The sequence below is a fragment of the Schistocerca piceifrons genome, chromosome 4 (assembly GCF_021461385.2).
Source record: "Schistocerca piceifrons isolate TAMUIC-IGC-003096 chromosome 4, iqSchPice1.1, whole genome shotgun sequence".
NCBI classification, from domain to species: domain Eukaryota; kingdom Metazoa; phylum Arthropoda; class Insecta; order Orthoptera; family Acrididae; genus Schistocerca; species Schistocerca piceifrons.
The window spans coordinates 505,670,017-505,742,105 of NC_060141.1; positions in this window are offsets into that span (position 1 = coordinate 505,670,017).

The following is a 72,089-nucleotide window of genomic DNA, read 5'->3' on the forward strand; positions in this document are numbered from 1 at the left end:
AGTTTAGCGATCTTGGCAGGTGATTAAATATTCACTTCCTTTTTGGTAGCCTACATTTACTTTCTTTCAGTGAATCTCAGTCTGGTGCCTGCCTTACTAGTGATTTATTTTATTTTGTCGTTCCACTTCATATCGCTCCATATGCGTATTGTGATCTTACCTTCTCACACATCACTATTGAAATTCTCATTCTTTTCACAAATTTTGATAGCTTCGAGAGGCGTAAGATATACAAAAGAATAACTTTTTACTTGTCTTCATTATCTCGTTTTTGTTGCCCACGGCTCAAAGTCTTGTCTAGGGGTACATTCTTGTAGCTGAAATTTCGGTTTTGTAGGTTCTTCATGTTTAAGTAATTTATGAAGATTTGCCTGTATTATTCTTGAATTTTATTCTGTGTCACATCTTTCAACATCACACAGTTTTTACGTTTTCCACATTCAAAATAACCAATAATTACATTATTGGCGAGAAACTTGGAAAAGTCTACTTCCATCAGAGGCATGCCCACCACTACTTAAGTTATGCGCTACTCACATTATTCCAAAGAGTTTACAAAGCGAAAGAGTTTACAAACTTTCTTTACCAAAGAAGAATCTTCACTAAAATATACCATTATTTTGTAAATCAATCTAGAAATAAATTTAATAATTAGCGTTAGATTGTGCAATTAATAATATGAATTTTAAGTATGCCACAAATTTTGTAATTTCAATTATTTTTGAAGGAAGAGTAATTTTAACTGTTAGTACATACAGATTGCAACGCCTTAATTTCTTTTTTATACATTTTAACTTGAAATATAACACAGCGTATACAAAATTATATTAATTCTTTTAATGAAACTACTGAGATAATTTAAACCTATGCGAGAATCGATAGTATAGATTGTATCAGTTATTTCAAAAAAAAGGTAATGGTAGAGGAGGATGATTCAGTACTCCTTGATATTTTATGGAAGTAACTGCTTCCAGCCCTTGTTCTGCAGTTTTGTAATCATACAGTAATAAGTACTTCCGTCTCTGCATTCGCAACACGTTATATTTGTTTATGTCGAGGGTCCATTCCACAAACATCTATTCTCTGCACGTCTTCCTGCATTTCACTACAATTTTCTAGAGTCGCGACTTCTTTTTATACAACAGCATCATCCACGGAAAGCGTGGGACTTCCGACGTTATCTGCTAGGTCATTCATATAGAGGGCGACAGTTATCGAACTACATGAAACAAAATCAGCATTACTTCTGAACTGTTTGCGTTAGGACACTCAAGCTGCACGGTTGGCTGCGGAGCGTGATGGGAATTAGTATGCACATGCGCAAGCGCCTTCTTGTTGTCAGCCATTTGCAGGGTAAAGCGTACATAAGCGTATAGCGCTTGTGAAGGTCTACTATGCGAGCAATCACAGTCCAACTGCGGCTAAAAGGGATATTGCGACCGAATTCAAGCCGAAGACAACTAACAATCAAGAATTTGATTTGCTAGTTTGAGAGAATGGATAGTGTTCATAATGACGGTGCTGGCCATGTCGGTCGTCCAGAAAGGGTGAAAACATGGAGGAGACACGCGCTGTTTTTCAAACCAGCCTCAGGAAATCTATCAGACGAGCTGCACAACATGTGGGGACCAGCTGGGAGACACTACGACGAATTGGTGTTGAAGACCTACATCTCTTCCCATACAAAATTCGAACCCATCAGCTACAGTGGTATCGAACAACAGTTGCGTTTCGCCAACCCTATTGTCCACATAATTAACGAACAGGACTTTGAAGTGAATATGGTTTGGTTTAGCGGCGAAGCCCACTTTCATTTGGATAGGTTCGCCAATAGACAAAATTGACGCATCTGGGGGACTGAGAATCCACATTTCGCGATCGAGAAGTCTCTTCACCCTCAACGGGTGACTGTGTGGAGTGTAATGTCCAGTCATGGAATAATCGATGCGTTATAAAAAGTGACCCTCAATTAGACAAAATATGTTTCCTGCAAGACGGAGATCGACCCCACCGAAAGAGGGGAGTTTCTGATATCCTGGAGGAGCACTTTGATGACCACATTCTGGCTTTGGGGTATCCAGAGCCCAATGGCAAAGGCATCGATTCGCCACCATATTCTCCAGATCTGAACACGTGCGACTCCTTTTTGTGGGCTATATTAAAGACAAGGTGTACAGCAATAATCCCAAAACCATTTCTGAGCTGAAAACAGCGATTCAAGAGGTCATCGACAGCATTGATGTTCCGACACTTCAATGGGTCATGCACAATAGAGCCATTCGTCAGTGCCACGTCATCGCCAATGATGGCTGGCACATCGAACATGTCATAGCCTAAATCCGTATAGTAAATCTGTAGCGACGTTTACATGTTGAATCAAGTATGTGCGCGTCGTAGTTTGCAACTAATTTACTTTTTTATGTATAATGTGTAAAGTAATGGTCCTCTTACACTCCCCTGGGCACGCCTAAAGTTTCATTTCTTATTCCACTCTCAAATACAGCGAAGTAAAGCCGACATTTGGTATGCTCTGATCTCAAGTTGGTAGTCCTCATGCGAGATGCACGTTGGTGCCAATGTAATTATTCTGCAGCCTGTAGCAAATACCGATTCTGTAAACCTTCTCTGTACTCGGTTGTTCACAGAACTTAACGGAAACAAATCTAGCATCTCGCCCGCCTTTAATATGATTGTGTTGGGATCCAGACCGTCGGGCAGTACCCAAGAAAGGATCACACTAGTGTTCTGCACTCAGGCTCCTTTATATATGGGCTACAGTTACCTGGAATTATCTCCACAAATCGAAGCCGCGCATTCGCATTCCCTACAATCAATCTTACCTCCTCGTTCCATTTAATATCGCTTTGCAACGTTACACCTCAATACTTTACGGGAGTGACTATGTCAATCACCACACTGCTAATACTGTATTCGAACTTTACAGGATTGTTTTTCCTACTCATAAGCATTAACGTACATTTTCCACCTTTTGACGCACCTGCAACTCATCACACCATGTAGAAATTCTGTCCATATCATCTTGTATTCTCCTACAATCGCCGGCCGGTGTTGCCGATCGGTTCTAGGCGCTTCAGTCTGGAGCCGCGTGACCGCTACGGTTCTTGATGTATGTACAGAACAAAAGCAGTCCTATGACAGTTCCGTAAATCGCTCCTTACTGTGCCCTTGTCTCTGATGACAATGTCATTAGATACGTTCGAATCTTGCAGGAAATCACTTTAATTCCATTACTTTCATTATGTTACTGTCTATCATATTAAAATTGCTTTGATTTTAAGGAATTAAGATGTAAAAAGCCCTGCTTGTGTAAAACGCTGGTCCGATGTAAGGTGGGAACTACCAGGTAAGTGAAGTAAATGAATTGTGTACTTTGCCAATAGTGACGCAACGATTCTCAGACCAATTTCCTGCGTAGAAAAATAATTTAGTGGCCCTAGTCATGATCAGAACAAGCTGCGACTCAGTGGCAAAATACACAAACGGCTGATGGAATGGTGACATAACGAAGTAGAGCAAACACCAGTGTATTTGTAACTTACATTCAGAGACAGAAGAATTGGGGAGTGGCTGTGAAGCGTTTGACAGGAGAGGAGGGGTAACGACTGAAAGGACAGGAGGAAAGACAATGAAGTAATAAATAGAAGTAGGCCGCTAAGACGCGTGAGCGTTTCTTATTAAACGCTTTCATTACAGAAGGATGCTTGCAAGGACAATGCAGCGTTGTACCATCATTTATGGTATTTGTCGAACACTTTTTATACCTGTCACATTAGTTTTAGAAACGTCTTCATAAGGATCAAGTCAGCCATGTTTCACAGGCTTAAGACGAATCTTAATGCTGTTCCCACAGGTAGGAACATCGGAACGCTACATTCCGTTTCAGGTGGCCTTGTCCGGAAGTAATTTGGTTAACGCCAAGAAAGCCGTTGAAAGAATCACTTTGCTACCAAATGATTTCTGCTGTTCTGTGCTTCATGATGTGTGTCATTAAATTCCGAGAAAGATGAGGAGTAGTTAAGTCTCAAAAGAATAAGTTGTGCGGTTTATGTCCATTAACTGATAAAAAATGGGTGTTCGCTCTTACCGCTTCTCAGGTCTGCATCAGGACGCAGAACCTCTCAGAATTATACATCCAAAGCGAAGATCAATTCATAATTTTCTCATTGGGACATTGCAAATTCTGTTTCATCTGGATTTCGGCCGAAGTCGATATTCGACTCTCCAGTCTATTCAAGTGCGTGATTCCTCCGATTACTTTGTGTTCCCTTACCGGTGAGGAAACTAAGCTAACGTCCTTAGACTGAATGCTATCGATTTAAAATATGACGGAGAAAGTTAATGTGGACTTGCATTTTTTCTTACTCATCACGGAGAAAGAACTGTAAAACACATGGAAAACGGTGTTTACTAGACGAAATAACTTCCAATACTAACATGTGACAAGATAAAGTTGTTTTTTAGTCCATACGTGTAAAGTGTTTAGCTTTTCTGCGAAGTCTGAAGATTGGAGTGAGCTCCAGTAACTATGAAGAGTAAATAAACTCGTTGTCTGTGGGTGCAAATTAATGTCACTATATGGTGCATGAAGTAAAAAAAAATCTTTTTAGTTTCTACACCTTCTTGTTAAACTTTTGTCTTTACTGAAAATCTAATAAGATTCACACCAGAAAACATTTACAAACAACAGTTTTCTCGAAACATACTGTTCTTAAATTACAAAAAGTAAGCTATATATCATAGAAGCTATATATCATAGAATTTCACAGAACCAATAATAGAACACACAATGACAATTCTGGAAGAGAGACAAATGGAAAAAAGTAGAAGTGTTAAAGGAACAAAAAATAAGCTTATCTTGTTTTGGACAATGCATTTCATCGTTTAAGCTGATAGATGGTATGGTAACTAACAATAAAATGTAAATTGTCCAGGCGTTCGAAGATTACTTTAAATGTTTGTGTAGTTCAAGACACGACTCGGTAACACAGATAATTAACGACGAAAATAGTGACATTTCAAAGATGTAATATGATGTTTACAAATCCTTTCGAGGCATGAAGAGCGGAAAGATTACGGGAGATAAAAAAACACTTGAAGATGACAGTATTTCAATACTAATTGTTGAAATTTGAACAAAAATTATACAAAATGAAATCTCAGAGTAGTTTACTGAAATTCTGTGGAGGATGACTGTTTCCAAAAAGCGGAAAAGTGCTGTAACTGTTTTACTTTAAAAAAAGGCGAGACACACAAGACGTAAATGCCTGTAGACCCATCACTTCACTCTCGTAAGAAACGAGGCATTCACTCAAACTATCACGAATTACGAAGAAAGAAGCGTTAGAATTTAATCAGGTGTATTATCAGGCTGGGCTAGAGGTAGATACAGAAAACTAAACCATTTGAAAGTCAAAATTAAGAACTGAGTATTAAGTATGAGTCCCTAATACAAAGGTTTAGGGAACCCTTTTGACTCGATTTCAACCATATCTGTACAAACAGCCCTTGAGAAAAGAGGTATTAGTTCAATCCATGCGGAAATACATACATCAGTACTACAGCTTACATCAGGCTTCGTCAAACCACTGTGGAAAGCGTAATTGAAACAGGGGCCAGGCCAGAAAATTTCACATCACACAAAACTTTTCCAGCAGTCGTAGAAGACGTTTTCACAGCATCATAATAGGAAAACGAAGAAGGACTACATGTTAATGAAATGTATGTGAACCACCGCTTTGTGGACAGGATTTTGGTGTTTGCCCCTAGGCCTAGGGAAAACATTTCTACAGCGAAAGGAGCAAGAAAGAAAGTAGGCCTCATATTCAACTACGAATACACTAAAACAATGCACATTGAATATATCAAAACGGAAATAGTACATGTTGAGAATGAGGTGATAGAACCAACTGATCAAATTACCTTCTTCCTATTCTGCCTCTAAAGCCCACTGCTGTTCGCTGCAACCGTATGCGTCTCTCCGCTGAGTGTTTCACTTCAGCTCATTGTTTCGGTTCAAGTTCATCTATCACAAAATCTAGAAGATTCTTCCACGATCTTACACTTCCCTTCATCCCTAAATACTTTCCGTGGAGTATGATGGTCAAGAATTCGTTGTGACTGTCTTACGGTCAATGAATCCTGATTTTATCCATATTTGCAGATGGGGATATTCAGACGCCACATAGTTGTTAAAATTCATGGTGAACTATTTCTGTGGTAGTGATTTCCACTATTTCTTTGAGGACTCACTCGTTTGTCCTTTTTCTCTCCCCAGATTTTTTCAGCGTTCTTCTCCACGTACACATTTCCATCGCTTCCAGGCGTTGTACATCCTGTTTCGTTAGGACCCATGTTTCACAGCCATACATAGAAATACTCCAAAAAATTTTTTTCATGAATAATTTTCTAATTTAAATTTCTGCTTTTCAGAAGATGTTTCTTGTTAGAATGCCAATATAACGAGGGCAATTCTTCACCTGATTTCACTTGTGCACATGTTGTCTTGAGTGACACTACTTCCTATAGAGCAGAACTAACTACACTGTTGTATGGCTTCGTTATCTATCTTGTTATCTGCTCGTGTCTCTTAAAAGACTTTTGGACAATCATTATTTTTTTAACTGTTCAGTTTAAGTTTTACTTCCTTTAGTGTTGATGATAAAACTCACATTTTTCTTAGTTTCTTCTCCGAATGTCCAGCCAATGTAATGTCATTTGCAAATCCTATTCTATGGATTTCTTATAAATGATTTTGGTGTTATGAGGGCACACGTCGTTCTCTTTTGCCTATCAGTTTATTATTTGCAGGTAATCAACTTGCACAACAGATGAATTTAACGAGAACTGAAATCAATAAATTAATTACTTAGCGAACTTGGATGAAGAATCTGGAATGGTAATTCATAGTTAACGTGTATCTGAACAAAACATAGACGTATGCGGTAGTCATATCATGATTACTGTACATTAGTGCATAGAGACTGAAAATACTACAGAATAATATGTCTGTGGATCTATTGCTGGAGTTGAAAACATGTTGAACTTCTAACTGGAAGTATGAAATGAAGATTTCAATTACTGAACATCGATACGGAGACTTCGCCTTTCCTTACGGTTCGCTTCACTGTTGCAGCTGTGTCTCACTGTACTTGGAATCTACAAGTAGTGGCAGCAATAGGTGCTTAATGAGCCAATGGCTCGGTACCAACAGCTCATCTGTCTCTGCCTGTACTTAAGATCAGTCTCTTTTGAATGAGATCCTCTCGCCCTGGACGATCTGAAGACTAGCTGGAGTCTCGAAGTCAAGCCCTGGAAGTGAAGAAGTGACTATCTGCAGCGAGCTTCTGACAAGATAATCTCTGAGGTCTATTTATGCATTATTTTGATTGGCGAAATACTAATTCTTATTAGTGCCGACCAGTACGATTTTGTCTTACAAGTCACTGGGCTCCCTTCCCTACTCGGATTCGAAGTTGTTAACCCAGATAAAAAACTTGTTATTTTTGGGACTCCAAAACGTATGAGTGACTCTGTCCCTCTGCCTACCTTTGTGCATTGGCCAATATGGTTAGAGCTCTGGACTCTCTTCTCCGACTCCTAGATTATTTGTACGAACCAGTATGAGCTGCATTTACGTTTCTTTAAACATTCATTCAGTTTGGCGTCACCAGGTGTGAGGTCGTCAAACATTACCGTGATAAACGATATCGAAGGATTTCTTACAGAACCTAAAGAAGATCTGACCAGGACAGTCACTGGTGAAACAGGGACTGAAACTATTTGTAGCAAAGCAAAATCAGAAAGACACTACGCCGTTTTCAGATATTTCTTTTCACAGGAAAATCTAGGGGTAAAAGCACCACTCACACTGATACCTATGAGGAAAGCCTAAAATGAACAAGGCTCCATCGCTCGATGGAATCCCTATCAGATTCAATAACGAATTTGTGGTTGAATTAGCCTCTCTTTTAAACATGGTTTACCATAGATCCCTCGAACAAAAAAAGTGCCCAGTAGTGGGAAGAAAACACAGGCCACACCCGTCAACAAGAAGTGATACACATTTGTCGTAGAACCTCTGAATATATTCTGAGCTCAAACAGTGTGAGATACTTCGAACAGCATGACCTCTTCCATACCAACCAGCACGGATTCCGAAAACATCGATCATGTGAAATCCAACTCGCACTTTCTCACGTGACATACTGAAAGCTTTGGATCAAGGCAATCAGATAGATGCAGTATTTCTCGATTTCCGAAAAGCTTTGAGTCAGTACCACACCTACTCTCATTGTTAAAGATATAGTCGCAAGGGGTGCCAAGCGAAATTTGTGACTGGATTAAGAACTTCTTGGTAGGAAGGATGTCGCATATTATTTAGGACGGAGAGCCATCTACTGACAGAAGCAACCGTGAATGTGCCCCAGGGAAGTGTAATGGGGCATTTGCTTTTCAAGTTAAACATTTATGGTCTTCAGACAACATTAATGGCAGCCTCAGAATTTTTTCGGGTGATGCATTTATCTATAATGAAGTGCTGTCTGAAAATATATGTGCAAATATTCAGCCAGATCTTGGTAATATTTCAAAATGTTTCAAATATTTGAAACCTGCTGTAAATGTTTGGAAATGTTGAGCTGTGCACTACACAAAACGAAAAAACATAGTGTCCTATTACTACAGTATCAAAGAGTCACACCTGCAATCGGTAAACTCATACAAACATCTGGGTATAACTGTTTGTAGGGATATGAAATTGAAAGATCACATAAGCTCAGTCAACCGAACGAGGTGGCGCAGTGGTTAGACACTGGACTCGCATTCGGGAGGACGACGGTTCAATCCCGCGTCCGGCCATCCAGATTTAGGTTTTCCGTAATTTCCCTAAGTCGCTCCAGGCAAATGCCGGGATGGTTCCTTTGAAAGGGCACGGCCGACTTCCTTCCCCATCCTTCCCCGATCCAATGAGACCGATGACCACGCTGTCTGGTCTCCTTCCCCAAAACAACCCAACCCATAAGCTCAGTCACAGAAAAAGCTTATGGCACCCTTCAGTTATCTGATAGAATACTAGGGAAATACAAGCAATCTATTGAGAAGTTTGCTTACAACGCTTACTACACACTATGACGACTCATCGTAGAATATTTCTCAAGTGTGTGGGACCCATACCAAATAAGACTAATAAGGGATACTGAATACGTACGAAGGAGGTCACCACGAACAGTTCAAATGGTTCAAATGGCTCTGAGAACTATGGGACTTAACTTCTGAGGTCATCAGTCCCTAGAACCGCTCGGCCACCCTGGCCGGCTCACCACGAACGGTCACAGGTTTGTCTAACATATGGGAGAGAGTCACAGAGAAGCTGAAAAAATAAACTGGCGAACACGTGAAGACAGACGAAAATTCTTCCGCGAAAGCTTACTTCCAAAGTTTCAGGAGCCAACTTTAAATGATGAATCTAGGAATGTACTGTGATCATGTATTATTCTCGTAACGATCGTGAGCGTAAGATTAGATTAACGACTAATAGGTGACAAAAGTCATCGGGTACCTCCTAATATCGTGTGGGACCTCCTTTTGCCTGACGTAGTGTGGCAACTCGAGGTGGCATGGTCTCAACAAGTCGTTGGAAGTCCCCTAAAGAAATATTGAGCCATGCTTCCACTATAGCCGCCTGTAAGTGAAAAGTGTTGCCCGTGCAGCATTTTGTGCATGAACTGACTTGCCAGTTACGTCACACAAAGGTTTGATGGGATTCATGTCGGATGATCTCAGCTTCTAAAACATTCCCTCGAATTGTCCAGAATGTTCTCCAGACCAATCGCTAACTATTGTGGACTCATGACATGGATTCCAAGTAACCGAACATATCCATTTCCAATCAGTTATCGGTCCAGCTGGGCTAGAGGACCCATTCCATCCGACGTAAATACAGCCCACACTACTATTGAGCCACCACCAGTTTGCTGGAAGCCTTGTTCACAGCTTGGGTCCAAGGCTTGGTGGTGTCTGTGCCACACTCAAACCCTACCATCGGCTCTTACCAACTGAAATTGGGTTCATGTGACTAGGCCACGGTTTTCCAGTCGTCTAGGGTCCAACCGATACGGTCACGAGCTCAGGAGAGGTGCTGCAGCCGATGTGCTGTTAGCAAAGGCACTCGCGTCGGTCGTCTGCTGCCCCAGCCCATTAACGGCAGATATCGCCGCACTGTCCTAACGGATACTTTCGCCGTTCGTCCCACATAGATTTCTGTAGTTCTTTAACGCAGTGTTGCTTGTCTTTTAGCACTGACAGCTCTACGCAAACGCCGCTGCCTCCGGTCGTGAAATGAAGCCTTCGGCCACTGCGTTGTCCTCGGTGAGAGGTAATGCCTCAAATTTGATATTCTCGGCACACTGTTGACACTATGGATCGTGGAATTTTGAATTCTCTAATGATTTCCGAAATCGAGTGCTCATGCGTCTTGTTCCAACAACCATTCCGCGTTCAAAGTGTGTATAATTCTTGTCGTGCGCTCATAATCAAGCCGGGAACGTTTTCACATGAATCACCTGAGTAAAAATGGCAGTTTCACCAAAGCACTGTCCTTTAAGACCTTGTGTACGCGGTACCACCACCATCAGTGTGTGTGCGTATCGCTATTCCATGACTCTTATCACCTCAGTGCACCTCGTGCACAGAAGCTTTTAAACAGCCATTCTTCCCGTGCTCCATTCTTGAGTGCACCGGGAAGCAGCCCAAATAAATAGTAAAATGGGAAGTCACTTCCGACATGCACTTCACCGCGGTTTGCTGAGTATGGATGTAGATATAAATGTAGAAACGCGGTCAGCATTATTAAATTGCCCGGCATGGCTGTTATAAATCAAGAAATACCGTCTCGCAGCGAGTAGAAAAATGGCACTAGGAGTGTTATTGACCGGATCGTATGCTCGATAAATAATCCGGAAAACAGCGATCGCGACAGGCATTAGCAACGCTCTAACGCGCCCAGTCCGGCAATAATCTCTTGCCTGGATATTTCTGTGTGAAGTTTTTAAGTCATATTTCTCACTGTGATACATTTCAAACTAAATTCAGATAGCGCATGAAATGAAACCAAATGATAAATGGGCTCACCTAGAAATTTTACGGCACTGTGAGAGGCGTTTTGAGCGATTCTTGCAAACGCCTGTGCAATGAATCACATTTCCCCACATCTTGGTACCCAAGTAAAACCTAACTGTCCATACAAGAGTGGCAGACAATTCCGATACACGGACAAACCAGTGTTTGTAGCTACGACACTCGCTTGAAACAGAATGTTTTTGCATAAACGGGTTCCACTTTTGTGTGAAGAACAACCATAACTGTACTGATAATAAACGTCCAAATGAGATGCTTACAATACTTCAGCGTATTTAAATCAAATATTCTGTTGAGTCGTGGTTTCGATGTAATTACTGGTATGTAATGTGAATTTTGTTTGATCTATTTCTAGGTTGGGTAATTTCATGGCTTGTCCACCACAGAGCAGGATTTCCATATCTGACAGCTACTTGTACTTGCTTTTCCAGCTGTAGACCCTTAAATGTAACATTCTAAGCAAGAAAATCGAGGACTGTCTAAAATCTAAGCAAGCGTATTACTACTCATGTGCCAGATTTGTGTAATTATTGATTGCAAGGTCATAGAATTTTTCCACTGCATTTTTTTACTAATGTGTTCGTTGACGCAGAGGACATACAAGTCAGTTAATTTTAAGGAAGAGAATCTTCAATAAGTGTAGAGCCTCTTATCTATTCTAGTTGTCCTTACAATTCACATTCTCACTAGATTTTAAATCAGTCTAATTCCACTGATTCACCCTGTGTTTGTAGATTTACGAAAGCTCCAAGTTTGCATTGGATAGCGGCCGTGAAGTTGCTGAAATCCTTCTCATTTGACATTGGTCACGGTTTAGTTTATCGACTAAGCCAACATTCATGGAACTCACAGTGCGAACTCTAGGGACAGAAAATGGGAAGAACTATATGATTTCTCTCCGAAATTTGTCTAAAATTTTTATGAGCAGATTCGTCCCAATGCGCCCAGCAGATTTCCGCTACATGACTACTTTCGCAAACGGTGTTACTGACCCACACACTAGAAAACACATTTCGTCAAAAAAACCTAAACAAAACGATGATTTGGTGTCTGGAATAAGATTTCAGATATTTTCGACCATGTTCAGCACACAGCTAAATGGTACAACAGTTTTCACTACTATATACACGGCCATTAAGGTGCTGAACAGCGAATGTGCTGCAAATGCGGTTGTACATTTGCCTGTTCATTCTTTCGTAATTCTAAGGTGATACAAAGAACAAACTGTAAACACATTTACAGAATATGCTCTAACTTTCTACTGTACGTGATGCAGCAAAAGTTGCTCCACGGCCAACGGCTTCCAGAAACGTGACGTAGGCTGACTTCAAGTGTACCTCTCCTTGCAAACACAGCTGCACACGCGAAGCACAAAGCTAACATCCTACACTGCATCGTTACATGGTTCTTGATGGAGCTGTTCTCTACTTCTTTAACTTTGTCAATCTTTAAAATGATACTTACCTTTCCCAATGTAACGAGATTAAATAACAGGCAATATGATTCGTTTTACAACCTTCTGCTATAAGCACCCTCGGCGTACGTTGAAACGTTAAGACAAAAAGGTTGTGAGAAGCGGTTGACTCAAAATTCATCAGACAAGTTTGAGTCCAATGCGATCCAATGAACACACATAAAGCACAGAAGACTTAAAAATAAGTGCAAAGCTAGAATCGCTTACTTGTAAGAAAATAAGGTAGTTATTAACGCAACCTAAACGTGCTTCCATGGACCCAACACACCTAAAAGTTAAGTTTTGTCGCTAAACAAACAGCCACCACCTCTTTTATACCTTTATAGCCCACTAAAGATGAATGTTACAGTTAAGTGAACCACGTATGTTTAAAAAATGTGATAAAAATTCAGTTTCAAGGGAGGGGTAATAGTTATTCCTGTCTACAAGATAAACAGCAACAATTTACCGTGTTCATTATATCCTACAGTGTCATGTTTGAACTGAATGGAAAATGGAAATTTGTGGTAATGACTATGGGAGCAAACTGCGGAGGTCATTTGTCCCTAGGCTTACGCACTACTTAATCTAACTGACTTACGCTAAGGAGAACACACTCCCATGCCCGAGAGAGAACTCGAACCTTCGAGGGGGGGGGGGGGGGGGGGAGCCGCGCTGAACTGGATGTTATGAATGAAATTAGCTAGAAGAAATGAATTACTGTGATATGCTGCAATCCAAGTCGTGCAGAAGAAGCGGATGTTATCACGTACCAAACGGTATGATGTGCTCAAAAACAATATTGTTCAGCGCTGAACTACAAGAAAGCTACCAGTACGACATTGTTCTTTGTATTTATCCAGAACTAATTATAGATTTGACATTTATAGAAGGGATGTTAATGCGGCTGAGAAAACGCATAAATACCATTGAAGTCACAACTGCAAAATTCGAGCAGTATGTCAAAGTTGTATGTGTGCTCAAAAACTGATATTTTCGCGAAGATGTGATTGGTTCCATGTATAAATACTTCTCACTTCTTATAAGAATGATTGCATCACGTATCGTTGATAGAACACGTGTAACATCTCTCATATGGTGTCTTTGGCTCTGAGCACTATGGGACTTAACATCTATGGTCATCAGTCCCCTAGAACTTAGAACTACTTAAACCTAACCAACCTAAGGACATCACACAACACCCAGCCATCACGAGGCAGAGAAAATCCCTGACCCCGCCGGGAATCGAACCCGGGAACCCGATATGATGTCTTTCATTGTCCTCAAACACTAGAAAGGAAAAGCTTTGGGAAAATAAAACTACATGAAAGGAACTGTAACGTTGGAGCAGGCACTTTAGTATTTACAGACACAATCCTCCCCCTGCGGGTCCGGGGGTTAGAATAGGCCCGAGGTATTCCTGCCTGTCGTACGAGGCGACTAAAAGGAGTCCATCCCCCTCACGGGGGTAGTTAGCGCCTGCGTCCAGAGACGGACGGTTCCATGACCTATAATTGTGGTCTTTTTGGATTTTCACTTCTCGTTTCTTCCTTCCTTTTGTTGGTTCCTTTCTTTGCTCTTCTCCACCTCACTGTCTTCCTTACTCTTTCCCTTGACTTCTCCTTGCCTTCTCATTGCCTTCTTCTCCTTGCCTTCTCCTTGCCTTCTTCTCCTTGCCTTCTCATTGCCTTCTTCTCCTTGCCTTCTCATTGCCTTCTTCTCCTTGCCTTCTCATTGCCTTCTTGTCCTTGCCTTCTCATTGCCTTCTTGTCCTTGCCTTCTCATTGCCTTCTTGTCCTTGCCTTCTCATTGCCTTCTTCTCCTTGCCTTCTTCTCCTTGCCTTCTCTGGTCTCCGCCTCGGCGTTTGAGACAGTCTGTCCTCTTTCTCCCTCTCTCTCTTCTTTTTCCTCTTCTTCCTTCCTCCCTGTGCGTGCCTGAAGGCCGACCCACGCGTTCGCACGCGTAGCCGGTGACGGGGTAACGCGTAATTCCCCGCTCTGGGTAGACATGTAAGGCACGCGCGTACCCCCTGGTAAAGGCCAGGCCCGGGGAGGGGTGATTGCCTGAGCTGATACCTTCTGACCATGCCGATTGGTCCCTCCGTCTGTTTCTCGGGAGGTGTGACCTGAGGTGTAAACATTCACCTAAGGCGGGAGTGCCCTCTGAGAGGGTCCCCACAAGGAAGGAGCGCGCCATCGGAGACGCTGGCAATCATGGGGGATTCCTCCGCAATGGATTCTACTCCATCGCTTTCGACTTCTGCCCAAAAACGGAAACGTGACCAGCCCCCAGTGACAAAAGTCCTACCGCCTGCCCCACAGTTCCTCGTCGTTTCTCGATCTGAGGACGGAAAGGATTTTTCCTCTGTCAACCCTTTCGTTATCCAGAAGGGCGTAGATGCCATAGCCGGATCTGTCAAATCTTGTACCAGGTTGCGTAACGGTACCTTATTACTAGAAACTGAGAGTGCCTTTCAGGCACAAAAACTGCTTCGGGCCACACTCCTGTACACGTTCCCTGTGCGGGTGGAGGCCCACCGAACTTTGAATTCGTCTCGTGGTGTAGTCTATACTAGCTCCCTCGACGGATTGACTGACGAGGAGATTCAATCTTTCCTCGCTGAGCAGGGCGTGACGGCTGTCCATAGGGTCATGAAAAAGGTCAACAATGACCTTGTACCGACCCGGACACTTTTCTTGACCTTCGATAGTGTTAAGCTGCCATCGCGCATCAAGGCGGGCTACGAGGTTATTTCTGTTCGCCCCTATGTCCCGACACCTACGCGCTGCTACCAGTGTCAGCGTTTCAATCACACTCGACAGTCTTGTTCCAATGCGGCTAAATGTGTCTCTTGTGGCAGGGATGCCCATGAGGGTGACTGTCCACCTCCGTCTCCTCGTTGTGTGAACTGTCAGGGTGACCATGCCGCATCCTCCCGCGACTGTCCTGTCTATAAGGAAGAACGCTGTATCCAAGAAATTCGGGTCAAAGAGAAAGTGTCCACCTCGGCTGCTCGCAAGCTATTGGCTAGTAGGAAGCCCACGCTGCTCCCAGCGGGGAAATACAGTACTGTCCTCGCCTCTCCTCGGACTACCAGGGAGGTAGCAACCCAGACATGTGATCTGACCTTCAGCACCACGGTCGTCCGTTCGGCCAGTGCTAAGATCGCGCGGTCGACGTCTCCTCTTCCTCCCATCACCCCACAGACACCAGCCCCTTCATCAGCTTCTGCTAAGACGAAGACCCCGAAGTCAGATGCACGGGCCTTCAAGAAGGAACCATCCCGTGCAGACTTCCTACGTACCTCGACCTCCCAGCCTTCGACCGGTACTTCCACCAAACGTCCTTCCAAAAAGGCTCATAGGAAGCACAGTTCTTCTCCGCCACGGCGCATTTCTTCTCCTGCGCCACCCAGCGGTTGCCGCCCCAGGCCGTCATCCGTTTCGCCTGGCCGCACCGCTGGTAGCCGTACATCTGGCCGTTCACCGGCGGAGGAAGCTTCCCCTCCCGGCCATCCTCCCGAGATGGCCGATGAACCTATAGACCCAATGGACGATGACTGTCCGCCTATTGATAGCGGCGGCAGTGCTCGCTCGAAGCCAGGCCCTCAGCGGCCTTCGAGGTGACCCCTTCTTTCATCTTCCTTTTCTTACGATGGCACTTATTCACTGGAATATTCGCAGCATTCGCTCCAACCGAGAGGACTTGAAGTTGCTGCTCCGCTTGCACCGTCCGCTCGTCGTAGCCCTCCAGGAAACGAAGCTACGCCCATGCGATCAAATTGCCTTGGCACACTACACCTCTGTGCGTTTTGACCTACCCCCTGTGGTAGGTATCCCAGCTCATGGAGGGGTTATGTTGCTGGTACGGGATGATATTTACTACGATCCCATCACGTTGCACACCGGCCTGCAGGCAGTTGCCATCCGCATTACTCTCCCCACTTTTACGTTTTCCTTTTGTACCGCTTACACTCGATCGTCATCTGCCGTTACCAGGGCAGACATGACGCAAATTATTTCTCAGCTACCTGCACCATTTTTGTTAACTGGAGACTTCAATGCCCACCATCCCCTTTGGGGCTCTCCAGCATCCTGCCCGAGGGGCTCCTTGTTAGCAGACCTTTTCAACCAGCTCAATCTTGTCTGCCTCAATACTGGCGCCCCTACTTTTCTTTCGGACACATCTCACACATATTCCCATTTAGACCTCTCTATATGTACTACCCAACTTGCACGCCGGTTTGAGTGGTATGCACTTTCTGATACATATTCGAGCGACCACTTCCCGTGTGTTATCCATCTCCTGCAGCATACCCCCTCTCCGTGCTCCTCTAGTTGGACCATCTCCAAGGCAGACTGGGGGCTCTTCTCTTCCAGGGCGACCTTTCAGGATCAAACCTTCACAAGCTGCGATCGTCAGGTCGCACACCTCACGGAAGTCATTCTTGCTGCTGCTGAATATTCCATCCCTCACCCTACGTCTTCTCCACGTCGCGTACCGGTCCCCTGGTGGACCGCAGCATGTAGAGACGCTTTACGTGCTCGTCGACGTGCTTTACGCACATTTAAACGCCACCCTACAGTGGCGAATTGTATCAATTATAAACGATTACGTGCTCAGTGTCGTCGTATTATCAAAGAAAGCAAGAAAGCCAGCTGGGCTGCCTTCACAAGCACCTTCAACAGTTTTACTCCTTCTTCTGTTGTCTGGGGTAGCCTGCGCCGGCTATCCGGCACTAAGGTCCACTCACCAGTTTCTGGCTTGAAGGTCGCGAATGACGTCCTTGTGGCCCCTGAGGCTGTCTCCAATGCCTTCGGCCGCTTTTTCGCAGAGGTTTCGAGCTCCGCTCATTACCACCCTGCCTTCCTCCCCCGCAAACAGGCAGAGGAGGCTAGGCCACCTAACTTCCGCTCCTCGAATTGTGAAAGCTATAATGCCCCATTCACCATGCGGGAACTCGAAAACGCACTTGGCCGATCACGGTCCTCCGCTCCAGGGCCTGATTCTATTCATATTCAGATGCTGAAGAACCTTTCTCCTGCGGGTAAGGGTTTTCTTCTTCGTACATACAATCGCATCTGGATTGAGGGACATGTTCCCGCATGCTGGCGCGAGTCTATTGTTGTCCCGATTCCTAAGCCGGGGAAGGACAAGCACTTGCCTTCCAGTTATCGACCTATCTCGCTTACCAGCTGTGTCTGTAAAGTGATGGAGCGAATGGTTAACTCTCGATTGGTTTGGCTGCTCGAGTCTCGACGCCTACTTACCAATGTACAATGTGGATTTCGTAGGCGCCGCTCTGCTGTTGACCATCTGGTTACCTTGTCGACCTTCATTATGAATAACTTCTTGCGGAAGCGCCCGACCGCGGCTGTGTTCTTTGATTTGGAGAAGGCTTACGACACCTGTTGGAGGGCGGGCATTCTCCGCACCATGCATACATGGGGCCTTCGCGGACGCCTCCCTCTATTTATTCGTTCCTTTTTAATGGATCGACAGTTCAGGGTACGTGTGGGTTCTGTCCTGTCCGACACCTTTCGCCTGGAGAATGGGGTGCCACAGGGCTCAGTTCTGAGCGTCGCTCTCTTCGCCATCGCGATCAATCCAATAATGGATTGCCTCCCAGCTGATGTATCAGGCTCCCTTTTCGTGGACGATTTTACCATCTATTGCAGCGCGCAGTGTCCACGTGTCCTGGAGCGCTGTCTTCAGCGTTCTCTTGACCGTCTTTACTCCTGGAGTGTCGCCAATGGCTTCCGTTTTTCTGCCGAGAAGACGGTCTGTATTAACTTCTGGCGCTACAAAGAGTTTCTCCCACCGTCCTTACGACTCGGTCCCGTTGCTCTCCCAATCGTGGAGACAACAAAATTTTTAGGCCTTACATTTGACAGGAAACTTAGCTGGTCTCCACATGTGTCATATTTGGCCGCCCGTTGTACCCGTTCTTTAAATGTCCTCCGTGTTCTCAGTGGTATGTCGTGTGGAGCGGATCGAACCGTCCTACTTCGTCTATATCGGTCGATCGTCCGCTCCAAGCTGGATTATGGGAGCTTCGTATACTCCTCTGCACGGCCATCCATCTTACGCCGCCTTAACTCCATACAACATCGGGGTTTACGACTTGCGATCGGAGCATTTTATACTAGTCCCGTAGAGAGTCTTCATGCTGACGCTGGCGAATTGCCACTCACCTACCGGCGCGATATACTGCTTTGTCGGTATGCCTGTCGGCTACTGTCAATGCCCGACCATCCGTCTTATCGTTCCTTTTTTGACGACTCTCTTGACCGTCAATACGGGTTGTATGTCTCTGCCCTCCTACCCCCTGGAGTTCGCTTTCGTCGCCTCCTTCAACACCTTAATTTTTCACTCCCTGCAACCTTTCGAGTGGGCGAGAGCCACACGCCACCTTGGCTCCAGGCTCAGGTCCGCGTTCACCTTGACCTCAGCTCGCTCCCAAAGGAGGTTACCCCCGGTTCGGTCTACTACTCCCGTTTTTTGGAACTTCGTTCGAAGTTCATCGACATGACTTTCATTTATACAGATGGCTCTAAGACCAATGACGGGGTCGGGTGTTCCTTTATTGTCGGGGCACAAAGTTTCAAATACCGGCTCCATGGCCATTGTTCGGTCTTCACAGCTGAGCTCTTTGCCCTCTACCAGGCTGTTCTTTACATCTGCCGCCACCGACATTCTGCTTATGTCATCTGCTCCGATTCCCTGAGCGCCATCCAGAGCCTCAGTGATCCGTACCCGGTTCACCCTTTCGTACACCGGATCCAACGCTCTCTTCAGCAGCTGGTGGACTTCGGTTCTCCGGTTAGCTTTATGTGGGTTCCTGGCCATGTCGGTATCCCTGGGAACGAAGCTGCAGATGCCGCGGCCAAGGCTGCGGTCCTCCAGCCTCGGACAGCTTCTTGTTGTGTCCCTTCGTCCGATTTTAGCAGGGTCATTTGTCGGCGCATTTTATGGCTGTGGCATGCCGATTGGGCTGCACTTACAGACAACAAGCTTCGGGCCTTAAAGCCTCTTCCCGTGGCTTGGACGTCCTCCTCACGCCCTTCTCGGCGGGAGGAGGTAGTTTTGGCCCGGTTGAGAATTGGACACTGCCGGTTCAGCCATCGCCATCTGCTGACGGCTGCGCCGGCGCCGTTCTGCCCATGTGGGCACTTGCTGACGGTTAGACACATTTTAATGTCCTGTCCAGATTTTAACACACTGCGCCTAGATCTTAACCTGCCAAGTACTTTCGATGCCATTTTAGCGGATAACACACGAGCAGCTGCTCGTGTTCTTCGTTTTATCAATTTGACAAACCTCGCTAAGGACATTTGATGATGCTGTTTTTTAATCCTATGCCTGTCAGTCTGTCTTTTATCGTGATTTCCCTTTTAGTTGTTGTTGTCAACTTGTGCCTCGCGGTGCAATCTTAGAGTAGTCAGGGTGCTAATGACCATTGAAGTTGTGCGCCCTAAAACCACAAAAAAAAAAAAAACAGACACAATCCATTTTGTTTCCTCTTTAAAAATTCTAATCAACGCCGCTTCTTTCACCAAAACTTCAGTTTTCAGAGTCCAAAAGCCATTCATCAGTGTGGTTGCCGGTTGGTGGTACCTCTAGTGAGACTTTATGCATCCTGATGGTCAGACGACAAACAAAACCCTTAGACAATTGGACGAGCCCAGAATCTCTTGAAAATATGTTCTGCGATCGTCGGAAATTTTTCCTGAGAGTCAAACTAACCCCTTCTTAGGAGGGAATGTACTGTTTAGTGTTTGTATTCTAACACAGTAAATGTTTATTACCTAAGACCAAAACGTTCACTCGTGACCAAAATTTTAATTTCTTGGAATCTGCCTTTCAACAGATCATCAATGAAGTGGTTCTAGTTGATGGTACTCCTGGTGGCCTGGTCATAGGAGAACAATGACGACAAAGAAAACCCTACGAATTTGAGCAGGCCCAGAAACTCTAGAAAAAGTGTCTGCGTGTATAGAAAAACTTTTGCAAGCGTTAGACAGTACTCATCTTAGGAGAAAATATGGTCTGCTGTTGGTATTCTGGTTCTGAGAAAGTCTCTGCCTATGAGTAAACTGGACTCCTGTAAAAAAATCTGTTCGACACCTCCTGCTGGTCTCAATGCCCATTTATTAAACTGTTGGTCCACTTCCATAAGTAGAATCACTTTGATGAAATTTATCACAGCGTAAGGATACAGAATTTTTTTTGCCTCCGTTACTATTCTCTTTCTTTTTTTCCACTCATCAGTCTCCTGATATGACACCTCACGAATTCCTCTCCCACTTCAACCTCTACATTTCAGAGTAGCACTTGTACACTACGTCTTCAATTATTTGCTGTATGTATTCACATCTCTGTCTTCCCTACAGCTCAATACAGTACCATGCAAGTTATTTCCTGATGCCTTAACACGTATCCTATCAAGCTGTCCCTTCCTCTTGTTAGTTTTTTTCCTTATGCTTCTTTCTTCACCGATTCCACAGAGAACCTCCACAGTCCTAGTATTATCAGTCATCTTGATTTTCAGCATTCTTCTGTAGCACCACATCTCAGACGCTTTGATTATATTCTGTTCCGGTTTCCCACTGTCCATGATTCACTTCAGTATCTTGCAATGCCGTGCTCCAGATGTACACACTCAGAAATTTCTTTCTCAAATTAAGGTCTATATTTAATACCAACAGACTTACCTCGGTCAGGAATGTCCTCTGTGAGAGTGCTGGTCCTTATATCCTCCTCGCTTCAACTGTCATGGATTATTTTGCTTCATCTACTTAGTGACCGCAAATTTTAGTATTAAGGTTCTCGCTGTTCTCATTTCTGCTGTTTCTAGTTACTTTTGTTTTTCTCCGTTTTACGATCAGTCCATATTCTCTACGCATTCTTCTTCTCTATTACTGAGGATAGCAATGTCATCAGCGAATCTTATCATTGTTATATTTTACCCTGAATTTACACCCTCCCTCAACCTTTCTCTTATTTCCGCCATTGGTTCTTCGTTTGTATGGATTGAACAATAGGGCGAAAGCCTGAATCCGTGCCGTACACACGTTTTACTCCGAGCACTTCGTTCTTGGTCTTCCAGTCTTATTGTTCCCTGTTGGTTCTTATACATATCGTGTAATTCCAGTCTTTTCCTGTAATTCGCCCCCATTCTTCTCAGAATTTCGGACATCTTGCACCATTTCACCCTGTTTAGCGCCTTTTCTAAATCGGCATATATCAAGAGCGTATCTTGGTTTTTTATTCAGTCTTGCTTCATAAGAATCGCCTCCCTGCTGCCTTTACCTTTCCTAAAGCCAAACTGATCGTCATCTAACAGAGCCTCAGTTTTTCTTTTCCATTCTTTCGTGTATTATTGTTCTCAGGAGACAGGGCACGTGAAATGTTAAGCTGAGTGTGGGATGGTCTACGCACTTTCTGTCCTTGCTCTCTTCGGAATGTGTGGATAACATTTCTCTGAAAGTCTTACGGTGTGTCGCCAGTCTAAAAGATTCTACACACCATCCTGAATAGTCGTTTGGTTGCTGTTTCCTCCCCATGATTGTAGAAACTCCGATGGAATGCTACCTATCCCTTTTGCCTTATTAAATTTCAGGTTTTCCAGAGCCGTTTTAAATACTGACTATAATTTTGGATATGTCTTCCTTGTCGACTGAAGTTTCTTCTTCTGTCAAGTCATCAGACAAGTTCTCCCTCTCATAGATGCCTTCAATGTACTCTTTACAGCTGTCCGTTCTTTTCTCTGCGTTTAACGGCGCAATACCCACTGCTCTCCTAATGTCAGCACCTTTGCTTTTAATTTCACTCAAAGTCATTTTGACTTTTCTACATGCTGAGTCAATCCTTCCACACATTATTTCTTTATTGCTTTCCTCACTTTTTCCCTCGGTCATTTCGCCTCGGCCGCCCTGCATTTCCTATTACTTCATTCGTAAGTCATTCATATTGCAGTATCATCGTCTTTCCCTGTACGTTATTCCACTTCCTCTTTCATCGACCAGCTGAAGTATTTATTCTGTTACCCAAGGTTTCTTCGTAGTTATCTTCCTTGTACCTATGTCTGACTATCCAACATTTGTGACTGACGTTTTTAGAGATGTCTACTCCTCTGCAACAGAAATGAGTGCTGTGACGTTCCTTATCGCAGTACCCACGTCCTTAGCGAACTTCTAACGCGTATCGTTATTCCACAGTACATCAGTATCCCACTTCCTTCCACACCTATTCTTCATTACGATTCTCTTAAGCTACAGTGTACTTTCAATTATTACTAAATTATCATCCGAATTCTTATCTATTCCTGGGTACGCCTTCCACTGCAATAACTCATCTCAGAATCTGTGCCTGACCATAATGTAATCTAACTGAAATCTCCCTATACCTCCCCGTCTTTCCAAGTATACATCTCCTCTTGTGATTTTTGAACAGACTATTCGCTGTCACCATCTGAAAATTATTGCAGAACTGAATTAGTCTTCCTTCCCTCTCATTCCTAGCACCAAGCCCATATTCTCCTGTGACCCTTTCTTCTACTCCTTTCCCTGCAACTGCATTCCAGTCCCCCATGACTAACAGACTTTCATCTCCGATTACGTACTGAATTATCCGTTCAACATCCCCATATACTTTCTACATCTCTTCATATTTAGCTAGCGGTATCAGCATGTACGCCTGAACTATAGTTATCGATGTTGTTTGTTGTCGATTCTGATGAGAAAAACTCTATCACTGAACTGTTCATAGTAACACACTCTCTGCCCGACCTTTCGATTCATAACGAATTCTACTTCCGCTACTCCATTTTCTGCTGCAGTTCACAATACCTTGTGTTTGTCTTACCACAAATTCTTACTTTCTTTCCATTTGTCTTCACTGAAATCCACTATATCTGAGCCTTTAGATTCCCCTTTTCAAATTCTCTAACTTTCTTACTTCGTTAAGACTTCTGATACTCAATTCATTGGTTATTCCACGTTTTCGTCATAGTCACCTCACGTGCGGCAGCCCCTAATCCCATTACTGATTACGTATACTAAAAGCGAATGAGCATTTTGTATTGTGTTTCAAAGTGTACTTTAAATAGTAGATTCTCTATGCAGTGGGCCTGGTAAGTCAGTTAAAACGTCAGGGAAAGGCACCACCAATGGGACCGTACCTAGTAAAACTGTTGCGTTCAAAAGTTCCTCACATCTTTATCTTATTGATTATTTAGTTCGAAATCTACGTACACGGAATTTCTATGTTCGTGCATGTTGGTATGGCTCTGAGCAGTATGGGACTTGACATCTGAGGTCATCAGTCCCCTAGAACTTAGAACTACTTAAACCTAACTAACCTAAGACACATCCATGCCCGAGGCAGGATTCGAACCTGCGACCGTAGCGGTCGCGCGGTTCCAGGCTGAAGCGCTTAGAACCGCTCGGCCACTCCGGCTGGCTGCATGTTTTATGTATGTATGTGTGTGTGTGTGTGTGTGTGTGTGTGTGTGTGTGTATGTGTGTGTGTGTGTGTGTGTGTGTGTGAAAAACAGTGAGAGGGAAAGAGAGCAGGAAGCAAGGGTGAGACAGAGCGACGAGGTCCTAAGAGGTAAAGGAAGAAAAAGGAAGAGACACAACGAGGAGAGAGCTAGAACGAGAGGGAAGAAAGTATAAAGATATTAAGAGGGAAAGGAGGGAGGAGGTATGGTTAAGTACGAAGGAACACGAGAGGATGATACAGAAAGAGGGATTTTTTTCCAAAATGGGAGAAGCTTATGCTGACAGAGTAAGGATTTAATATCGTGGAGACGCTGAGTTAGTTACGATATGCAAGGTCAGCTCTGACAGAACAAGGAAGAGAAACAAAACCGTCTGTGCTCTTAAAGGAACCATCCCGGCGCTCAACGTGCTAAGGGAAAAGAGCGAAAAACTAAATGAGAATGTTCAGGTGAGGATTTCAACTCACATCTTATTGCATGTGGATATAATATCTTAATGACTCCGCTACTTCTCACTAAAGTCTGTATGATTCGAAGAAGGATATACATCTAGAGAAGGATCCTTTACATGTCTCCTAATAGCTTCAGTACCTTCAGATGTGAAGTTTAGCGAAACCCAATAATAATTCTTCATCTCTGCTGGTGTCCTTCATAAAACAGGTAGAAAATTTTATAATATTTTCAGTTGCAAACACGCGATTTTGTTTACTCATTTTTCATTTGAGTAGAATGAACGTGATCGACATTATAGTGGCGTTTACTTTGTGGGTAGCGTGAGAACAAAATCGTACAAAGCTGTCATTGTGCTATGCCCGGTTATTCGTAGCGGAAGCTTTGTGAAGCTTTACAAAAGCGAAAATTCATTTTTCTTAAAAGCGCGTATCCGTCCCTCGGACATGAAACTTGTCGTGTCGATCGCATCCAATTAATTGCAGCGTGGAGGGGTCCAGCGGCAAAACCTCATCTCGTTTTGAAACGGTGTCAGCTGGCGCCAGAAATCCGGGCCCAGTGGCCGGTCGAATACCTAGTTATAACGTGTCGCAAAGCGCGCTCTTCATTTCCGCTCTTCGGGCGACATATTTCCTGGCAGCAAATTCCGTGTGTTCCGCGGTGCGACACAGTGGCGCAGCGAAAACAGCGCGCCGGCAGCATTCGGGCGCTTCTCTCCCATTACAATTCAGCCAGTACCGTTGGCTTTCTTTCCTATTTCAATCCGCATAGCATTCCGCCCCGGCCGCGCGGCCAGAGGGAAAGCAATCCGGTTGTAACTGCCCGTGTGCCAGCCGCCAGGAGTCGGTTAACGCGGTCTGTTTACTGGCGGCTGTCGCAGCACTGCGAGCGTTCGCTGCAGCTCTCTGCGGGCACGCCCGTGGCATATCGGGACCGCGCAAACGTGGGACTCCGCTGTCCAGCGCTGCAGAAATTTCATCAGTTTGCTGCAAGTTAACTCTGTTTTATATTCATAGAAACTATCGGCGAAGTTTTCGTGCCATCTCACCATGCACGTGTCCCAGTGTTGTAGAGTTCTTAAAACTTATTTAATTTCATTTTACCTTTGGGTGACGCTGGTTAGCTATGACAATGAGTATTCACATTCTCTTAAGATCGTGTGCTTTACCCAGTTAATATATGGCCGAATATGCAAGTGGAATACTTTACTGCTTTCAATAATTTTGATACAGTTTTCTCGTTGACATAAATACGAATTATTATTGTGATTAAAGTATATTTTAATACCTGAAGGAGATCTGTTGTTTGACCAAAGTGGTAGCTTTAATACGAGGGGTATGTTAGTAGTGTTTCTGTGATCTTCATCCGAAACATTTCTTTGATGCAGCTCACCACGCTAGCGTATTCTGTGCAACCCTCTTCATATCTGCATAGCCGCTCGGGCTAGCCGTGCGGTCTCGGGCTTCTCATCACGGTTCGCGCGACTCCTCCCGTCGGAGGTTCGAGTCCTCCCTCGGGAATAGTTGTATGTGTTGTCCTTAGCGTAAGTTAGCCTAGGGACCGATGTCCTCAGCAGTTTGATCCCATAGTCCTTATCACAAATTTCCAATCTCTGCAGAACTACCGCAACCTGCATCCATGTGAAACTGCTCACTGTATTCAGGTACACACCTGTATGCAAATACACACTTCCCTCCAATACCAAATCGACAACTCTTTGATACCTTCAGATGTGTCGTGCCAACCGGACCCTTCTTTTAATAAAGTTGTACCATAAATCACTGCTGTTGTTCAGTGATATTTCCGATGTCTCGTTACAGGGAAATTGGGAAATTGAAGAGTTTTTTTATTACAAAAACAGCCCTTGACCATTGCCTGTAATTTTTCAGGAGAGTGTAAAGTCTTTCAGCGACTCACAGATTTCTGATACTTAAACTATCTTAGTTTCCATCTTAACAAAATCACCAAAGATATATTTTAACCTATGAATAGATTTATTCCTGTTTCGTTATGATAAAGATATAGTGTAGTAAATACGACTGATGAAGGACAGGGCAGATTGCGTAAGAGACACATGCAGCTTAAGTTCTTTTTCGACTAAGAAATCATATTATTTAATATAATTTCTTCTTTTCTTAGTAAAAAAAGAAAGGAACTGTATTATTTAATATAATTTCATCTTTTCTTAGTCAAAAATGAACTTTTGTTGCGGACGAAACAAGAAACATATGCCTTCAGAACTTCATTTTCCCCGGCTGTATACAAGACCAGTTCATATCAATGTTGGAAAAATGAATGTTTTGTGAAGTTTGTATCCTACTCCTTCCAAAGTGGTGTTCACTACAACATAGCAGGGCGGGATTAGCCGAGCGGTCTAGGGCGCTGTACTCGTGGACTGAGCGGCTGGTCCCGGCGGAGGTTCGAGTCCTCCCTCGGGCACGGGTGTGTGTGTTTGTCCTTACGATAATTTAGGTTAATTAGTGTGTAAGCTTAGGGACTGATGACCTTAGCAGTTAAGCCCCGTAAGATTTCACACACATTTGAACATTTGAAGAATATATCTTATTTGCTACAGTATATCTTACTTACTAGCTTTAATTTTGTTAAGTTTTAGTGTTACAACGTAAGTGAATTACGTAATAACTCTCTTTCTCTTAATCCTTAATGTTAAAACTGACTGAGCAATGCTAAAACAAGAAAATTTGCTTTCTTTCCCTTTTTCCCAGTCTTTAGTTCATGACTCTTCACCACTGCTGTTATGTAACTCATAAGTGTGAACTTTGCCCACGTTACTTTTCCTAAAAGAGTTAAGAAAAGTTCGTCCCTTCTCCGTCAATTGAGGATGCAACCTTCACAAATCATTCATTTTTCCAACATTGATATGAATTGGTCTTGTATACAGCAGGGGAAAATGAGGTTCTGAAGGCATATGTTTCTTGTTTCGTGTGATGCATGGCCTTCATGATCCGGTATAAGTGTCTCGCACAGTCACGAATGGATGTTGCATTTCCACTCTGTACATTCTTAGCTTCTTCAGCTGAATAAGTGGCTGCGGAGTTTCCAGAAAGTAAGGATCTACAGGTTCCTTCAGGTTGAAAATATTTTCTTGATCAACATTTAAAACCTTAAATAGGCTCGTTTTTTTTCGACGTTACGACATTCCTCTGCTCTGGGGTTTCTACTGTCCTCACCGTTTTCTTTTAGAGGTGAATGCGAACTCCTGATCATTGGGAAGGTAGATACAGGAACTGAATCAAGACATAGTCCTTATTGTCGTCAGGACACACATCCCACATCAAAATGTTCAAATGTGTATGAGTTCCTAAGGGACCAAACTGCTTATGACATCGGTCCCTAGAATTACACACTACTTAAAATAACTTATGCTAAGAACAACACACACACCCAGACATCAAAACCAGAACCTCTCTCTTGTTTTTCATATTCCTAATTTAATGGAAAAGATATGATATTACCCCGTTTTTACGTCTCTTCCCAGTGGTCTCGTGGTACACGTAGAGAGATGCGCTGTCGTCATGGAAATTGTGTGTACCTAAAACAAAATACCATAGCTGTAGTGCGTAAGGTACCCGTATCTGGTTTCCGAGCAGATGTAGTACATATAAATTTTGCACACAATCAAACGAAATTACAGATAATTTTCCATTACGAGAGTGTTCTTTCAGTTTCCTTGCCTTTCCCGAAACACTTCGGCTTTTCCGGGTCCGGGGAGTCTTCCTCTCACTGGCTGCTTTGTCAACAGACGATGACTGAATTTGGCCTTTAGAATGTCAAAAAGTGTACGTGCGTCAGACCTAGATATTCCGAATTTAATTTTAAACTTTTGATAAAAAACAATCCAACTGGACTTGTATGGAACATCTGTCTGATACATCTCAAGGAACACTGTATGTACTGTACTAATATTCATTGTTTGTGGTAAGTATTTGCGGTGTGGATTATCTCTGACTGAGTTATGAGACGTTTTTGGTGTAAATGACTTAGTATATTGAACAACCAAATTCTCTATCGTTTCAGGACACTTTCGTGGTCTGTTACCATATTTCTCTATTGGATGTACCTCAGACGTGGCATTGCAATCCCACGAAAACCTAACAGGCATTTCGACGTGTGGGTAAACCTGTGGCACTGTCATTTTCATTAGCCTGTAGAAGAATGGTGATGAGTCGCTGAATTTCCGTTTCCGTTTTCCTTCATTCCTCTCCTACGTTGTACAGAGAAATTCGTAATTAAATGGGATAAATAAGAGTCCTGGATATTTTTACTAAACAGCTTGTAGAACTCCATGAAAATGTAATGTAATAAAACCAACAATGGAAATGAATAACTCTTGAAATGCAAGCAGTCTTCTTACTTATAATATTAGCCAACATTCCTCCCCCCCCCTCCAAAAAAAAAGGAACAACCATGAACAAGGGACATTATTGTAGAAAAAGAATAGAAAAGGGCTGTTTTTGAGGAAATTTGAATTATTTGGACACTTTTGTTTTTTAACTTGAGCTTGCTTTGCGAAACTTGTACCATAGGTAGGTAGGTCATGATTCCAACGATAGATGTCGATGTCTCAGCTTCTATAAATTTTGGACAGGGGTCTTTTTGCAGGGAACCCTCCAATTAAATTGAGTTTCTTACCCACATTTATCTTTGTATCTGCACTGCACCGAAAATATCACCACATAACAGTAAATGTGGACGATATGCGCTGGATGTTTGGAAACAGATTTAATATATTCATTCACGTTATTGTCCCACTTTACTAATAGTTCAAAAGTTCAAATGTGTGTGAATTCCCAAGGGACCAAATTGACGTCATTGGTCCATAGACTTAGACGCTACTTCAACTAATTTATGCTAAGAACAACACACACACACACACACATGCCCGAGGGATTACTCGAACCTCCGGCGGGATGGTCCGCGCAATCCGTTACATGGCGAAGCAAACCACGCGGTCTCTCCGCGCAGGTTGCTATTCGTCCTGAAGCTTGCATTCAATATATTCAGAACTGCGCGGTTGTGTCTCGCGTTTGTTTTTTGCAAGATTTTCATATGCGCGTTAACAGTGTTGCACTGTCTCGCCAAATGATCACGAAATGAAAATAAGAGAAACAGGATTTCGTACGGAGCTTTACCGACAATCATTCATGAATGGTACTGGGATGGAGGGTAAACAACAGTGGTAGGAGAAGTATTCTCAACCGCAAACCGTAACGTAGCTTGCGGAGTACAGATGTAGATGTACGAGTACAAAAAATGTGTGTGAAATCTTATGGGACTTAACTGCTAAGGTCATCAGTCCCTAAGCTTACACACTACTTAAGCTAAATTATCCTAAGGACAAACACACACACGCCCATGTCCGAGGGAGGACTCGAACCTCCGCTGGGACCAGCCGCTCAGTCCATGACTACAGCGCCTGAGACCGCTCGGCTAATCCCGAGTAGATAGATTTGTTTCGCGATGAAGAAATGGTCGGTTCAAATGGTTCAAATGGCACTGAGCACTATGGGAATTGAGGTCATCAGTCCTCTAGAACTTAGAACTACTTAAAACTAAATAGCCTAAGGACATCACACACATCCATGCCCTAGGCAGGATTCGAACCTGCGACCGTATCAGTCGCGTGGTTCCAGACTGAAGCGCCTAGAACCGCTCGGCCGCAGCAGCCGGCAAGAAATGGTCGGTATTCACCTCGAGTATGGGTTCGCTGATGACATTACTATCCGGAGTGAAAGTAAGGAGCATTACATAATCTGCTGAACGGAATGAACAATCTAATGAGTACAGAGTATGGATTGAGATAACTCGATAGAAGACGAAAGTAATGAGAAGTAGCAGAAACGAGAACAGCGAGAAACTTAACATCAGGACTGATGGTCACGAAGTAGATGAAGTTCCTACCTGCTACCTAGGCAGCAAAATGACCAGACAAGGAGGACATCAAAAGCAGACTAGCACTGGCAAAAGGCGCATTTCTCGCCAAGAGAAGTCTAGTAGTATCAAACAGAGGCCTAAATTTGAGGAAGAAATTTCTGAGACTGTACGTCTGGAGCACAGGATTATATGGCAGTTAGATATAGACTGTGGGAAAACCGGAACAGAAGAGAATCAAAGCATTGAAGATGTGGTGCTACAGACGAATGTTGAAAATCAGACGGACTGATAAAGCAAGGAATAAGGAGGTTCTACGCAGAATCGGAGAGGAAAGGAATATGTGGAAAACATTGACAGGTAGAAGGGACAGGATGGTACGACATTTATTAAGAGATCATGGAATGACGTCTATGGTACTAGAGGGAGCTGTAGAGGGCAAAAGCTGTAGAGGAAGACACAGGGGCGGCAACCGCCTAATGGTATCTTAGCATACCTGGGTTGCTGCATTACTCTGTGTTTTGTGTTGTACGTTATGGTGAACGGATATTATGGGCTTTTTCTACAATGTGGAGAGTACGTTTCACAAAAACGAAGGTAATTCGCGTAACGAACCTAATAAGACATAATTGTACTGATAATCTATACCTAGTCACTGGACGCCAAGGGTCCCTTACCAAAGTACACAGAAAATATCTGTCAACAACCTCCAAAAATTTGTCGGTGGATTTTCGGTCACTCTTTATTCACACGTAGGCCCACGGGGTGTCTCATTTATCTTGACGACATGAAATAACGTTTTGTCGAGAAGCAAAATAAAAAATTTACCAAACAATTTTTTCGAGAATGAAATTTTCACTCTGCATCAGTCTGTGCGCTGATATCAAACTACTCTGCCGTAGTTTTCAGTATATCCATTGTGGATTGATCAGGTAGGTGTGTTTACCTTATGTGTAACTATTAACCCACGTTATAATTATGTTTCCAGTATAAAAACACTCCTGCAGCTAGCAAAATTTACTGAAATATAATATCTGTACTAGTAACATTTGTACTGTAATACAATAAATCTCCTACCAAAGACTGTGACGTAGTAAAAGTCCCGAGTTGGAGTCTCATCCGCACACAGTTTTATTCTACAGGTAGTTTAAAACAAGTGCTGTTTAGTTAACATCAACCAGAGTGATTTCCTTTCTTATAACATCGTTCGTTATGTCGATATGAACAGCAGTACGACCTTTTTAAGTAGCGCCGTGTATTTTTATTCACTAATCAACTTCCTCTTCTCAGCACCAGTTCAAAAACGTATCGCAGAGTGTCATTCACGTAATCGAAGCTCTATTAAACACGTAACACAATACTAATTTTGACTCCCCTGTACTCCTGTACTACACTAATGTATAGCCTTCAAAGTTAACATCTTACAATCTCCTTTACTAGGATAACCGGGCTAATGTAACGCCTCTACTTGCTGGAGTTGTCTGTAATCATATTAATACACAAGGAAAATGCACAGCAGTTATTGCTGTTCTGCTAACTTACATTCTCCATAGATGAATAGAATCTCTGGCTTCTCTTCCTTAGTGCACACTGTAATTTCAAAACCTTCAACTGACGACGGTTGAGTGAATGACCAGTGTGTGTTGTCCATGTGTTTCCATTCGTTTCGTGTCGGCTCCAGCAAACGGACGCTTTACATTACATCGGGGAGCAGCATTGTATGCAGTAGCGGAGAGTCAGTCAATTTTGTGTCACGTTTTAAATAACGTCATGTTTACGTCGAAAAGTCTTGGGAAGAAGAGGCGAATTATTGGATAAAAATGTATTGGGCTATTTAATAAACATGTAATGTTGGTTGTATTTCGAAACGAATAACGTTAAAGTAAGGCAGTCAGACGTTAACCCCCCCCCCCCACCCCTACCCCTAAAATTCCACCTCCTACAAAATGGTAGCTAAGCAACATGTGCTTGATACACTTCTATTTAATTTGTCTTCTGGATAAAAGGTTATTTGGGATGGTGAAAAATAATGGGACAAAGCTTTCGATGGTGCTCAGTCAAAGTCATACAATATTTTTTGAAAGACCACGCTACCATTTGACTGTATATTGCTGTATTTTCCTTCCGTACAACCTAGATATCGGCTTTCATGCCATTATCGAGTACAATGTTCGTAGCACATTAACATCATTCTTGTGTGTACTGTGTAAGATGACAAATACGCAGTTCAAAACATTTGCTTAACATTGGTATAAGTGGTACAAAATTAATGTCTTTTGTACTCGATAATTGCGTGAGAGCCGAAATCTAGATCGTCCAGAAGAAAATTCAGTAATACACAGTCAAATGGCGGTGTGGTCACTCAAAAAGAAAAAAAGATTAATAACGTTATCGCTGTTTGTGCCTTACGGATTATGCTACAAAGTAATTTCGGCTACAGTGAATCCATTAAACAGGTTCACAGTCGAGCGAAAAAAGCAACGCGATAGCGAAACGTGTAGTGCAGATCTCGTTTGATAATAAGAAGTGACTGGTGCAGAACGCAAAGTGCCGGTTTAATGAAAAAGTGTATCGTGTTCTGGTATAACGATGATGAGGTCGGGCTGAAAATGATTGATAAATAAGTTGGTTGCTACGTAATTCGCGTGCTGGCGCGCAACGCCGTGATTGATCGGCGGCGGGAAAACACAGACACACACGCACACACACACACACACACACACACACACACACACACACAGGCACGCAAGCACGCGGCCGCGGCGGCGGCGGCGGCCCCGAGTCCGGAGTTCCCAGCATCAGCAGTGAGCACCGCCTGTGAGGTCTGCATTCCTCGGGCAGGCGGCCTGGGCGGACGCGCGCTGGCGCGAGCCGCCGACCAACCAGATCCCGGCCCGGCGAGCCGCTGACCTTCGCCACCTGCGGCCGATCCAGCTAGCAGCTGCCCGGCCGGAGATGCCAGCTCTCTGCTGCAATAGCGTCCGCGCCTGGACAGTCGGCGCCGCTAACGACGGGTCCCGAGCCGCGCCCGCACAGGTGCGCGCGCCTTCACCACGCTGGTACAAGAGGTACCTGAACAGCTCAACAGCTCACCGACACTGAAGCAAGCACAGCCGAAGCCGTACGTCAGCTGGAGTAGCGGTTGTGCCCCGACGGAATTTCCATCTGCATCTACATGACTACTCTGCAATTCAGAATAACTGAGGCGTCAATAGTCATGGAATACAGATGTGCTCACATACAGATGTCGGTAGAACCGCGTACACAAGCTACAAAAGGGCAGAGCACGACGGAGCTGTCATTTGTACACGGGCGACTCATGTGTAAACCTTTCCTACGTGATTACAGGACTTAACAGACTTTGAACGCGGAATGCTAATTGCAGCTAAACGTACGGGACATTTCATTTCGGATATCGTTAGGGTAGATCACATAACTAATGAGGAGGTATTGAATAGAATTGGGTAGAAGAGGAGATTGTGGCACAACTTGATTATAAGAAGGGATCGGTTGGTAGGACGTGTTGTGAGGCATCAAGAGATCACCAATTTAGTACTGGAGGGCAGCGTGGAGGGTAAAAATCGTAGAGGGAGACAGAGAGATGAATACACTAAGCAGAATCAGAAGGATGTAGGTTCCAGTAGGTACTGGGAGATGAAGAAGCTTGCACAGAATAGAGTAGCATGGAGGGCTGCATCAAACCAGTCTCAGGACTAGAAGACCACAACAACAACATCGTTAGGGAATTCAATATTCCAGCACCCACAGTGTCAACAGCGTGCTGAGAATACCAGATTTCGGGTATTATCTCACCATGGGCAACGCAATGGCCGACGGCCTTCACTTAACGACCGAGAGCAGTGGCGTACGTTTAAGGTAACAGACAAGCAACATCGCGTGAAATAACTGCAGGAATCAATGTGGGAGGTACGACGAAAGTATACAGTAGCCGAGCGGTTCTAGGCGCTTCAGTCTGGAACCGCGCGACCGCTGCGGTCGCAGGTTCGAATCCTGCCTCGGGCATGGATGTGTGTGGTGTCTTTAGGTTAGTTAGGTTTAAGTAGTTCTAAGTTCTAGGGGACTGATGACCTCAGATGTTAAGTCCTATAGTGCTCAGAGCCATTTGAACCATTTTTTTTGAAAGTATACGTTAGGACAGTGCGGCGAAAGCTGGCGTTAATGGGCTACAATAGCAAACGACCTATGCAAATCGCTTTGCTAACAGTACGACATCGCCTACAGCGCATCTCCTGTGCTCATGACTATATCGGTTGGATCCTAGACAAATGGAGAACTGTGGCCTGGACAGCCGAATCCCAGCTTCAGATGCTAGGTAGGTAGGTAGGTTTCGAATGTGTCGCGGGCCCCACGGGGCCATGGATCCAGATTGTCAACGAGGCACTATACAAGCTCCGTAATAGTGTGGGCTCTGTTTAAATGGAATTTACTAGGTCCTCTGGTCCAGTTAAATCGATCATTGATTGGAAGTGGTTATGGACGGTTACTTGGAGACCGTTTTCAGCCATTCGACGATGGAAATTTTGTGGATTACAATTCACCATGTCTCTAGATCTCACTTGTTGGCGATTGATTTGAAGAACGTTCTGGACAATTCTAGCGGACGATTTGGCCACCGAGATCGATCGCCATGAATCCCATCGAACTTTTCCGGGACGTAATAGAGAGGTCAGTTCGTGCACAAAATCCTGCACCAGCAACATATTCGCAATTATGCGCCGTTATAGAGGCAGCATGACTCAGTGTTCCTCCAGTGGATTTCTAACGACTTGTTGGTTCCACGTCACGTCGAGATGCTGCACTAGGTCGGGCAATAGGATGTCCGACACGATATTAGGAAGTGCCTCACGACTTTTGTCACCTCAAGGTAAAGTCTCTGGCAGAGGGTTCATCGAACCATCTTCAAGCTATTGCTCTACCACTTCACTCTCGATCAGTGCGCTGGAAGAACGAACAGTTAACTCTTGCCGCGCAACCTGTGGTTTCTCTCATTTATTGCGAGGTGTAATAATGTAGGAGGGCACCAAGAAAATAGAAGAGGGCATCAAATAGTTGCCGTTCAAAAGCCTTACAGTCCGGAATAGGTACGCCAATCACAAAAAATTGCCGTGAGGGTTTGGTTAATCATCCGACCGTCGCACTAGTTTGAAGATACTAGTTTGGCAAAACACAGTGTCCTGCTGAATGAAGACAGTCAGTAACTGCCTGCTCCACGTCCTCGTCCGGTAGGTGTCCTCCACTCTTCAACGCCCTTTTTAATGGATCCAATGCTTAATAATAGCATGGGGAGAGATCAGTACTACAGGACAGATGCTAGAGCGTCTCCTGCTTGAGGTAGCCATGAACCTGGCCTCCTAGATCGGTCGGAATCTCACGTCAAATCGCGATAAGCACCGAACGTGGTGTACCATTCTACAATGGTTGTTTTCGACAGACATACTGCCCCATACTCACTCTTTATTGTCCGATGGATGTCTACCGGTTTGTCCTTCGGCAGACAAGAAAAGAATAAAAGCACACTGGTCCTGTGGGGACGCGTTCGGCAATAACGTCGCCATAGTTCACGTTTCTGCATTTACTGCACACACACTTCTGAAAGACACCAATGTCACACTAATCCTTGGCCTACATGGCGATCAGCATCAGAGTCGCAAAATGTTGCACACACGCTGCACGAACGACCTCAAACGGAATCTTTTGATTGGCCCTAATATTTTCACAGTCGGAGGAAAAATTTGTGATTGAAATTTCGTGAGAAGATCTCAAAAATAAATAAGTAAATAAATAAATTGATTGTCACACCAACTCGCGTGTCATATCTGTAACACTCTCTCCCCTAGTTCACGATAATACAAAATATTTTGAACCTTCTTTGAAGTTTTTCGATGTCCTCCGTCAATCCTATCTGATACAGATCCCATTCCGCGCAACAATACTCCAGAAGGGGATCGATAACCTAGTGGAGGTAGTCCCTTCATTAGACCTGTTGTGTCAATGAAGCGCAATCTTTGCCTAGCTTTCTCCACCACTTTATCCCTCTGTGATAGTTCCGCTTTAAGTTGGACATAATTGTAATCCCTAAGTATCTAGCTGAATTCACAGCCTTAAGAAATGTGATCTATCGCGCAACAGAAATTTAGCGGATACCTTTTAGTATTCAGCTGAATTCACTGCCTTAAGAATTGTGTATTTTATTGCTTAACAGAAATTAAGCGAATTTCTTTCACTACTCATGTAGATGACTTCACATTTTCATTATTTAAGACTCAATTAACACTTTGCTCATCATATAGATATCTTATCTAAATCACTTTGCAGTGGTTTTGATCTTGTTATGACTTTAAGAAACGATAAATTGCAGCGTCATCTGCGAATAATCTAAGAGGGCTGGTCAGATTGTCTCCTAAATCGTTCATAAAGATTGGGAATAGTATAGGGTCTATAACATTTGCTTATGGAAGGTCAGATATCACTTCTGTTTTCTCGAAGACTGTCAGTTACTACAAACTGTTAGGCTTCTGTCACGAAATTACGAATCTAGTCACACAGCTAGACGATACACCATAGCTGATTTGACGTCAGTTGTGAGGAACGGCCTCAAAAGCATTCTGGAAATCTAGGAATATGGAATAAGTTTGAGATCTCCTATCGATAGCACTCATTACTTCGCGTGAATAGAAAACTACTTGCATATCACGAGGACGAAGTTCTCTGAATCCGTCCTGACTGTTGGTCAATATATTGATTTATTAGGATGATTTTGGATTGTGTAACCACAAAGTTTCGGTTCCGGTGGTGAGCAGACAAGATAGTAACGTACACATTCCAAACACTGTTAGTGCGTATTACTATGAGAAGGACATGTGTATGTATTCACCTTCTGGAGCACAGAGGATGCCTGAGAAATTGGAGACAGTTCTTTTCCTTTGCAGATTTGTAAATATTAAGTGCGTACCACTGAAGACTTCATACATTAATGGTCAAGGATCTACTCTCTGAGAAATAGCTGAACAGGAATGTTTTCTTTCTCTTGTTACGCCGTTATATTTAGTGGGTTTTAGATTTTTGTACTTATTACGCAGATGAATAGGCCTAAGTTGTTGTAGGCTTTAATCTTCCTTTTTCCTACCTAAATTTCACCTCAGATTTATCATCTACTCGTAATTATCCTCATAGTGTAGGGTACCAAGTCACTAGTTCTTAATTAGATGCATGCGCTTTGTTTGCTGGCATTCGGTCGTCCACAACGGTTAGCTTTTGTCGTCCCTGCATACGTGTGGATAATATAAATTACTGTGTGTAATACGTCCTTTGATTCAGTAGTTTAGCTAGTTAATTACGTTTGCCTTGTATCCATTGTCACTGCTCAGTCATGTGAGACAATTCCGTTTGTTTTGTTCTGTTCCACTCATTTCGTAATTAGCCACCACGCATGTCAGGGGAGTGGCTGTAATTGAAGTATGTAGCTTCTGGCCTTCTGATCCATTTCACATATTCTAACGCGATGACCTCTGGCTCACGCGTCAGTTCAAGAGGTAAGGGTATCCCCCGCTGATAAACTCTCAGCTATCACATATAGCGTGCGGTATTGCTTGCGCAGCGCCGGCGGTGTTTCTGCCTGCTGCTATCGCCCGAGAGCCATCCGGTTTCATCGGGCTCAGCGCCTTGAAGCGCTCTCAGTTGACGAAGCCGCTTACGCTGATGGTGGCAAAGTTAACGCCGTTTGAAACAGCCGGAGCCCCCAACAACGAAAGCTGCCGACGCCTGTCACGAGGACAACCGCTGACAGATAGAGCTATTTCTCAGCCGCGGGCTTATGCCAGCGTTTCTATTCTACGCTCACTGTCGGATAAGTAATATGGATCGCATGACACAGCTATCACCCTAATATCATCCTTCTGGAGCTCTGACAGCGCGACGAAAGCGAGGAAAAGACATGAGAGGAAAGGCCTTAGTCCGATTAACATATTTTAGCCTGCTACTCACTGTGACGTGTACGGCAACAGAATGTTTTTATAATGTGATCTTCTCCTGGTCTCGTTCCTCCCCTCCCTCTCCAAGACCAAGTGTATTCAAATTCCCAGGTTCCTTAATAATATCTCAAAATTATCTTTACTGACATCGACAGATATTTCCCGCTAGTTATTGTACAATATACTGCGGGACCTACTTATAAATGTTATGCTACTTATAGTCTGTCACTACGAGTTCTCCTTCAGTTAATGGGTTGGCCTGAGGGAAGAGGGTACGGGGAATGTAACGTTGTTCATTTATTGCTCATAATACACTACTGGCCATTAAAATTGCTACACCAAGAAGAAATGCAGATGATATACGGGTATTCATTGGACAAATATATTATATAAGAGCTGACATGTGATTACATTTTCACGCAATTTGGGTGCATAGATCCTGAGAAATCAGAACCCAGAACAACCACCTCTGGCCGTAATAACGGCCTTGATACGCCTGGGCATTGAGTCAAACAGAGCTTGGATGGCGTGTACAGGTACAGCTGCCCATGCAGCTTCAACACAATACCACAGTTCATCAAGGCCAGTGACTGGCGTATTGTGACGAACCACTTGCTCGGCCACCATTGACCAGACGTTTTCAGTTGGTGAGAGATCTGGAGAAGGTGCTGGCCAGGGCAGCAGTCGATCATATTCTGTATCCAGAAGGGGCCGTACAGGACGTGCAACATGCGTTCGTGCATTATCCTGCTGAAATGTAGGGTTTCGCAGGGATCGAATGAAGGGTAGCGCCACGGGTCGTAACACATCTTAAATGTAACGTCCACTGTTCAAAGTGCCGTCAATGCGAACAAGAGGTGACCGAGACGTGTAACCAATGGCACCCCATACCACCACTCCGGATGATACGCCTTTATGGCGATGACGAATACACGCTTCCAATGTGCGTTCACCGCGATGTCATCAAATACGGATAGGATCATCATAAAGCTGTAGACAGAACCTGGATTCATCCGAAAAAATGACGTTTTGCCATTCGTGCACCCAGATTCGTCGTTGAGTACACGGTCGCAGGTGCTCTTGTCTGTGATACAGCGTCAAGGGTAACCGCAGCCACGGTCTCCGAGATGACAGTCCATGCTGCTGCATACGTCGTCGAACTGTTCGTGCAGATGGTTGTTGTCTTGCAAACGTCCCCAACTGTTGACTCAGGGATCGAGACGTGGTTGCAAGATCCGTTACAGCCATGCGGATAAGATACCTGTCATCTCGACTGCTAGTGATACGATGTCGTTAGGATCTAGCACGGCGTTCCATGTTACCCTCCTGAACTCACCGATTCCCTATTCTGCTAACAGTCATTGGATCTTGACCAACGCGAGCAGCAGTGTCGCGATACGATAAACCGCAATCGCGATAGGCTACAAAGCGACCTCTATCAAAGTCGGAAACGTGACGGTACGCGTTTCTCCTCTTTACACGAGGCATCTCAACAACGTTTTGTGGACTGCAATGACTAGAGATAAAAAATGTAATTTCATAGTGGAAGCAGAGGGTAAGGAGAAAAAATGGGAACCACGCTTGGAGAATAATCTGTCAGAAATCAGACTACTTGAAAATTCCAGGTGGTGTGCAAGCTGCAGTTATTTCATCGAACTCTCTCTTACTTCCTACCTCTCGATTTCGTAGACTACTTATATACACGAATAAAGGAATACAAATTATTACAGAAAGTGCTCGCAGGCATCCTCATCTACATACTCGTGCTTAAAAATGTTTATATTCCCGACTTGAAAGGAGGAAAGCTTTCCAAACTCCGTAGTTTCCAATGAAACGAGTACTCTACACTCCTGGAAATGGAAAAAAGAACACATTGACACCGGTGTGTCAGACCCACCATACTTGCTCCGGACACTGCGAGAGGGCTGTACAAGCAATGATCACACGCACGGCACAGCGGACACACCAGGAACCGCGGTGTTGGCCGTCGAATGGCGCTAGCTGCGCAGCATTTGTGCACCGCCGCCGTCAGTGTCAGCCAGTTTGCCGTGGCATACGGAGCTCCATCGCAGTCTTTAACACTGGTAGCATGTCGGGACAGCGTGGACGTGAACCGTATGTGCAGTTGACGGACTTTGAGCGAGGGCGTATAGTGGGCATGCGGGAGGCCGGGTGGACGTACCACCGAATTGCTCAACACGTGGGGCGTGAGATCCCCACAGTACATCGATGTTGTCGCCAGTGGTCGGCGGAAGGTGCACGTGCCCGTCGACCTGGGACCGGACCGCAGCGACGCACGGATGCACGCCAAGACCGTAGGATCCTACGCAGTGCCGTAGGGGACCGCACCGCCACTTCCCAGCAAATTAGGGACACTGTTGCTCCTGGGGTTTCGGCGAGGACCATTCGCAACCGTCTCCATGAAGCTGGGCTACGGTCCCGCACACCGTTAGGCCGTCTTCCGCTCACGCCCCAACATCGTGCAGCCCGCCTCCAGTGGTGTCGCGACAGGCGTGAATGGAGGGACGAATGGAGACGTGTCGTCTTCAGCGATGAGAGTCGCTTCTGCCTTGGTGCCAATGATGGTCGTATGCGTGTTTGGCGCCGTGCAGGTGAGCGCCACAATCAGGACTGCATACGACCGAGGCACACAGGGCCAACACCCGGCATCATGGTGTGGGGAGCGATCTCCTACACTGGCCGTACACCACTGGTGATCGTCGAGGGGACACTGAATAGTGCACGGTACATCCAAACCGTCATCGAACCCATCGTTCTACCATTCCTAGACCGGCAAGGGAACTTGCTGTTCCAACAGGACAATGCACGTCCGCATGTATCCCGTGCCACCCAACGTGCTCTAGAAGGTGTAAGTCAACTACCCTGGCCAGCAAGATCTCCGGATCTGTCCCCCATTGAGCATGTTTGGGACTGGATGAAGCGTCGTCTCACGCGGTCTGCACGTCCAGCACGAACGCTGGTCCAACTGAGGCGCCAGGTGGAAATGGCATGGCAAGCCGTTCCACAGGACTACATCCAGCATCTCTAAGATCGTCTCCATGGGAGAATAGCAGCCTGAATTGCTGCGAAAGGTGGATATACACTGTACTAGTGCCGACATTGTGCATGCTCTGTTGCCTGTGTCTATGTGCCTGTGGTTCTGTCAGTGTGATCATGTGATGTATCTGACCCCAGGAATGTGTCAATAAAGTTTCCCCTTCCTGGGACAATGAATTCACGGTGTTCTTATTTCAATTTCCAGGAGTATATTTCTTGAAGGACGTCACCTTCACACCAGAGACTGTTATAAGTTTTTATTACACTATTGCAATTTCGGCCTTAGGCCATTATCAAGTGCTGCTGCAAAATACAGAATGTTTAATAAGTTACTTTACAGATTCATTATGTATCTCGACGTTGTGCCGATTACACAAGACATTTTAAACACGTAGCCATGTTACATATTATGGCTTTAAGCCATGTCAGCGTAATGTAAGCTGACACATTTGTATGTGTTTTTTTTTTTTCATTATTAAATTTCAATTTCCCATCCGGGGCGGGCTGACAGCAGCATATGCCCTGCTCTTCAGCCTTTACAAAAGGTAGGCCGGCAGCGGCTTATCCTCGCCGTTCTTCCGCCACAGAAAAAGGCATACAAGAAATATGAAGATATAAAAACAGATGTACATGTAGGATAACAACAGGAGACAGACAAATGAAAAAGAAATGAAGTCGTTCACGGAAGGCACTGGCCGCACAGGGAAGTTTAGGACCGTGCACAAACGTAGACAGACGGTTGAACACGTGAACATAGGAGCACTGACGAAGAAACACCGTTGCATTAAGACGAAGAGAAACACTAATACAATGATGGTGATCTTCGGCGCACTATAAACACACTGTTGCACGAAGAAATAGAGGGGGCCTGCCACAGGGAAATATGGGAGGGTAGGGGGGGGGGGGGGAGAGGGATGCCTGATGGAGAGAAAATGAGAGGGAGAGGGTATGGGGTGGGGGTGGAAGCGCTGATAGGGGGGAGGAGAGGGAGAGAGGAGGGAGGAAGTGAGGAGGGAGAGAAGGGAAAGAGTTTGCCTTGGAGGAAAAACACAGCAGGAGGAAGGGGAGGATTAAATCTGGTAGGAGGGGTAGACGGAGGGGACGAGGGCATCATCCGGCAGGGGAAGTTGGCAAAAGCCACCTTGGGCAAGAGTATAGAGAGTGGTAAGATGGAGAGCAGGTGGGATGCAGGTGTACAAGCGTGGCATCGGATGGGGGTGGGAAAGGAATGGAGAGACAAGCAGGTAAGGGGGATCAAGTTTATGGGAGGTGTGATGGATCCGTATCCATTCAAAGAAGAGGAGGTGTGGGAAAGGAATCACGTTGTATAGGATCCGCATGGGGGATGGGAGGCGGATGCAATAGGCGAGGTGGAGTGCATGGCGTTCCAGGATTTGAAGCGACCTGTAGAAGGTAGGAGGGATGGGCATAACAGAGATGGGGCAGATGAAAGATTTATTGGTGTGAAGGATTATGGAGGGGTCCAGAGCCCATGTGTGACCAGAAAGGAGCTTAAGGAGGTGGAGTCGGGAGTGTACCTCAGCTTGGATCATCCATAGATGGGGGTTCCAGGAGAGGTGACAGTCAAGGGTGATGCCAAGGTACTTGAGGCTGGGTGTGAGGTTGATAGGAGTAACTTTGACTCTGCATTTTGGTATAATATGCAACCAGGCGCTTTTTGATTCTGATGCGATTCATCATATCACTAATTAGATTTCGAGCCACTGCAATCTGATGATCCAATGGAAGTATTATTGGAACACTGTATTCTGCAGCATGTGCAGCTAGAGGTTTGGGTCATAGCGACTGCACTGCCCCCTGGTATCCATGACAAATTCATTCTGATGATGTACATTTTGTCAGCTTACAGAAATACACACACACACCACGGCACTTACGTGCACTTGATTTCGCAGTTGCAGTTAGTCATCTATAGTGGATATAATGAAATGTGTTATTTTGTTCAAACATAACACTACAGAAACCTTGAAGAGAGGCTACAGCCACCAGACTTATGAGGTAAGCATGTCACAACCTTTGTCGATATTACTAGATATGCGAACCAGAGGTGGTCGTGACATCTCATACCATCACACCAGGTGCGAGCGCACATGTCGATGACAAAATTCAATCTGGGCAAGATTTTCACTTCAGAAACTTCCCCCACAGATACGTCCATGGTTACTTAAGTATATGCTAGGTACGACGCGCGGATGTGCTGCGTTCGGTGGCGCCACCACTAACACATTATCCTCACTGAACCTTATAGAACCTTGTAGACACACCTCGGACAGACTTCTAAACTCATTCACAGTTGTGAATACAAATGAGATATTTCGTTTTTATAGTGTTACTAACGTATTTATTAGTTAAACAAACAAATTAATTTGTCTTTATTTAAGGGAGACTCCACCCTAAAACTTCAATATTTTTCAATAAAATTTAAAATTTTTGGAGTGTTTATCCTTAGTTCCAAAAACGATTTGGCTGTATTCAAATTACAAGTACGTCTAAGAAATACCGTATTTGAAATATGGACTGCCTGAGGGGCCGTGGCACTCTGATTGCTGCCAAAGTGATCGAGGTAGCACCCGTCCATCAGAGACTTGCATCTGATCCACTGCTGACAATACGTACTAATGACAAGACATAAATTCCAAATGAAACTGTGCACAGTGTCATTTGGCCCATGTGTCACCGCACCCTTCCAATAAAAACACACAAACAAACTTTTGGGTCTCGCAGAAGACTGAAGAAAGCGGGAGACCCGACACTCCTTTATCTTTCTCCCAGAAGGATATCTGCTTATCTGTAAATCAACAACGAATCAAGCGGTCCACACGATGCTGGCTGGTGAAGGCTAACCTTATCTGGAAATTACCACAAGAAGAAGCCTTTTGGGAGCAGGAGGGGATAAAATATGGTGCTAGTGAATTTTAATTGGCATATGTCATGTACATTCATTCATTTTTTAATAAAATTTTGAAAGCTATTTTCCCATAAGTTTGTTTTTCTAAGTTTAAAGCCAAGTTTTTATCCGAAATGTTAACCAGTCTCAATGAAACTTTCGCAGGAACCGTTTTGAGGTTCTTGGGTTGTTCTACCCATTAATGTGATGGGATATGTAGTTTATTTTACTATCCTATTTCTGTGCCAACAGTTAAAGAAACTTTGAGTTTCAAGAATAAAAGCGAATACTGAAAGTAAGTTAACAGTATTTCTCATCAAATCAATGCATTGAACTATGAATAATGTCTTCTGAACGTGCCGAAAAATCTAGAATGTGAAAATTGGTGTCTGAATTCGAAAGTTGGTTTTCAAAACTACCATTAAAATCATATTAACAGTTCAAAAACCAGTCAAGTTCTGGTCTTCAAAAATTGGGTACTGTTACATCTTTTCGTGACAAATATTATTTTAAATTTCGGCTCAAATCGACAAAGTAGAACAAGATTCAAAATTTGGGGTAGAGTACCCCTTAGAAGCATAAAGTTTAATGGGAGATGCAACATAAAGGCGCAGTCTTTGCAGAACCTTCAAATGACTAGTCCTTCCAAAAACACTTGTCTTTCGATGGTCGGAAAGGAAGATTCTGCCATTATTTGAAAATGATATATTTACAGTAACTCAGCGTTGCAGTGCGAGGGACCATCGTCTTAATGTGCGCTCTTTTGCGGAAGTTCGTTTTTCATGATTTCAAACTGTTGACGCGCGCATTGTCGCTTGGACGGTATTGTTTGTTTTCACTGTTACTGTTTTCATATGTTGGAAACATGTCTACCTGAAGGACTTCTACTGCTTCTTTACTGTAACATCGTTTTAGCGACCAAATTTTTCTCTCTTTATTAGACTCATAACTACGGTACACCCAAATCAAATCGGGAAGTTCGAGCCTTCGAAGACTGAAGAGATTTCTCATCCCTTTCATAAACCGAATCAGAAAAGTGTATTGACGTCATAAGAGCATCTGCCATTAAAAATAAATCGGCGCGTTTACAAGTATTTATCCATTTTCGTTTCGCATCATTGTTCGTAGCAAATAAAATAAACTTCGTCCGTAACTTTTTCGTTGTGTGCAGTGGTTTGTAGTACTCAGGATCGTGCAGCGAACAATTCAAAATATGCTCTCATAACCCCTCTAAAGAGCTGTAACGTCGTTTCTCCATTTTAATTATTAGTGCGTAAATCCAGAACTGAATGGAGAAAGACGACGAAAAAAGGCCTCCTACATATTTAGAACGAACTGTCTGTAGCAGCGAGTGGCGGAATAACGGGAGTGCATCATCGTGTGATAAGATACCTTCCTGCTCCTTCAGTACACTCGTCGTCGATCCATACGGCATCCACTTGTTAAAACCTACCTGCCCATATTTGGTATGCATTCATTCTGACAATGGGGTGGCGTAGTTACTCCTGGCACTGCCAAAAAACAACTCGGACGGACGTTCGTATATCACCAAATAAGTAACACACTATAATATCGTGATCCTGTGTCGTTCTATAACGCTGGTGTACAGTAGAAACAATACAAACACAAAGGTAAAAGCCGGCCGCGGTGGTCTAGCGGTTCTGGCGCTGCAGTCCGGAATCGCGGGACTGCTGCGGTCGCAGGTTCGAATCCTGCCTCGGGCATGGGTGTGTGTGTGGTGTCCTTAGGTTAGTTAGGTTTAAGTAGTTCTAAGTTCTAGGGGACTTATGACCTAAGATGTTGAGTCCCATAGTGCTCAGAGCCATTTTTGAACAATGGTAAAAGCGCCACGCACCAGGATTCATGGAGGCTGTGCCGCAGCCACTAATAACATTAATCTCTCGTAAATTCGCCTTTCTAGCTACCCCCATCTGATATTACAGATACCACGTAATAATACTGATTCCACAGGGGACTTATACGTGGAACACCTGGAAATTTGTGAACCTGATGGGCAGCGAAACAAGCTATATGCTCCAAGACTGTAAAATTTGACACCCACAATCACGACCAGGAGGTCGTCAGGGGCTATTTAACACAACACTGATAATTCAGACACCTATCAATATGAAAGTTAGAGATGACGAAATACCGCAATCTGTCCTTTGTTCATATGACCCAATTATGTCTCAAACTGTAGTTGTTGTGACAGTCCATAAAATAATTTGTAAACGTCAATCAGAGTCACTTCCTTCGTGACTGCTCATATTTCGACTTTGCGAAATCAGATAAAGTACCAAAAACGTATTGCGCCACTGAGGTGGAGATGCAATCAGTTACGGGCCTGTCCTCAGTCAACACCTATCGCGTTCTGCCTAAAACAACGGTCTTTGACCTCTGTTTATTGCTTTGTAGCCGATTGTGACGTCAGACTCTTCCATTTTCTTAATATACGCAATTTTGATATTATTATTCTTCAGACTGGTTCCTCCAGCGCCAAACCAGTAGTATGATGGTTTGAAATTACGATAGTGCCGTTTTCTGCATAGTTTATTATAGCTTCTCCGTCCTTCCAGGCTTCAAATGAGCCCAAAAGACTATTGCTAATGGGTATCTGCCCACTAAAACTGCGTATTACTTATAGATCTTTTCGGTATTGTTCTTTCGCCAAGCCTTGAGTCTTTTCCAAACGCTTCACTTGTTCCCCATCATGGATGGTTTGCGTTTTTTACCGGGTGCTCTGCGGCCCCGGCACTACAATGTTCGGACACAGCCGTCGCGCATTCAGGTGAATCCGGATACAAATATCCGATTAAGACGCGGTTTGAATCAGTCCATTGTAAATTAAGCAGAGCACATACTGAAAAGGTGTCATCGCAAATTATTGTTTGCTGTACTTACTCGATTACGTAACTTTAGTGTTAGGAAGTGCGCGTAATCTGGGAGCTAGCATATCATTGCCAAGTCTTACACTAATAACTGTAACCTAACTCTGCACTTACACGTCAATCACGGAAAATATTCTCATACACGATTTTCACAAACAGTCTGAAAAGCTAGTAACGGTGTTATAAGGTAGATTGTGCTGAGAAGTAACTGTTAAGAGAAAATTCGGTATTTAGCGCCGTTTCTGGGTTAATTAGCATTGACATTAGCTAATCAGGCCGTTGCGCGCACTAATTAAAGCGGACCGCCAGAGACGGGTCGCCAAACGTGCTCTTTGTTTGGTTTCCTAAATCCGAACTAGAGAGCGATACAAAAATTGGAGAAGTTACAGTAGTAAGGATCGAAATCGAGCCAAAGGCCGAGCAAACTCGTGCGCTGTCATCCACGTTATGAGAAACACTGACACTAATTTTACCTTGAGGGCTACTTTAACTTGCGCGCAACGACCTGACTGGGTAACTTCAAAGATAATTAACTCGGAAACAGCATAATGCATCGAACTTTTTTCTTAACAGGACTCTCTCAGCACATACTATCCTAAAACATCCTCAAAAGCTTTTCAGACTGCATGTAGAGAAGTCGCAACGATAGAAAATTGCAGTGAAGTGCAAAAAGACTTGCTAATGATCGAAGCTTGGTTCCTAGATTGACAGCTGTCCTCAAATAAAAGTAACGTATTGTACATAATTGCTGAACTGTTACAGCCAGCATTCACACCCCTTAAAAAACCTTATATTTACTCAACAATGCTGTGACATCACAATAAAGTAGGGCGATGGCGGTCTACTGAGCAGTGATAGTGTCGGCTGTGATCTCAGAGCCGTCACTTGCTACTCCACGTAGATCCACGGTACGTATTGTTTATTCTTGTAACCGTGGATTAGTCCACGTTGATGCCGTATATAGAACCCAGATGACCTGGAAAGACGACTTGCTGTCACTCCTGTGTCCAACGTTGTAGACGGGTGCACAACCGTCGATGCGTCGCTGTCTGCTGCCGCATCAAAGGAAACAAAAACAACAGTCGACATGGCGATAGTCTGTGGAACTGTAGATGTCATCGCGCTTTCCGTGTAGATATCTGCATTGTTTTCCTGATACAATGTTTGTACATGTGGTGCCATAGTGCACCACCAAGCGAACAATAAGTATATTTTCTTGGGCGCTAGTCGTCGGGGTTACTGAAATCATGCATGGCGCTGAGTACAGCCTATCTGAACCCACTGGCTGGGTGTTTTCCTGAAAGTAATGGAATTCGGAACAACTCAAGCAGCAGTATCACCCAGTAATAAACTTGAGTCTCTATAGACCTCGATCCTGACGCTGTCGAATTCCGAGAAGTGCTGATGGACGTTTGAACTTTTTAGGTAAAGTACAACACTAGCTTCTCACAGACTGAAATTAAAATGTTGTTTCTGAATTACAAGGTCATTGCGCAGTCCTTCCTTCGGTACAGAATGTAGCTGGTGTTACTCCTGTGTGCTTTCTGTCTTTCCAGTGAAGCAGTGTTAATACGTACTTAAAAAAACTGACGCACCACGAAGGAATTATCAGAAAATTTGATTATTTATTCAAGAGAAAGAGCTTCGCAAACTAAGCATGTCAATAAAACGCTGGTCCACCTCCAGTCCTTATGGAAGCAGTCATTCGTCTTGGTACTGACTGACAGAGTTGTTGTATGTCTTCCAGAGAGACATTGTGCCAAATTCTGTCCAATTGGAGCCTTAGATCGTCAAAATCCTGATATGGGTAGAGAGCCCTGCGAATACCAAACGTTCTGCCTGGAATCTCATTCACTGGAGTAGAACTGTCTTCAGCGGTGCGTCCCTCTTCGAACAGATCCGCGATGACCAGCGAAGACATGGCGAGAGAAGCCCCGAAGAGCGGTGGGTGATCAACCTGACTGTCGCTCGCCGTAAAGGCCGACAACAAGGTATGATATAGCATTGATGACATACAGCCGCCTAGAACGAATTTATAATGATCCGAAAGAGCAGACACCATATCCATATAAGTATATAGTTCTCGCAATACCGGCCAGGACCTTTCTTCTTCGTGCGGATGAACACATATTACCCGAACTCTTACGGGAATTGTTAAGAATGACTTCCACGAGTAATGAGTGTGTTGGGTAGGGACACTATAAATGTAGTGTGTGGACATATAAGGTGAGAATGTGGGTCTCGCCGGCGACGTGGGCGAGATAGTCCCTCCAGTCGCACTATCCTCTGTATTCGTTTCGAATGGGGGTCAGATATTGACTTTTCTCACACGCACGACTCCCGATAGGATAACTACCCGATCACTTCTTTTCCCCGATGAGATGTATTTCCCAAGAGCAAAAACGAACTCTGTGACGTGGATTAGCGGCCACGCTGTTCACTATCTGTTCGGTAATAGCGAAAAAACGGTACCAGATTTTTGGTATTACCTCAACGAACGGCATTGTGCGATCGTCAAGAACCCTAAATACAGGCAATATTTTTCTAATTTTCTTTGGAGCCCTTTCCATAATCCGCCTCGCAGCTGGATTATCGATGACATGAGAAGATAACCATCGCACCTCTTTCCAGTTTTTCTTTTCTGTGAGATTGAACAAACAACGGAAACAAAGCAGCAACGAGACGACAGTCATCGAAAAATTCGCATCGGGCTATAGTATGGAGGGTCCTTATGTCGTAACGGGACGACTTTCTATTATTCTGGTTATGCATCCAAAGAGGAACGGCTTTCCTTTACAAAATTGTAGAAAAAAATAAAATTAAAAATTAAAAATATAAAAAAAGAAATAAAACAAACCTTCCATACGCCTTTTTCATTTTTCCTCATTAAAAAAAAGTGGTAATAGTGGTGAATTCTAAACTTACAGTCCCGTGTTCGCGTCCAACTGTATTTTTCTTTTTTGTTACTTTTCGGCCCCCAAAAAAAGTAAAAAATAAAAATAAATAATAAAAAGAAGAAGAAAGAGATAAGAAACAAAGAAAAAAGATGGGTAGAGCGTCTGCCACGTAAGCAGGAGATCCCGGGTTCGAGTCCCGGTCGGGGCACACATTTTTACCTGTCCCCTTTGATATATATCAACGCTCCTTCTAACAAGGAGCGATGGTTCGGGGTGCAACTTAATTCCGTAGCAAGACCGCTTTGGTTGTCATCTGCACCACCGCTACGAGAAAGAGCTGGGTCCACGTTATTCAATGCCCCGTTTTGTTACCCTTCATGACAAGCATCCTAGGCTTACGTTTCACCGAGATAATGTCCGCCCGCACACGGTGAGAGTTTCTACTGCTTGTACTGATGCCTGCCAAACACTATCTTGGCCTGCAGGGTCACCGGATCTTTCCTTAATTCAAACCGTTTGGAGCACTATGTGCAGGGGCCTCCAACCAGTTAAGGATTTTGTCGATCTATCTCGCCATTTGGACAGAATTTGGCACGATATCCATAAGAAGGAACCTAACAACTCTGTCAATCAATAGCAAGCGGAATATCTGCTTGCGTGATGGTCAGAGGTGAACCAACGCGTTATTACGTGCTCAATTTGTGAAGCTCTTTGTCTAGAGTAAATCATCAATTTTTTCTTAAATTCCAATCATTTGTTTGACTGTACAGTTATATCACATATACCGATTTCCGCCCCATTCACATAATTCCTTAGCGGTGCGTCGTTTCTTTTCTTTTTCGTCTTCCTTTTTTTTTTTTTTTTTTTTTTTAAGTGTATTCATTCCAGTAGAGTTTGTTGCATGTCGTCTTCACGGTGTTGCGGTTTTAATGATAAGTGGAGTACACAGTAACTTGTATATCGTTGGTTACTGATACCATGAGGTACTTGTCTACCACTGTGGTACGACTGGAGCGGCATCGTTACGTAACCGGGTCGGGATGAGCGGACCGCAGGTGTCCGCCCGGCGGCTGGCTTATTGCCGCTGTTCGTTATTACCCGTGAGCCCGCGCCGCCCCTCACGCTTAGGGGAGGCGGTGCCTTCTTTTCTTTTTCCTCTCCCGTGCCCTGTGGGGCGTCTGGCGGTGGCACCGCCTCCCAGCTGACGCTGCCTAATCTGCGCGCTAGAGCCAAAGGTCAGCGCCGGCTTACACGCTCCCTACGCCACATTTACATCTCTGTCCAGTAAATCACTATATTAGTTCGCGGCAACCGGAGCGTGTAATGCAGCCTGTCACCTTTGTCTCGAGTAGATGACTACATGCTGAGTAACAGTCCGGTCGTATTTACACTGCCCAGAGCGATTATGTTATCTAACGAAACGTCACGTACTAAAGATAGAAACCATATAAGAGAAAAATATATATAGAGGGGTCCAAAAAATCTAGCCACTGTTTAAAAGTCCATAACTGGCAAACTAATTGACGGAGTTGTCTCATTTTTGGTGAAAGTGTAGCTTAAAGTCCAACTTAAAGATATCACTGTAGGTGTTCGAAATGGTCACCATTAACATCCACACACGATGCCGCCAAAATGCAGCACGAGCTACTGACTGCAGCGTGTTCAGTTGGGTATTTACACATGAATGTACGATGGATTCTTGAAGTTCATCCAGTGTTCGTAGCTTTTGTCGATAAACGACGTCCTTTAGTGTTTCCCACAGGTAAAAGTCCAGAGGAGTTAGGTCTGGGGAACGTGGTGGATACTCCGCAGCACCTCTACGACCTATCCATCTTCCACCGGCACTGTTACCGTTGAGGTGTACCTTTAGAAGCTCCAGACATCCATTTTACCTGCCATCCGAGACTTGTATGGAGATGCAAGAGTTTACTTTATACAAGATGGTGCTCCAGCCCACTACCAAAATCGCTTTAGGGCGTATCTCGACGAAAATCTACCAGGAAGATGGATAGGCCGTAGAGGTGCTGTGGAGTATCCACCACGTTCCCCAGACCTAACTCCTCTGGACTTTTACCTGTGGGGAACACTAAAGGACTTCGTTTATCGACAAAAGCCACGCACATTGGATGAACTTCGAGAATCCATCGCACATTCATGTGCAAATATCCAACTGAACACGTTGCAGTCAGTAGTTCGTGCTGCACTTCGACGACAACGTTTGTATGTGGATGTTAATGGTGACAATTTCGAACACCTACAGTGATATTTTTAAGTTGGACGTTAAGCTACACTTTCACCAAAAATGAGACAACTCCGTCAATTAGTTTGCAAGTTGACTTTTAATCAGTGAATACATTTTTTTGGCCCCCTGTGTATTACTGGTGCCTATTTCTTAGATTGAACAATGTATGTAACCGTTATCACACTGAAAAAAATGCTGTTCCTGTACTTAATGAAATGCAATCACCAACAGGATTCTTCATTACACCTACAGTTCACTGCAACATGAAATGAGCTAGTTTCAGGGTATTGGAAACCCCACTGCCCAACACAACCTACTGAAATTTTTCGTGCACGCCAGTCACAATGTACTGATTCTACCCATGGTGTTGGAAACATAATTCTCGACCTTTCAAGAGATATCCAATTCTATTCGAAGATGAGTACATTGTAGCCCGATTTACATAAGCTGAAATCTGACGTTTAACTTCTAAATTTGCGTTTTTATTACCGCGGCGGTTACTGTCCGCAGGCAGCTCTTTAACGCTCCACTTTTGACAGGAATAGAAAATCGCTTCAAAGTCTGTATCTTCCACAAAAATCACGTAGATGTCTGAAGTTCAGAGACGTGCAATGTCTATAGCATTGCTCCACAGTTGACTCTACAGCTATCGGTGAGCTGTAGAAGCGGGTGTGTACTGATTGACACCCTTGGATACTCACAAATGCGCTCCATATGGGTTCCACGAATGCTAAGAACACACAATTCAAAGAGAAGCTATTTCATATGAACTCTCAGAATAGATTGAGGACAATGGAGAGGCTTTTCTGTCATGGATCGCTACAGATGAAGAATCCTGGGTGCGTCACATTGAGCAGGAAATAAAAAGGCTGCCACAATCCCTAAAAAAGAACACTCTCAAGGCCGCTTCCTCTGCTGACAGCATCATAATGGCAAATCTTTTTGGATGGTACCATTCTCGTGGATGTGTTGACAAAAAGGGTGATTATTAATTCAGAGCCATACGTGATGAATGAAAGAATTATTCAAGCATCGCTTCCATCGTGTTAGGACTGTCAAGATTCAGAAAAAATATCTTGCTCCACTGTAACAATACATGTTCCACACAAGCCTCAGAACTCGGGAACACTTCTCCCACCAACTGAGCTCGACATCACTGCTTTATCCATCAAATACCCCGGGCTCGTAACTATTGCTGTTCCCTCTGTTTTTGCTATTTAAGGATTTTCTACGTGGAACAGACATTCAGGATGATGAGAGGTTAATTCATGAAGTGAAAACATAGCTACTAGCACAGGACAAAAGCTTTTACAAATAGGGACTGTATGATCTTACGTAAGGCCATAGAACGGGATGAAGACTATACAAAAAAAACAGCGCATGTAAAACAAATGTTGACTGATACTATCACCAAAATCAAACTCATAGGACTAAATATTCTCTGAGAAAAAAAGTTATGAGACATTGTTTATCGTACGACCCTTGTGTTAGTATTCCCTTCATAGGTAACTATGCAGAATTACGATCAGAAAAAAATCTCAGGCGTACAGATCATCGCTCTACTTACGCATTTTCGCGAGTATAAGAGGAAGAAGACGTGCAGTCAAGACGGTGGAAAGGCATCATCGGTTTCTTTCGAAAGTATACAGGCGATTCTTTTCCCATCCTTCTCTATTCGCCTCTAATAACCTCGTAGATTTCAGTTAAATTACATCACCATCAGACAGAGATTACGAAATCAAATACTGCATTGTAAGGAGCAGATATAGACTGAGACCACATGGTAGTAGTGATGAAGGGTAGGCTGATGTTTAAGAAAGTATCCGGGTTAATTATCCGCAAAGATGTGTGATATGGAAGTGATAAGGAGGGAAGAGAGCTCTCCTAAGCTATAGAAGCTGCGATAAGCAATAGCCCAGTAGGCATTTCACTTGAAGAGGATTGAACCTCCATAAAAATATCAGCCACAGAAACTGGAAAGAAAAATATAGATACAAAGAAGGTAAAACTGAAGAAACCACGGGCCACGTAAGACATACTTCAGTTCATCGCTGAAAGAAGGAAATACAGACATGTTCAGGGAAATACAATTCACTTACGAGTGAAATAAATGGGAAGTGCAGGAAAGCTAAGGCAAAGTGGTTGCATGAAAAATCTGAAGAAATATAAAAATACATGATTGTCGGAAGGACTGACACAGCATATAGAAAAGTCAAAATAACTTTCGGAGGAATTAAAGTAGAGGTGGTAACGTTAAGAGTACTGTACGAGTTACACCGCTAATACAATGAAGGTCTTTATGAGGGGAAGACTTGTCTTGTGACGCGATAGAAGAAGAGGATTTCGATACAGAAGAGATAGGAGATCCAGTATTAGAATCAGAACTTAAAAGAGCTTGGGAAGACTCAAGAAGGAATAGATAATATTCCACCAGAATTTCTAAAATCATCGGGTGACGTGGCAACAAAAAAACTCTTCACGCTGGTGTGTAGAATTTATGAGTGCCTATATACAATCTGACGTTCGGAAAAACATCATCCACACAATTCCGAAGATTGTAAGAACCAATAAGTATAAGAATTATCGCACTATCAGCTTAACAGCTAATTCCTCCAAGTTTCTGACAAGAACAATGTACAGAAGAATGGAAAAGAAAATTGAGAATATCTTACAGGACCATCGATTTGGATTCAGAGAAGGTAAAGGCGCCCGGGGTGACAGCGTGGTTTGGGGCGTCATGTCACCGATAGTGCGGCCCCTCCCGCCGGAGGTTCCAGTCCTTCCTCGGGCATGGGTGTATGTGTTGTTCTTAGCATAAGTTAGTTTAAGTAGTGTGTAAGTATAGGGACCGATGACCTCTGCAGTTTGTCCCTCAGGAATTCACACACATACACATATTTTGAAAGTAAAGTCACCAGAGAGTCAATTCTGGCGATAAGGTTTAGGATTTGTTGACTTGGAAACAGCGATCAACAATGTCAAATGATGCAAGATGTTTGAAATTCTGAGAAAAATAGGAGTAAGCTGTAGGGAAAGACGAATAATATTCGATATGTACAAGAGCCAAAAGAGAACAAAAAGAGTGAAGACCAAGAATGAAGTGTTTAGATTAAAATGGGTGTAAGACATGGATTTAGTCTTTCGCCCCCACTGTTCAGCCAATACACCAAAGAAGCATTCACGGAAAAGAAAGTGCGATTCGAGAGCGCGCTTAAAATACAAAGTGAATGGATATCAATGGTAAGATTGGCTCATGAAATTGCTATCCTCAGAGAAAATGAAGAATAATTACATGATCTGCTGAATGGAATGAACAGTCTAATGAATATAGAATATGGATTGGGAGTAAATCGAAGAAAGGCGGAAGTAATGGAAAGTAGCAGAAACGAGAATAGCGTGAAACTTAACATCAGGATTGGTGATCATGAAGCAGGGTAAGTTAAGGAACCGTACTAGTTTGGTATAAAAATAACCCATGACGGGCAGGGCGACGTAAAACCAGTCTAGCACTGGCAAAAAGGGGATTTCTGGCCAATAGACTGTAATTTGAGGAAGAAATTTGTGAGAACGTACGTTTGGAGCACAGCATGGCCGGGATGTGAATCGTGGACTGTGAAAAAGCTGCAGCAGAGGTGAATCGAAGCATATGAGATGTGGTGCTACAGAAGAATGTTGAAAATTAGGTGGACTGATAAGGTGAGGAGTGATGAGATAATCCACAGAATCGCCGAGGAAAGGAATGTATGGAAAACACAAAAAGAAGGGACAATATGGTATATCCTCTAAGACATCAGGGAACAACTTCCATCGCACTAGAGGAACGGTAAAGGGTAAAAGCTGTAAAGATAGAGAGACTGGATACATCAAGCAAATAATTGAGGACGTTGCTTGCATGTGCTACTCGGAGGTGAAGAGGTAAGACAGATGACCCACAAGCCAAGCAATATCACTGCGTATTGAACACAGACGAAGCTGCTAATACCTTCCATTCCTTGATATCCGACCTTATATAGTACCCACTTACTACAGTACCATACAGTATTCAGTGAATGGTTTTGCTTAGTCATTATATCTAACCTCATGGTTACGACACGTTTTCGTGGGTATTCGTGTGACACCTCCACTCAAAAATGAAAATGAATAACACACTCCCTTACGACAACATTGAGCATCAATGTTGTACAATTGTGTGATGTCATGGTGTTTATTCGGAACTGAAAAGAAGACGGAACCCAGTGCCTATACACACTTTAGCTCTCTCTAATACCATCGTGTTTCCCAAACTTAAGCTTACAATGTCGGGCGGGTCACCAACCATGAGGACACATGCACTTAGTTGATGAGACACTGCAGTGTGAGCTTTAGAATTTAATTTTGCGCCTTAGAATTCGATGCTCAGAAAAAAGCCTTGTACGCCACCATCTCTTCTCCTTACTCCCGCGAAGCATCTGTGTTACCACTGAATGCAGATCTGAGTGGCCCAACGGTTAAGACACCGGGTTTTGTTTTGGAGTACCAACGTTAAAAAAATGGTTCAAATGGCTCTGAGCACTATGGGACTTAATTTCTAAAGTCATCAGTCCCCTAGAACTTAGAACTACTTAAACCTGACTAACCTAAGGACATCACACACATCCATGCCCGAGGCAGGATTCGAACCTGCGACCGTAGCGGTCTCGCGGTTCGAGACTGTAGTGCCTAGAACCGCTCGACCACCCCGGCCGGCTACCGACGTTAAACACCGCATGTGACTATCCTCATTTCGATTTTCCGTGGTTTCTCTGAATTGAATTCGATTAGTGAGAGGATGGATCCTGTAAGAAGGTCACAGTTGGTTTCCTTCCCTGTCTTCCACCAGGCAGAACTCATATTCTGTCCCTAATGTCCTCGCCGTCAAAGTGACTAAAACCGCTCTCTATCACCATCCGGGTTACCAGCGTGCTAACTCGCCTACGCATGTTAGTTAAGCGCCCTTTATAAAGTAACTCCGCTGTCACAGCCATTGCCAGTTTTCCAGACTTTTGAGCCGCTACTTCTCCTTCAAGTGGCTCCTCAGTTGTTCTCATGAGGCTGAGCGAACACCGTTCCAGCCATCGAATCAAAGAAAATCCTTGCCATACCGGAAATCGAACCCGTGTCCTCTGCGTGACGGTTCCACACGTTGACCGCTCAGCTACAAAGGGAGATCGCATGAGTCCAGTTGTTGTTGCTGTGGTCTTCAGTCCTGAGACTGGTTTGATGCAGCTCTCCATGTTATTCTATCCTCTGCAAGCTTCTTCATCTCCCAGTACTTAACTGCAACCTACAGCCTTTGAATCTGCTTAGTGTATTCATCTCTTGGTCTCCCTCTACGATTTTTAGCCTCCACGCTGCCCTCCAACGCTAAATTTGTGATCCCTTGATGCCTCAGAACATGCCCTACCAACCGCTCCCTTCTTCTTGTCAAGTTGTGACACATACTCCACTTCTCCCCTATTCTATTCAATACCTCCTCATTAGTTACGTGATCTACCTAACTAATCTTCAGCATTCTTCTGTGGCACCACATTTCTAAAGCTTCTATTCTCTTCTTGTCCAAACTATTTATCGTCCATGTTTCACTTCCATACATGGCTACACTCCATACAAATGCTTTCAGAAACGACTTCCTGACACTTAAATCTATACTCGATGTTAACAAATTTCTCTTCTTCAGAAACGCTTTCCTTGCCATTGCCAGTCTACATTTTATATCCCCTCTACTTCGACCATCATCAGTTATTTTGTTCCCCAAATAGCAAAACTCCTTTACTACTTTAAGTGTCTCATTTCCTAATCTAATTCCCTCAGCATCACCCGACTTAATTCAACTACATTCCATGATCCTCGCTTTGATTTTGTTGATGTTCATCTTATATCCTCCTTTCAAGACACTGTCCATTCCGAGTCCAGTACCCGAGGCATATTTCACCTATGTTAGTTGAATCAAAATTTTTGTGGAGTGCTATTAATACTTTAATTCCTTTTACTACTGTAGACGCCAGGGGTATGGGTGGCTGGAGTGGGGGCTGTAGGGCGGGAGACAGGGCAGCTGAAGGCTGCAGAAAGACACTGCTGCAATTTCTAAACATTTTATTTTCCTTTCCATCAGGCGGTAGAGGTGTCAGTCGTCCCGCTCACGTCGTATTTCGCTCACTCGGCCGTTTGGTCGCTCAGCTTTGCTGAGGATGCAGCCTCGTTGCCCGTAGACCAGCCACGACGAGGCATGCAGTGAAATCTTCGATGACGGCAGCGCGCTGACTTCCGGTGACAAGTAGCTCTTGGGCACATCGACCCGCTTCGTGCGACGACGGATGGATGGATCTCCTCTGCAGCAGTCGAGATGCGACCCTCTGCCTCCGTGCTGCTGGAAGATCTGGCCCGGCACGGCCGACTGCCAGTTGCCTACGAGTCTCTTGCGAACTCAGAGGGTCGAAACCGTGGCCAAACCACAGAGTGGAACTGTGGTTCTCCGTCGGAAGCTTCATGTGGCCACCCTTGTAGCGTAGCACGATTGTCCAAGAGAGCTGTGACACTAAAGACACAGGTATTACTTGAGGGCCCCTTGTTTATACTCGGCAGTGCGCGTATGTTTTGTCAATGTGTCTCTTCTAGTCACGTACTAACATACATTAGGTTAGCGTCAGTGCGTTGGTTTCGATGGCGGTTTGCGACATTAGTTACTCGCAAACCCACTGCACGTCGTTTCGACATCTCTTACGCCCATGTAGGCCCGACATACTTTGCTACTTCACGATGCACAAAGTTATTACTAACGAGACTTTGGCGTACGGCTGCAATCCACGAGCCGCCCGGGATTAGCCGAGAGGTCGAGGGTGCTGCAGTCATGGACTGTGCGGCTGATCGCGGCGGAGGTTCGAGTCCTCCCTCGGGCATGGGTGGGTGTGTTTGGCTTTAGGATAATTTAGGTTACGTAGTGTGTAAGCTTAGGGACTGATGACCTTAGCAGTTAAGTCCCGTAAGATTTCACACACATTTGAACTTCCATCCACTGCCGCTACACTGCTGAATTTGGAAACACACTGCCTATCCTAATAATGCGTTCTGACCGTGCTTAGAGTAATGATTTACTAGGCACGAAAGACTCTCTGGAAAGAAAATGCGTTAGTGGTAACACCAGTATGAACTCAAATACCAAGAAGCAAATGATGCTGAATGGAAGGAAATTACATTCTTATTGACAGGGCACTGTAATCTTACTGTCCCACACATCACCATTAAAATTCTCTTAGTCTCTTCATTATTTTCAAAAGCTTAGCGTAAGATATACAAAAGAAAAACTTTTTACTTATGTTCCTTATCTCGTTGTTGTTGGCTCCACTTTTTTGTCTAGGGGTACATTCTTGCGGCTGAAATTTTGATTTAACGTTGTGGGTTGCTGATGACTAAATAACTGATGAAGATTAGCCTGTATATTTCTTGAACTTTTCTCTTTGTCGGATTATTAAATACCACACTGTTTTTACAATTTAAACTTCTATTACACCGCAAATTACATTGTTATTATCAATCGCAAAAAGATGTCTGTTTCCATCAGAAGCTTGCCCACTACTACTTACATTCTGCGGAACTCATAATATTGCAAAGATGGTTCAAATGGCTCTGAGCACTATGGGACTTAACATCTATGGTCATCAGTCCCCTAGAACTTAGAACTACTTAAACCTAACCAACCTAAGGACATCACACAACACCCAGTCATCACGAGGCAGAGAAAATCCCTGACCCCGCCGGAATCGAACCCGGGAACCTGGGCGCGGGAAGCGAGAACGCTACCGCACGACCACGAGCTGCGGACTATTCCACAGAGTTTACAAAGCAAAAGAGTTTACATATCTTCTTGACAAATGAAAAATCATCACCACAATATAACATTATTTTATAAATGAATCCAGAAACAAAATTTAATAATTCGCGTTAGATTGGGCAATTAGTAATATGAATTTTAAGTATGCCAGAAATTTCGTAAGTTCAAACATTTCTAAAACAAGAGTAATTTTAACCATAAGTACAAATCGATTGTAACAAACTATTATTTTTAATACATTTCAGCCTAAAACGTATAGTACATCGTACACAAAATCATATGAATTCTTTTAGTGAAACAGCTAATTTTAACCTATACAAGAACCGATAGTATAAGTGGTATCGGTTATTTGTATAAAAAAGTGTAGTGTTAGAGGAGGGTGTCCCGCTACAACACGCAGGAACAAATTAAGATGGTCAGCTGAACTTTCAGCTAATGATATTGGTTATTTTATGGTAACATATTGAAAACCTGTTTTAACATATGAACATGATCTTAGACGCTACATTCCCCCAACAGTGCTTTGCACTGGGGTCCCAGCTCCTGTTTTGTTAATGCTGACAAGGGTTGCCAAAATCTTGGATCAACATGTGACTCTATGCCTTGATGAAAGTTCCCTTCATAAATAAGGAATTTGCAGTTGCAATCCTATTGTTCGTATAGAGAAACAGTTTTACCAATGATATGAATTACGTTTCTAAGGAAGTACGTGGACAAAGATTCATAAGCGTCGGATCAGTCCGCCCTCGTGCCTAGGTGCAAAGACATGCTTCTGAGGAGACGTTAAGCTTCAAACTCGACCAGTACCATTATTTTCGGGTAAAAGAAAAAGAACTGTCTTGAGTCGTTCAAAGAAACGCGGGACCATCTTTAAAAAGATGAAATTTAATGAGCCCCACGGTACCGTCTGTGAATGAATCACGTTCGCAGAAAATCTCGGGCTTTAATTAGAACGAAAATTATTCGTCAGTCTGCTCTGAGATGCGTAAACTTAAAAATTCCTTCCATGTCTTTGAACTGACGCTTAAAGTGGTGGAGAGTAAGGAGGATACTCACTCTCTCTTCCAATCGTAGACTTTATTTGCACAAAAGTCGCCCTCGAAGGGATGCTCTTGATATTTTGCAGATGACAAGGATCGATTTTTCAACTCTAATAAACTGTTTTAAGGTAAAAAGACGTATCGTGGAGCGTAATTAAGCAGAGCCATTATGGTGACCGCGTTGCAAGTAATTTCAATGAATTCTTAGAAGTATTTTGAGGAATTATTTTTAAAAATTAGAATTTAGTAGCTGTAAACTGCAAGATTCAACATGGAAGGGTGACGTGATTTACCGCGGGAGGAAATTTAGTGAGACTGTAACGCCGTGTCGCCAGTCTGAAGTAATTATCGAACAATGATGTGACTTTGCAACGAAATTGTTAAGGAGATGACGGGATATACGGGGTGGTCCTTTGATCGTGACCGGGCCAAATATCTCACGGAATAAGCATCATACGAAAAAACTACAAAGAACGAAACTTGTCTGCCTTGAAGGGGGAAACCAGATGGCGCTATGGTTGGTCCGCTATATGGCGCGGCCATAGGTCAAACGGATATAAACTGCGTTTTTTTTATTACATATTCGTGTAGTGCGTAAAGAAATATGAATGTTTTAGTTGGAACACTTTTTTCGCTTTTTGATAGATGCCGCTGTAATAGTCACAAACATATGGCTCACAATTTTAGACGAACAGCTGGTAATCGGTAGGTTTTTTAAATTAAAATACAGATCGTAGGTACGTTTGAACATTTTATTTCGGTTGTTCCAATGTCATACATGTACCTTTGTGAACTTATCATTTCTGAGAACGTATGCTGTTGCAGCGTGATTACCTGTAAATACCACATTACTGCAATAAATGCTCAAAATGATATCCGTCAACCTCGATGCATTTGGCAATACGTGTAACGACATTCCTCTCAACAGCGAGTTGTTCGCCTTCCCTAATGTTCGCACATGCATTGACTATGCGCTGACGCATGTTGTCAGGCGTTGTCGGTGGATCACGGTAGCAAATATCCTTCAACTTTCCAAACAGAAAGAAATCCGGGGACGTCATCTCCGGTGAAAGTGCGGGCCATGGTATGGTGCTTCGACGACCATTCAACCGGTCATGAAATATGCTATTCAATACCGCTTCAGCCGCACGCAAGCTATGTGCCGGACATCCATCATGTTGGAAGTACATCGCCTTTCTCTCATGCAGTGAAACATCTTGAAGTAACATCGGTATAACCTTACGCAGCAAATCAGCATACATTGCACCATTTAGATTGCCGCCGATAAAATGGGGGCCAATTATCCTTCCTCCCATAATGCCACACCATACATTAACCCGCCAAGGTCGCTGATGTTCCACTTATCGCAGCCATCGTGTATTTTCAGTTGCCCAATAGTGCATAGTATGCCGGTTTATGTTACCGCTGTTGGTGAATGACGCTTCGTCGCTAAATAGAACGCGTGCAAAAAATCTGTCATCGTCCCGTAATTTCTCTTGTGCCCAGTGGCATAACTGTGCACGACATTCAAAGTCGTCGCCATGCAATTCCTGGTGCATAGAAATATGGTACGGGAGCAATCCATGTTGATGTAGCATTCTCAACACCGACGTTTTTGAGATTCCCGATACTCACGCAACTTGTCTGCTACTGATGTGCGGATTAGCCGCGACAGCTGATAAAACACCTACTTGGGCATCATCATTTGTTGCAGGTCGTGGTTGACGTTTCACATGTGGCTGAACACTTCCTGTTTCCTTAAATAACTTTACTATCCGGCAAACAGTCCGGACACGTGGATGATGTCGTCCAGAATACCGAGCAGCATACATAGCACACGCCCGTTGGGCATTTTGATCACAATAGCCATACATAAATACGATATAGATCTTTTCCGCAATTGGTAAACGGTCCATTTTAACACGGGTAACGTATCACGAAGCAAATACCGTCCGCACTGGCGGAATGTTTTGTGATACCACGTACTTATACGTTTGTGACTATTACAGCGCCATCTATCACAAAGCGAAAAAGTGGTTCAACTAAAACATTCATATTTCTTTACGTACTACACGAATATGTAATGAAAAAATCGGGGTTCCTTTTAGAAAAACGCAGTTGATATCCGTTTCACCTACGGCAGCGCCATCTAGCGGGCCAACCATAGCGCCATCTGGTTTCCCCCTTCAAGCTAGACAAGTTTCTTTCTTTGTAGTTTTTTCGTCTAATGCTTATTTCGTGAGATATTTGGCCCGGCCACTGTCAATGGACCACTCTGTATGTAATAGTGTGGTTGTAATTAAGCTTTCGGTATTTGAGTGGACCTGGACCCCACGACAAACGATTGACCACATAACAATGAAACTTTGTGGGATCGTTTGACGAACACATGCGCAAAAGAAATAACGAATGAACTATTGAAAGAAACAGATTTCAATTTCCACGGGAGAGGGTAACACGTGTTAACTGCTTACCGTGCTTAAGTTTCGGATTACAAACGTTGCTCACTGTAACGACCACCTGCACTTATGACAGCCTGGAAGCGCAGTGGACATTTCTCTGCTGCTCTATGAAACAACGGTGCACCATGGAATGTTCAGCTCGTGCACTGCTTGAAGATCACACGTTGCGTGCAGCATTCTCAACCAAGGCAACAGCAACTTCTACAAAAATTTGTGGCCACTCCAAGACGCAGTTCCCAAATCGCTAGTTAATTCAGACTTGCGAGTAATGTTCTTCAACCCTGGTGTGGAAAGAGGACGTCTCGCATTCGTTTAATGCGTCGACACCAACAAAGAGCCACAACACTATTGCTACTGTTTTGATAAAACAGCTTTACGCGTAAAGCCCTGCTCACCTTGTCCCGACTCATGCTGACTGTATTCAACTTTAATGAACACTGATGCTAGTGCATCAGTCCTAAGACGCTGGGATAGGTGCATAACGGTAAGTCATGGCATTAACACCACTAACTATGCAAATCCTGCAACATACGGTCTAAGCACCATTCCTATAAATTTGGGTAATCATAAGGTAAAGAGTTCTCCGTCTACACTAGATCAAGCAGCAAAAGCTTAATTACAGCAACCTTATACAAAAGAAAACTACATACCCCACGCCCATCCGATAGAGCATCATGTAAAAATTTAAAGTAAATAGCTTAACAACTTTTCGAGATTTTTGGAAACCCTTCCGTCATTATCTGCTGAACCGAAGGTACTGTTTCATAAACGACGTCGTACTGTTTGTGGACTGTTGTCGAAATCTTTTACTTCAGGGTCGCCATGAGTGATATTCTCGCGTGATGGTTCACCGTGAAGTGTGTCAATGTATATTCTTTACCGTAAAGAGAACGCTGCCATCGTGTCCAACCGTAGTCATATATTTCTCGTCATAAGCATAAGAAAGAGAATCCTCGTATAATCATTGGCTAGGAAACACTGATTATGCAGGCTTTCCAAGCACTGAAAGCAGAAGAATTATATCTAAGAAGTATGTACTACAGTACGTTGGTAGTGAGGTACAGGTGCAGCACAAATTGTGATAATTTGTGCCCATACTGATGTGTACTGTGGTGACACAATTATTGTGCTGAACACTTCGCAACGCTACGTGCTGTAAGAAGGAAATGCGTCTCAGTCAGTATGACGTACAGGGAGTAGGAGGGTTGGGCTGAGCTGTGAGTGATCAATACTCTTCAAAATTTTCGTTTAATAACCCACCAGAAAAATAATTTTACAATCTGCACTATGTGGCAATATGAGATAAACATTCTGCAACAGACTAATAGATTCTCAATCAGGCCAACGTGTCAAGTAGGGAGAGTTTAACTATAGCCACCCGGTACACTAAATAACTAGTACGTCATACTCAGAAACAGGAGTAACTCTACAACAAAACAACAAAACCATGGATGCAACAATCATTACTGTCTTTAGCACTGACTACAAGCATGTATGTGCACAGAATTAACTCTCCTCTCACCTGTGAGCGTCCTGCCGATAGTATCGGTGAGATAGTTAACAACTTGCATCGAGAGTTTTGGGAAGCCTTCTATGACGAGGCACTCATGCAGCCCAAGACGCTGCCACAAGGTGTGCCTTCCAGGAACCGACAAGACGCAGCTCCGTAGATAAAGGAGCCGGGCGTGACGTAATTCCACTGCTCGACGAGCATACTCTTTTTACCGGCCGCCGAACATACAATGAAGTGACAGAAGTCATGAGATAGCGAAACGCACGCATACAGATGACGGCAGTATCGCGTTCACTAGGTATAAATGGCCAGTGCATTGGCAGACTGTCATTTATACTCAGGTGATTCATGTGAAAAGATTTCCGACGTGATTTTGGCCGCACGACGGGATTTAATAGAGTCTGAATCCGGAATGGTAGCTGGAGCTAGACGCATGGAACATTCCATTTCAGAAATCGTTAGGGCATTCAATGTTGCGAGTTCCACAGTGTCAAGAGCTTGCCGAGATTACCAAATTTCAGGCATTACCTCTAACCAAGGACAACGGAGTGGCCGATGGTCTTCACCTAACGACCGAGAGCAGAGGCGTTTGCATAGTGTAGTCAGTGCTAACAGACAAGCAATACTACGTGAAATAACCGCAGACATCAATGTGGGACGTACGACGAACGTATCTATTAGGACAGTGTGGCGAAATGTGGCGTTAATGGGCTATAGCAGCAGACAACCGATGCGAAAGCCTTTGCTCACAACATGACATCGGCTGCAGCGCTCTCCTGCGCTCGTGACCTCATCATTTGGCCCGTATATGACTGGAAAACCGTGGCCCAGTCATACGTGTCGCGGTTTCAGTTGGTAAGAGCTGGCGGTAGGGTCTGAGTATGGCGCAGACCACACTAAGCCATGGACTCACGTTGTCAACAAGGCACTGTGAAAGCTGTTGGTGTCTCCATAATGGTGTGGGTTTTGTTTACAGGGAATGGACCGGATCCTCTGGTCCAACTGAACCGATCATTGGCTGTAAATGGTCATGTTCGGCTATTTGAATACCATCTGTACCCAATTGGCGATAGAATTTTTATGGATCACAAAGCGCCAGGTACTGGGCCACAATTCTTATCGGCTGGTTTGAAGAGCATTCTGGACAGTTCCAGCGAATAATCTGGCCACCCGGATCACCCGACATGAATGCCATCGAACATTTATCAGTTCGTGCACAAAATCCTTCACCGGCGCCAATTATTTAGTTATTTATTTGTTGCTTATTTACCCTGGACACATTAAGGACCTCTTACATCTGACCAGGAACAATAGATACGAAAGATTTCGCAAAAAACTTCACAGTAATAATGGTTATAATAATATTAACAATGATAATACCAATAGTTGATAATAATAATAATAATAATAATAATAATAATACGATAATAATGATAATGATAATAATAGTGAACTGCATAAGGAATTATGTAAATTATTTTAGTGCATTTGAGTTTGTGATTAGAGTTATCAGGAGTGAAAGGAACATATATGAATAAGAAGACTGTGATGACAGTGGCAGTAGAAGAGAGGAAACAATAAAATACAAGTAGAGGGCTGTGATCTCTAATGACAAGAGGAGGGTGGGGGGGGGGGGGGGGGGGGAGTTACGTAGTGGAAGGAATTTGTGAAATTAAACTGTGGATCTGAGTACTGGATAGACGGCTATTGTGATAGGAGGTAGGCCATAGCTGTCTTTTAAAGCTAGGAAGGGATTTGGTTTCTCTGATATTTTGTGGAATATTGTTCCAGTGTCGTGTTCCTGATACGGAGAACGATTTAGAGAATATGGCAGTGTTATGTGCTGGTACAAAGAGGATTTTACTGTCTTGATATTGGGTATTCCAGCTGCGCTGTTCAGATAGAAGTGTAAAAGTTGACGATAAGTAAGAGGGAGTGCAGTGATTGAGAAGACGATAGAGCAAGCATATTGTATGATAATCTCAACGCTTATTGGCACGTAACCATGATAACTGCTTGTAGACAGGAGTGATATGGTCGAAAAAGCGAATGTCACAAATGTATCGTGCACAAGCATTCATCGCCAGTTCCAATCTACGTGAGTTTTCGTATGAAAGCCGCTGGAGAACAGCATCACTGTAGCCAAGTATGGGGAGTATAAGTGACTCTTTTTAAGCTCGCAAGTAAAAACTTTTTTATATTTCTGTGGTTAGTGATGTGACGCTGACACCTTCTTACAGACTGCAATGGTGTTCAGTTCAGTCTAGATGATGGTCCAGAAGTACTCCCAAGTTCTTTTCAGAAGAAGAAACTGTCATTTCTGTACCCTTTAGGATTAGTAGCGGAAGAAATTCTCTGGTTTGAGGGATAATGAGTCTTTTATGAGCAACTAAGATTGCTTGTGTTTTTGATTGGGTAAGTTTCAAACTTAATTTCTGCGCCCAGACTGACAAGGCAAGTAAATCAGCAAACACATGCTGGATGGCTGTGCACAAGTTTTCATTTAGATATAACTGGAGATCATCAGCGTATAAGTGATATTTACAGTTGGAGAGAACAGTTGGGACGTCATTAACATATACTGAGAATAGTAGCGGGCCTAGTACTGATCCTCGAGGGATTTCTAATACTAGATAACTCAGATAGGACCTTTTAGTTCCAGTAATTACACAACGCTGACGTGATGTAAGTTATGAACGGAACCATTCTTCAGCTTTTAAAGAAAAATTTAGGCTTTTGAGTTTAGCAAGTAAAATGTCAAAGTCCACTGTGTCGAATGCTTTGCTGAAATCTAAAGAGCACATAATAGTCGCCTGCTGTTTGTCCATGGCCCGTTTAAAATCGTCACTGACTTTTACAGTATACGAGTAGTCGTCATGTTGCAATCTTCCCGGAAACCAGATTGGTATTCTTCTAAGTTTGTGTGATGTTAAATAATTATGGATGGCTGTAGAAGGAGCATGGCTCAATATTTCTGTAGGGGACTTCCAGCGACTTGTTGAGTACATGTCACGTCGAGCTGCTGCACCATGCCGGGCAAACGTAGGTCCGACGCGATGTTAGGAGATATCCCAAGACATTTTCACCTCTGTGTACAACAGCTACCCAGACTTCTGTCAAACCCATTCTGCTCGATGTTACTTCCCACCTTCCTCTGATGTGCAGTCCTCTCCGGCCCTCAGCGCAGCCCCTGTCTTTGGCTCCACAGAGCGCTGTTTTACACTGCTGGCCATTAAAATTGCTACACCAAGAAGAAATGCAGATGATAAACGGGTATTCATTGGACAAATATATTATACTAGAACTTACAGATGATTACATTTTCACGCAATTTGGGTGCATAGATCCTGAGAAATCATTTCCCAGAACAACCACCTCTGGCCGTAATAATGGCCTTGATACGCTTAGGCATTGAGTCAAGCAGAGCTTGGATGGCATGTACAGGTACAGCTGCCAATGCACCTTCAACACGATACCACAGTTCATCAAGAGTAGTGACTGGCGTATTGTGAACAGCCAGTTGCTCGGCCACCAATTACCAGACGTTTTCAGTTGGTGAGAGATCTGGAGAATGTGCTGGCCAGGGCAGCAGTCAAACATTTTCTGTATCCAGAAAGGCCCGTACAGGACCTGCAACATGCGGTCGTGCATTATCCTGCTGAAATGTAGGGTTTCGTATGGATCGAATGAAGGGTAGATCCACGGGTCGTAACACATTTGAAATGTAACGTCCACTGTTCAAAGTGCCGTCAATGCGAACAAGAGGTAACCGAGACGTGTAACCAATGGCACCCCATACCATCACGCCGGGTGATACGCCAGTATGGCGATGACGAATACACGCTTCCAAAGTTCGTTCACCGTGATGTCGCCAAACACGGATGCAACCATCATTATGCTGTAAACAGAACCTGGATTCATCCGAAAAAAATGACGTTTTGCCATTCGTGCACCCAGGTTCGTCGTTGGGTACACCATCGCGGGCGCTCCTGTCAGTGATGCAGCGTCAAGGGTAACCGCAGCCATGGTCTCCGAGCTGATAGCCCATGTTGCTCCAAACGTTGTCGAACTGTTCGTGCATATGGTTGTTGTCTTGCAAACGTCCCCATTTGTTGACTCAGGGATCGAGACGTGGCTACACAATACGTTACAGCCATGCAGATAAGATGCCTGTCATCTCGACTGCTAGAGACACGAGGCCGTTGGGATCCAGCACGGCGTTCCGTATTATCCTCCCGAATGCACCGATTCCATATTCTGCTAACAGTCATTGGATCTCGACCAACGCGAGCAGCAATGTCGCGATACGATTAACCGCAATCGCGATAGGCTACAATCCGACCTTTCTCAAGGTCGGAAACGTGATGGTACGCATTTCTCCTCCTTACAGAAGGCATCACAACAACGTTTCACCAGGCAACGCCGGTCAACTGGTGTTTGTGTATGAGAAATCGGCTGGAAACTTTCCTCATGTCAGCACGTTGTAGGTGTCGCCACCGGCGCCAACCTTGTGTGAATGCTCTGAGAAGCTAATCATTTACATATCACAGCATCTTCTTCATGTCGGTTAAAGTTCGCGTCTGTAGCACGTCATCTTCGTGGTGTAGCAATTTTAATGGCCAGTAGTGTATATTGCTCCCGCTGTGAGCCACCGCCGTCGCGTTGCAGTGCTGTCTCCACCATGGCTCGAGTCACGGCGTGGTGACAGCACGATAATTAATACACTCATATTTTAGAGAACGTGTCTCTCTGGAGGACAGCGGTTTATTTATTACTTAGAAATGAACATGAATAGTCACAACAGCAATCAACTTTTATTTTTTATACGATGTTGTCGGTTTCGGTCTGTTATAGTGACATGATGGTAGATCGTGGGTGTGAACGGAGCAGGCAAAACCTCTAAGAACCCCAACTGGTCAGTTAGCGTTCGTAGAGGCGTGCCTGCTCCGTTCACAGCTACCAGGCATACCATCATGCAACAATGTCTGCAGACGGTCTAAAACAGGCCGAAAACGGTAACCTCATATAAAAAAAGTTTATTGCGGTTGTGGCTGTTCGTATTCAAAGCAATACATAGATGAGACACGGGATCATTCGCGTTAACATCATGCTGTGCTTTGGAGGGATGAGCAAGTCCGCAAGGGCAGCGTGGTGCAAACAGTGGAACAGTGTTATTTCTGTGTAAGTTATGGAAATGAGAAACGAAGCGACATGCTGTTCGAATGCTGTCAAGAAAATAGCAGTGGCCGTGAGGAGACCTGCACCCATCGGAAACATTATCCAACATAGAGAAACAACGTAGTGGGACATTCAAAGAAATTTCGAGCTTACAGCCGATTGTCTTTCACAATACTGCACAATATTTCGACTGTGCGTCTGCTAGTCACCCTCAGGTGCACTATCGAAGACTGATGAAGACTTCCCCAATCTCGTAACTTATTAACATCAAGTATGTGTTCGGCTTGCTGACAAGAATAGTATACAGAAGAATGGAAAAGAAAATTGAGGATGTGTTAATGACGATCAGTTTGGCTTTAGGAAAGGCAAAGGCACCAGAGAGGCAGTTCTGACGTTGCGGACGATAATGGAAGCGAGACTAAAGAAAAATCAAGACACGTTCATAGGATCTGTCGACCTGCAAAAGGCGTTCGACAATGTAAAATAGCGCAAGATGTTCGAAATACTGAGAAAAACAGGGGTAAGCTATAGCGAGAGACAAGTAATATACAAATGTACAAGAGCCAATAGGAAATATTAAGAGTGGACGACCAAGAACGAAGTGCTCGGATCAAAAAGGGTATAAGGCACGGACGTAGTCTTTCGCCCCCTAGTGTTCAATCCGTGCATCGAAGAGCAATGACGAAAATAAAAGAAAGATTCAGAAATGGAATTAAAATTCAAGGTGATAAGATTTGATGATGACATTGTTTTTCTGAGTGAAAGTGAAGAAGAATTACATGATATGCTGAATGGAGATATGACTGAGAGCAAATCGAAGAAAGATGAAAATAATGAAAGTAGCAGAAATGAGAACAGCGAGAAGCTTATCAGGATTGATGCTCGCGAAGTAGATGAAGTAAAGGAATTCTGCTACACAGGCATTAAGATAACCAATGAAGGACGGAGCAAGGAGGACATCAAAAGCAGACTAACACGGGCAAGAAGTGTATTCCTGGCCAAGAGACGTCAGCTAGTATCAAACATACCCCTTAATTTGGGGAAGAAATTTCTGAGAATGTACGTCTAGCTACAGCATTGTATGACATTGAAAAATGGACTTTGGGAAAACCGAAACAGAAGATAATCGAAGCATTTCACATGTGGTGCGACATACGAATGTTGACAATTAGGTGGACTGATAAGGTAAGGAATGAGGACGTTTTGCGCAGAATCGGAGAGGAAACGAATATGTGGGAAACACTGACAAGAAGAACGGACAGGATGGTAGGACGTATGTTAAGACATCAGGGCATGACATCCATGGTACCGGAGGGAGCTACAGAGAAGAAAAACTGTAGAGGAAGACAGAAATTGGAATACTGAGGACGTAGGTAGCAAGTGCTACTTTGAGATGAAGAGTTTGGCAGAGGTAAGGAATTCGTGGCCGGCCGCATCAAAGCATTAAAAAAAAAATGTTCGGCAGATGTCGTAAGGTCATGCTGATGGTGAAATATCGTGCAGTGAAGTACAACCGGCCACGATATTTCTCTGAATATTCATTTCGCCGTGTAAATTTTAAAACTGTCTTTTTTTTACGAAATTTACAGCTATCTTCCCGCGTTGACTGTTCCC